This window comes from Nicotiana tabacum, chromosome 9, assembly GCF_000715075.1.
Source record: "Nicotiana tabacum cultivar K326 chromosome 9, ASM71507v2, whole genome shotgun sequence".
NCBI lineage: Eukaryota > Viridiplantae > Streptophyta > Magnoliopsida > Solanales > Solanaceae > Nicotiana > Nicotiana tabacum.
The window spans coordinates 84,785,778-84,857,866 of record NC_134088.1 but is presented as its reverse complement, the minus strand read 5'-3'; the positions used below and the strand labels follow the sequence as shown (position 1 = coordinate 84,857,866).

The following is a 72,089-nucleotide window of genomic DNA, read 5'->3' as shown; positions in this document are numbered from 1 at the left end:
TCTCAAAAATTGAAACCAACAATACACATAAGTCATAATACATAATATGAAGCTACTCACAATCTCAAACCAATGAATGGAATGCTAAAGCTCAAAAACGATCGATCGGATCATTACATTATTGTGATGTGATATTGATGTGCATGTGGCGGTATAAGGATAGAGGTTAATGTGTATACGGTGGCATAAGGTGAGACTTATGTGCATGTTGCTTGTAAGTGAATTACGTGAAGCCACGTGGCGTCATAAGGTGGTCTAAAGTGCGTGTAGCTACTTCGAAAAAAAAATATTTTCAAAACCATTTAAATGTAAGGCTCACGCGGCGGTATAAGGAAAGATTGTGATTGAAATTGAGAAATGTGAATACCAGGCGATACCTTGGTTGTGATTCTTATTGTGCACGAGGACTTCGTTGTGATGTTTCTTGTTTATCTCATGTTGCAAAGAGTTATTTGGTGGGAACGCTTCTTGTTGTTTTGTTCTTCCTGGTTCCATCAGTTATTGTCTGTATATGAACATTGTGGTTCTTTTCAATTGCTTCCCTTATGTTATCTTTATTCTTACATCTTTTCATTAGTCTATGTTATTAACTTGCTTCATATTACTTATTGCTCCGCTTTCCGTTACCTCTTGTTATTACGTTTTCATTATGTTTTTATGTCCTAGTAGGTGTTTTGACCTGGCCTTGTCACTACTCTACCGAGGTTAGGCTTGATACTTATTGGGTACTATTGTGTTTTAATCATACTACACCTCTACACATCTTTTTGTGCAGATCCATGTATGTCTGCTCGTGCCGAACGTTAGTGAGCGACTGTTAGCTACTTTACAGAGACTTTGAGGTATGACTGCTCGGCGTCCACAGGACTCGGAGTCACCTTCCTTTATCTTTACTTCCTGTTGTATTTTCATTCAGACAGTGATGTAGTAGACATTTTAGTTTACTCTGTAGATCTTATGACTTAGTTCCATTGTTTGTGGAAAAGTTGTTGTTAAGATTATGTTTTGGGAGACTATATGAGTTTTGTAGTTCTATTTTAGTATTCATGTTGATTATTCTTGTTAAGTTATTGTAAAATGGAAGGCTTACCTAGTCTTAAAGATTAGGTGTCATCACGACATCCTAAGGAGGAAAATTGGGGTCGTGACCTGCTTTTACAATCGCGACGGTGTGGGTAGTGCATTTATTGCATTCAAATTGAACCATATATAGTAAATAACGTTTTTAAAAATATAAGTGTATATTAAAGTGTTTCTTGGTAAGATGAAAAATATTTTCCTTGAAAATTTATTTTTCTACCAAGAGAAGGAAAAATATTAATCAAATCTATTCAATTGACAGTTTCAATCCTCCCATCTCCATTTTTAATTCACCCCCGACACAACCTCCGGAATCCGACCCTGACCTCAACCCTACCCCAACCCTTGACCTCGACCCCCACCTCTGACAACCCGACCCAACCCCAAACCCTACCCCCTACCGGCAACAACTAGGCCCACCCCTCAAACTTCGACCCTAACCTCTAATCTTTGAACCCCTGATCGTCAAATCTTGAATCACGATCCCCGACCCTGAACCCCCGCCCTACCGCACCCTCATATATATAAGTGCTCATGGTATAATATTTTTTACTTACTAACCGAAAACTAGAAAATGAATAAGAAATTAAATTACTTATTTTTCAGGAAAATATTTTCCGTTCATACCAAACACGCCTTAAGTTAGAAACATTATCACAAAATTAGATGTATGGGTAAAATTGATGAAAGACATGTGGATGCTCATTGAGTTGACATGTGGCAGTGAATACAAATAGGATATAAGTTAGCAAATAGCTGGCACCGGTTACGAACATGTGACCGGTGCTGAGTGAGTTCCGAAGGCGCTGGAACCGGTGACGAAAGTTTGAAAGGAAGATATCGATTGAAAAAAGCAGCATTCAATGAGCAGTCATTACAAAGAATCTTTGCATTTATACTCAACTGTTATGCAGCCATCAAGAGGGGTATTTATTCATAATAAAAAAAAGAGCTTGATTTGGGGATCTTGTCTCCCTGAATTGAGCTATAAATAGTAGAATTTTTACTCATTGTACACAGGAAATATCTCTATTAACAATATTCTCTCTTTCTTCTCTATACATTGTTCTTATTCTTGCTTCTGAAAAAGCTTATTTGACAGTCAGGCTTGTATTTTCTTCAAGCATCTTTAATTAATTTATCTTCGTTCTTCGTTATTTTATATTCTCGAATCAAATTAATTCACATGTCTATAAATCACGTTATAAATTTAATTTTACCGTTTTACGGGTAAACAGTTTGGCGTCCACCATGGGGCATAGACAACTGTGGAATTACTATGATCCATTCATCTGTTTTTAATGCATTTTGACGTTTTTATTTTGTAAACTGAAAACAGATATGAAAACTAATGATGTAAACAACTCCTTCAATGTGGGAACGAACAACAAGCATGAGGATATGTTCTGTGACGGGGATCAACGTGATGATTCCACCAGCGAAACTCGTAACGATGGAGATGAGACAACTCCGGTTCACAAAAAATGAAATCCTCCGTGTATGAGAAGCTCAGCTCCTGATGATATGGACGATGAACCTATTTTCAAAATGGTGAAAATTTTGAGAGCACAACAAAGGGAAATCATGAATCATCTCTCAAGAAAGGACTCGATAATGACTAAGCTCTAGAAAGCTCTTTTGGTTGCCTCTAATAATTCCTATGGAGGAGTTCGAGCCCCTCCCAGCATTCCTGCAAATTAAACAGCTAAAGAACCGGTAACATCGCTTCGAGGGAGGAGTTTGGATTTAATGAAAACTAAGTAGGTGGTGCAGGTAGTGGATCCGGGAATGACAATAACACAAATTATCCCTTTTAAAACCGAGCTCATGGGATTCATGAGGGAAATGAATGATCGAATGGATCAAAATGCTAAAGAATTCCATGCTCTGATAGATCAAATCCCAAGGGCACCACCGGTATTGAAGGGGTCAGATTCGAAGAAGTATACGCAGTTGCCGTTCGAACCAAGTGTAGCCCTAGAGTTGATTCCAAAGAGATTCAAGATGCCAGATATTCCGAAGTATGATGGAACTTCGGATCCATAAGAATATATCACACCTTACACTATATCTCTAAAGGGAAATGATTTGGCCCCGCATGAGATCGAGTTTGTCCTGCTGAAGAAATTTGGCAAAACGCTAACAAAGGGTGCTTTAACATGGTACTCTCTTTTACCTGAACATTCGATTGACTCTATTAAAATGCTTTCATATTCTATTATTAAAGCCCATGCTAGGGTTAGTAAAGTCCAAGGTAGGAAAGCAGATATATTCATAATTGCTCAAGGAGAATCTGAATTGTTACGAGAGTTTGTAATTCGGTTTCAAAAGGAGAGGATGTTGTTGTCGGCAGTACCGGATGAGTGGGCAGCTGAAGTGTTCACCAAAGGTCTCAATCCTCTAAGCTCCGATGCCTCCAGGAAATTGAAGGAAAACCTATTGGAGTTTCAGGAAACCACATGGGCAGATGTCCATAATCGCTATAAATCAAAAATTAAAATTGAAGATGATCAATTGAGTTCTTCGGTGTCATCCAAAGTTCGTAATTGTGATTGGAATTAGGAAAAGTTCAAAAGTGATTTTGATGCAGATCAGAGGTCATCCATAAGTCATTTCCAGCCTTATGAAAGAGCCGATGGGCTTGGAACTAAAGATTTTCAGCCTCGAAAACATTTGTATCGGATAGAAGAACGTATCGTGGTCGGAGTAGTAGGGCTTTGCAAGATAAAGAACCGCCAAGGTCCCGGGAGTCAGGGTATCCTCGGTTTTCAGATTATAACTTCAACATTAGTTTGGTAGAATTGGTTTCAGCTATGAGAAATATCAAGGAGGCAATATTTTTAAAGCCAATTTGATCAGATCCTAGTCAAAAGGATCCTAGTTTGTGGTGTGAATTCCACAGAACGCATGGCCACATGACAGGGGACTGACGGTATCTTCGTGAAGAAGTTGCGACGTTGTTGAAAACTGGTCATCATAATGAATTTCAAAGTGACTAGGCCAAGAACAATTATGAGAGTAATCGAGATACAATAGAATCAGTAAAACCAACTGCAGGGTCACCCCGTTTAACAATAAACATGATTTTTGGTGGGTTTGAAGTAAATGGGGTGACGTTTTCGGCAATAAAGAATCTGAGAAGCATCAGAAGATTATGAAATTACATTCACGAAAGAAGACATTGATGGCCTTATTATACGCACAATAATGCTCTAGTAATACACTTCATATTTTAGATTTTAAAATTAAATGTGTGTTGATTGATCCAGGTAATTCAGCTGATATCATCCAATTGAGTGTTTTGGAACAACCAAATTTAACCGAAAATATAGTTCTGGCAACAAAGCATCTGGTCAAGTTTAACCTAACAAGCATAATGACCCGGGGAGAGATTGTGTTACCGACCCATGCCGAAAGAGTGTCAAAATCCACCTTGTTCGAGGTTGTGGATGGCGATATGGGCTACAACGTAATCCTTAGCAGACCATGGATCCATGAAATGAAGGTTGTGCCATCAACTTACCATCAATTGCTGAAATTAACTACACCAGTTAGGATCCAGAAAATTAGAGGTGATCAACCTGCTGCGAGAGAAATGAATGCAGTGACCTTATCTAGCAGCAAAGCAGAAGGAACGAGCAAATAGAAACTACAGGAACCAATGTCTATTTCCCTTCCAAACTCGGTTGAAGTTGATAGAGATGAGGAAACATTGGATTACTATCAGATGCCTAGATTCTTCTAGGAACCGGGAGAAGCTGATGCAACAAAGTCAATTGCAGAGGAACTTGAACAAAGTGCTTTATTCACAGAATTTTCAGATAGAAAGGTTTACCTGGGAACGAGGCTGAGTCCCAAACTCAGGTTTAAAATTATTGAAATTTTAAAGCTAACTTTTTCGCATGGTCTCATTCTGATATGACAGGTATTCCAATGGATGTGGTTGTACACTAGTTAAGTTTGGACCCTAATTTTCCTCCGGTGAAGCAAAAGAAATGGTCGATAGCTAAGGTCAAAAAGACAGAAACAGGTTTGTTAAAGAGGAGGTAACCCAGTTACTAAATATAAGTTCAATTCGTGAAATTAATTACCTTGATTAGTTAGCTAATGTAGTGGTTGTGCCTAAAAGAATAATAAGTTTAGAATGTGTATAGATTATAAAGATCTAAATAAGGCATGCCCTAAAGATTCTTTCCCCCTACCAAACATTGATCAAATGATCGATGTTACAACCGAGCATGAATTGATAAATTTTCTTGATGCGTATTGTGAATATAATCAAATTAAAATGCCCTGGAGGATCAATAAAAAACCTCATTTATCATAAATTGTGGCACTTATTGTTATAATGTTACGCCTTTTTGGCTTAAAAATGTCAGAGCCACTTATCAGAGGCTCGTTAATAAGATGTTTGAACGTCAAATTGGTAAAACCATAGAAGTTTATATTGATGACATGTTGGTTAAGTCTCTTAGTGTAGGAAATTATTTGACTCACCTACAAGAGATATTTAATATCTTGAGAAAATACAACATGAAACTCAACCCTGAAAAATGTGCTTTTGGAGTTGGGTCCGGGAAGTTTCTTGGCTTCTTGATTTCTCAAAGAGGATTTGAAGTAAAATCCGACAAGATTAAGGCCATAAAAAATATCCATGACCAACTGACAAGTGTGAAGGAAGTTCAAAGGTTGACTGGCAGGTTGGCAGCCCTTAAGATTCATATTGTAACGACTCGGCTGGTTGTTTTGAGAATTGTAGCCATGTTCCCTCATTTACTGCTCCTTTTTGTACTTTATAACTGTTATGTGACTTGCCGGGGTAGTTGGTTCGGGTCCGGTGATGTTTTAGAATAAATTTAGATACTTAGTCTCAAAGTTGAAAGCTTAAGTTGAAAAGGGTGAACGGATGTTGACTTATGTATAAATGACTCCGGGATTGAGTTTTGATGGTTCTGTTAGCTCCGTTGGGTGATTTTGGACTTAGGAGCATGAGATTTTAATAGAAACTATATTTTGGGGCTTAATATTGCTGGACTCTACTCCTCTCCCCAGGCTCGCTCCGCGACATGCGCATCAGAGAAATAGAATGGATTTTTTCGGATTGTGATTAGGAGGTCCGTAGTGAAATTAGGCTTAAAATGGCGAAAATTAAATTTTGAAAAGTTTGACCGGGAGTGAACTTTTTGATATTGGGGTCGGATTCTGATTCCGAAAGTTGGAGTAGGTCTGTAGTATCAAATGTGACTTGTGTGCAAAATTTGGGGTCAATCGGGCGAGATTTGATAGGTTTCGGCGTCGTTTGTAGAAGTTGGAATTCCTTAGTTTCAATATGCTTGAATTGGAGTGCGATTTGTGTTTTTGATGTTGCTTAAGGTTATTTGAGGGCTCGACTAACTTTGTATCATGTTTTAGGACTTGTTGGTATGTTTGGTTGAGGTCTCGGGGGCCTCGGGTTGATTTCGGATGGTTTTCGGATCGATATTCTGAGAGTGAGAGTACATGAGGCTTTCAGCGTGGTGCATCACATACAGCATGTGCATTGGCATGTAGATATAGAGAGGTCATACTCCTCATATCATTCAGAATCTGATCTATTTTACTTGAATTGAATTTAACTGTTGAACTTGAAAGTATGCCTACATTTCTGTACTGTTATTTCTATATTGAACTGTACATGCTGAGTTCGTCACTACCTTTCATTCCAAAGGTTAGATTTGTTACTTATTGAGTTGGTTGTACTCACGCTATACCCTACACCTCGTGTGCAGATCCATGTGCTTCCGGTTAAGGCGGTTGCTGAGTTGTGGAGTTCAGATTTTCGGAGACTATCGAGGTAGTTGCTTGGCGTTCGTAGACCTTGACTCTCCCTCCTTATCTTCCATTTTATGTTTTAGTTTTTATTTCCTAGACGGTGTATTAGACTGTGTTTTCTTATGTAGATGCTCATGTACTCGGTGACACCCCGATTTTGGGAGAGATTTTGTATTGAATTATAATTTCTTACTCTGTTTTTAAAAGGTTTTCCTTAATTTTAACTGCTTCTGTATCTTTCAAAGCTTTCGAGTGTTGGAAATGTCTAAGTAGTCGGCTTAGTACCATGATAGGCGCCATCACGACAGGTTTGTTTTGGGTCGTAACACATATCAAGGTCATCAGAAAAATATCATTATTTATTTTCACTTTTGAAAAAGAAGAATGACTTTTCATGGACTCCGGAATGCCAGCAAGAGTTGAGAGACTTGAAAAGGTACTTGTACAGTCCTCCGCTAATGTCTAAACCGAAGGAGGGAAAACAATTAATAATTTATTTAGCAGTCTCAAAAATTGCGGTGAGTGAAATCCTGGTCCGGGAGGAAGAAAGTACGCAATTCCCTATTTATTATGTTAGTAAAATACAATAGGGAGCGGAGACACATTATCCGCACCTGGAAAAGTTGGGTCTGGCTCTTGTAGTTGCCTGTCGAAAGCTTAGACCTTACTTTCAATATCACCCAATAACTGTTATGACAACCTTTCCCTTAAGGAATATCCTTCATAAACCTGAATTATCGGGTCGACTGGCTAAATGGGCAGTTGAAATTAGTGAATTTGATATAAAATATAAATCTCGGACTGCTATTAAGTCACAAGTTTTGGCTGACTTTAGTCCGGGAATGATGTTTTTAGCTGCTAAAGAAGCAGTTCTGGTATCGGGAACCGTCTTCGGTGTATGCACTTTGTTTACGGATGGAGCTTCCAACGTAAAAGGGTCTGCTCTTAGGATAGTACTAATCACTCCTTCGAGAGAGACCCTGAGATAGGCCGTTAGAATAGTTTCTTTGACTAACAATGAAGCCGGGTATGAGGCTTTGGTTGTAGGACTTGAATTAGCCTGGGGACTAGGCTCCGAGGTGATTGAAATAAAATATGACTCCTAGATGATAGTGAATCAGATATATGAAGTCTGTGACACCAAAGAAGAGCGCATGCAGCAGTACTTGAATAAAGTTCAAGTTTTGATTTCTCGGTTCAGGGAGTGGTCGATACAGCATCCTAAGGGAAGAGAACGTGGAGACAGACACGTTTGCTAATTTAGGATCGTCCACAAAAATGAAAGGAGTTAATTCTGGTGCATTTGTGCAGCTGTTGCATTCAGTCCTAGACGTGGATGGATATTGCGAAGTTAACTCGACCAACCGAATCTAGGATTGGAGAAACGAGTTTATAGAATATTTAGGGCATGAAATATTGCCTTAAGATTCCAAAGCCTCCCGAGCACTACGGAATAAAGATGCTCATTATTACCTTATTGATGGTCAATTATACTGAAGATCTTTCACAGGATCGTTGGCTTGATGTTTAGGGACATCAGAGGCTGATTATGTGATGAGATAAGTTCACTAAGGGTTTTGTAGAAATCACTCCGGTGCGGACTCGTTGGTTCTTAAATTAATAAGGGTTGGTTACTATTGGTCCCGGATGGAACAAGACACAAAGGCATTTGTATAAAAATGTGACAAGTGTCAGCGTCATGCGCAATTAGTGCATCATCCGGCAGAACCTTTGTATTCAATGGTGTCACCATGGCCATTCATGAAATGGGGGATGGATATAGTTGTTCCTTTACCTCAAGGGTCGGGGCATGTAAAGTTTCTTTTAGTTTTAATTGATTATTTCACTAGGTGGGTTGAAATAGGTGCTTTTAAAAAGATTGGAGAGCGAGAAGTGATTGATTTCATTTAGGATCATATCATTTGTCGGTTTGGAGTACCAAAAGAAATTGTTTGTGATAATGGGCCACAATTTATGGGCTCCAAAGTCACAAATGTTTTGGAAGGATTGAAGATCAAAAGCACATCTTCCCCATATCATCCAATTGCTAACGGTCAAGCGGAGTCAACCAACAAGGTGATAATTCAAAACCTTAAAAAGAAATTAGAGGATGCTAAATGCAGTTGGCAAGAAGAGTTGCCAGGAGTGCTATGGGCATATCAAACAACGGCAAAGTCAAGCACAGGTGAAACACCTTTTTACCTTGTGTACGGTGCGAAAGCTTTGATTCCGGTGGTGATTGGGGAACCGATCATAAGGTACTCCTGGGCAAACTTGGAGGAAATTAATGGAGCAATACTAGTTAAGTTGGATTTACTTGAGGTACTCACATATGTGAGGAGAATAATGAAGCAATACTGATTTAAGTTTGATTAAGTTGGTGACTCAAAGTACTCGAGAAGTCAATGCTAAAAAGCTAGGACCAACATGGGAAGGACCTTACCGGATTTCAACTATAACCGGTAAAGGTTCATATCAATTAAAAAATCAAGATAGAGTGAAATTACCAAGCAATTGGAATGTGACTCACCTCAAAAGGTATTACTGTTGAAGATCCTTGAAGATACTGAAATTATGTGTTGTACTCTTTTTTCTTTCGTCTAGTTTCTGTCCCAATTGGGTTTTTCTAGCAAGTTATTTAATAAGGCAACAGCGTAAAGCATACTACGAAGAAGGATCGTCGACAATAACAAAAACTCCAGTGTTCGAATTCTCATACTTCGCATTAGAACACTAGGGGGGAACTATTGTATATTAGATCACTAAAAGTGTCATTAACATTCGGGTCTGCTAGAACCGGAAGTTGTATCTTGTCATGACCGGGGACTACATGATTAGCCTCATAGGAATAAGCAGTACAAGTTAGCTACATGTATTGGCAGTTTTATTTACTTAAGCGAATTTTTGCTCATATAAATATACTTTTAGAAATGGAAGGAAAAAATTAAATTCCTTTTGTTTTTATCTTATTTCTTGTCCAAATGATATGATATGGTCTTTTTCATTTGAAAGTTAGTTAAACTTCAAATGGTAGTGTCGTAATGAACATGAGACATCCTCTTCAATAGCATCATAAATATAAGGGACCTCTCTTATGAAACCCTCATAGTTAAAGGATAAAAAATCGGAAGTATGAATACCCGGTAATAAAGTTATCGAATGCAAAAAATTTCCAAGCTTTATCACTGGAAAGATGTCTTTGCACAAAAGTTAAGTAAAAGATGTCTTTTATTGCTCAAAATGTGGAACTCAATAGAGGTTTCGGCATAATTACAATAAAAAAAAATACATTAATTTGTTCTATCAGCAGAGTCCGAAGGACGAGAAGTCTATGCTATATCTTTTGATGATGAAGGTTGTTCCGCATCCGGTCCAACACCTTCATCCTTGTCCTTATTTTCTTTTTCTTTAGCTTCCTTCTCGGTTTTCAAGAACTCAGAATAAGTGCTCGAGGAGCATGAAGCATTGGGTCGGGCATGAATGTTATCGTAGGCGGTTTTCTCTAAATTGAGAGCTTCAGCAATGCAGTCGTCTATGTTAGGAACGTCTTTTTTAGCATCCTCTAATGTCTCAATCCTCATGTGATCAATTGCATAAGTTTTCTTTAAAAGGAAATAATCCTCTTGATCCTGGATTTTGGCTTTGAGCTTTTTGATTTTAGACTGCAACTGGTCATTTTCAGCCCTCACGTTGTCATAGGTCCGGCAAAGGTCAGTATTTGTATTCGCGTATTCGCAATTTTGCTCTATGATCATTTTGAGCCTTTCCTCCATTTTTGCTCTCTTCTCCTTGACCACAACAACTTCTTCAAATTTGGAACGCAAGTTTACTTCCAGGTTGTTTATTTGTTCCATGGAACAGAATCACGTTCCGCCGCTATAGTCACAGCATCATATAGCTTAGCCCACTTGACCTTCAACTCCTCAAGTTCTGTATGCAGTTGAGTGGCCTCTTGGCTATGAACCATTCTTTCCTGCTCGAATTGCTCCAACCGGGCTTCTAGCTCGCCCATCGAGCAAGTCTTGCCTCTAAAGCCAAGAGGCGCTTAGCGAGTTGATCTCGTTCAGCTGCAAATCTGATCCCGCTCGACAGCAAGTTCTTCTTTGGCTTGGACCATCTTCTGCAAGCCTTCGGAGGCAAGGAGGTTAGCCTGAAAAGTCAAAAATTAACGTTATTGGAGATAATGGTTTAGTAAAAAAATAGGAAAGAGAAGGGTAATATGATACCTGAGCAGCAAAGTGTATGTTGTTCCGCAAAAAGAGCCTCCATCTTCTGTCGGTCCTTGTTCAAAGCCAGAGGCTTCAACTAATTGGAAACTCCCACTGGCTTGGAAAGTAAGTGACACTCATTCGAAACAGAAAGAGTGATACTACGTTTACTATCGGGGTTTTGGATGGGTGTCGGGAAAGTATTCTCAATGTTCCCATGATCGGGTGACCAAGGGGAACGAACATCTTCCATTTGTTCAATTGGGGCTGGTGGTAAGGTAAAAGCTGGTGGTAGGGCAGCTAGTGTTGAAGTTGCAAGTGGAGGAATATCAGAGGTGTAACTCCTCTAACTGGAAGCGACATATGGGGTCTAGAAACGAGACTCAGCGTTTTTAACCATTTCTCACACTGTAAAGAGTCTTTGGATGTCGTCCAGTTGTGTATTTGGTTGAGCTGGAGAAGTTCCTTTTCTTCTCTTTCTTTGAAGAGAAACCGCTTCATCATCGTCCTTAGTTTCATCTTTATCAAGGACCATTGTGGTCGGTCCTACTAGGGTTTCTTTTATTGGAGACTTCTCCTGAGTCTCAGCCTTGAAGGTACGTCTTCTTTTGGTTTTTTCTCCTTAGGCTGGGGACTCAAGGAAGAAGAGCCTTCTCCGAAAGCAAGAGGGGGATCACGAGCCCTCTATCGGTCAAGGGCTTCTTGAATTTGTTGATGAGCTATCCTTGGGGTCATGGGAAACCTCGATAGGAGGGCAGACAAAAGGCCCCTTCGGAAGGCCTACATATATTGAAAGGAATTCAAGAAATTTATACTGCATCACATTAAAGATTAGAAAGGAAAAGAGGAAGTTTTACTTACCATGGTTCTTGGCCTTCCAGTTGAATTTGGGTAAAATTTCTTTCCACCTACGAGAGTCCGGTGTGGAAACATCTAAAAAAAATTGTACCCATTGGGTTAGGTTCTGAACCATTGGAGGAACCCAACGGGTAGCTCAAATGGGAGAAGGGAAAGTTAGTAAAGGAAAGATTTTTCTTTAACGCAGTGAAAGAGGGATATTCAAAAACCTTACGGGTGAAGTTTCAGGATTCAGGTATAGGAGGTGTTGTCGACGGTGGAATGTCTGCGGTAGCAATGATAACGAACCTCTCCATCCAACCACGGTCATTATCATCATCAACACTGGTGACTGGTGACGATAGCATGGTGACCGCGTTTGCTGAGTTTGATCATGCCTCCATGAAAAATATTTGGGGAGTAAAGGTTTGATCAAATGAGCAAGAGTGAGGGTTTCACCGTCCCGGGAGCACAGAAACTGAAGACAAGCTACCGTTCGCCATATTCAAAGACCTACCTGAGCCAAGCAAATTTGGTAATTATGGCAAAACTATAAAAATAGTGGGATGGATTTCTTGGCCCATTCTTAAAGTGAAAGGGTACATGTAAATGTACATGGACCCTGGTTTGCTGAAAGTGACTCTTTCTACTTCATTAGGGGCTAAAACTTTAATATTTTTCCAGTCACAATCTTCTTTCACAACAGGGATACCATAATAGGGATACTAGTAGGACGAATGGAAGAAAGAAATCTATTGACGGGCTTGTTCCTGTCATTTTTAGCGTTAAGGTGTTCATGTTGAATCTGGAGATCAGTCTTAGAATTTAGTTAAGAGGAGATGATTGAGCAAGTAGTAGGAGGTCCGGCATCGATTTTCTTAGATTTATTTTTCTTGGATGGACCGCCACCGATGAAAGTGCTTGAGTAACCGGGGGAAGAGATAGTTCAAGACATGGTGATAGAGAATGTGAATATGAAAGTTTTATTGAGAAAGAGAGGTTTGCAGAAAAGCTCTAAGGAAATTCGAAGTAGAGGAATTGATAAAAGTGAAGGTAAAAATGATGAGAAGTGGAGAAGTTTATAGGCGGCAGAATACAAGGCTATCATTACTTAGGTAACTAGCGAAAGTATTTGTCGAGTTGTAGGATAACACGTGTTCGACTCATTAAATGCAAGGAGATATGCGTCCTTTCAAATGTTAGAAATCGTTCAGGAACTTTCACGTCAAGAAAAGAAGTCTTATCTACTTCCCGGTAATATAAAGTTTAGTCACCGAAAAGAAGGGGGACTATCTGTATGGGGTAAAATTGAAGAAGGACATGTGGATGCTCGTCGAGTTGACACGTGGCAGTGAAGACAAATAGGATATGAGTCAGCAAATAGCTGGCACCGTTACGAACATGTGATCGGTGCTGAGTGACTTCTGGAGGCGGCAAGGCGCTGGAACCGGGGACGAAAGTTTGAAAGAAAGATATCGGTTGAAAAAAGCAGGATGAACTATAAATAGAAGAATTTGTACTCATTGTACACAAGAAATATATGTACTCACAAAAAGCTATGTTTACTCAATTGACAATATTCTCTCTTTCTGTTTTATACATTGTTCTTATTCTTACTTTCGGAGAAGCTCAGGCTTGTATTTTCTTTAAGTTTTTTAATTTATTTATCTATGTTCTTCGTTATTTTATATTCTCGGATAAAATTAATTCATGTGTTTATAAACCACGTTACAAATTTAATTGTATCATTTTACGAGTAAACATTAGAGTACATAGTAAATACACTGACTTGAAAATATGAATCTGCCTTTGTCTTTATTAAAGCTGAAAATTGCATTAAATTAAAGCAGACATATATGCCAATTTCTAACTTATTTTAATTGTGCTTCGTATGTTTTGGTGCCAATTCCACTTTCTATTGTGATTACGGCTGCTGGTGGTTGACGTATATGCCTCAAATAACTTGAACCACTCCTTGTTGGCAGTTCCAATAATCTTTAAATGAAGATATGCTCTCTTTAAGATTAAAAATTTATACATACATACAAACATAAAGGTGAGCAAATCCATCAAATATATATAAAGTAGAGTTGTCTTAAATAGGAATGGCTGGATCCTTGGAACATAGGCTTCTATATGGAATATCGCATACCTTCTTAATTCCATTTGAAATGAGCATAAAGCCCATTTTTATTTAGTCCTTTGCCATAGCGTATCCAACACAAACACTTATAATAAAAAATTAACTTGTGTCGGAGAATCTAATTCTTCTAGCTTCTCAAAGGCTTCTGTTTCAAGTTTGAAGGCACAGTAAACTGCTAAAAGTTTTCCTCTCTTTCTTAAGGTCCTTATCGAGTTAAACTATGTCAAATAAATTAAAAAGGAGAGAGTATATATATACTTCACTTAAACTATGCAAGTGTCGTCATGGCAGCTAACTTAATTAATTTTAAGTAATGATATTATGTTCGTTATTATCTTTACGGTGTTAATTGCCTAAGTATCCACATGCACTGTCTATCTAAGAGAACAAGAGTTGTGGGGAATCCATTTTATTGCTTAAAAATCATCACATGATACTAAGAAATCTTATCCTCTTTTGGTGATTCGTACATGACAACTTTTAGCACAACTAAAATTCGAGGGCTTAAAAGGCAATAATATTAAGAGAACATGTGTGAAAAAGGTGGTCTTAGACCCACGATTCTGTGCCTTTTTAGTGAAGAATAAAAAGTAGGAACTTTTATGTCTAATCACTCTCTTCGGCTCTTACTAAAGAAGCATAATAGTGAATAGTCCCTTCTCCGTTCTCTTTTGCTTGTATAACAAGCTTCTTAGTTTCTTATTTTTTATTTGAACTCACTTGAAAAAAATCAAACAAGAAAAGAAAATAGTCTTAGCATCTTTTACTGCTACTTCTATAACACTACGCCTCTGAAATACACTATGGAATTTCAGAGGTTGAAATTTCTTATGTTTCATTTCGGAGGCATCATATAAACAATACTTCCATATAAGCAGTATATAAATCCTAAGCTTAAAACTACTCCGAAAACCCAAACAATATTCCCAAATGTAAAGCAGATCGTATAAACAATGGATGTAATATTATCTAAAAATATATCAGAACCAATACTTCTAAAAACATGACCCAGAAACGAATCCTATTGCAGCATAAAAAGGTTCCAACAATTGCTAAACGAATAAGATAGAGCTGCGTTACCACCAAAGGATGTGGTGCAACGGATGGGGTTGCTCTTCCCTTGACCAGAGGCCTCGGGTTCGAGCCCTGGGTATGGAAAAATCCTTGGTAGGGAATGTTTCACCTCGAATGGGGCCCTACGCGGCGCGAATCCGGAGTCCGATATGCAAGGGAGTCCGATTAGCCATCTTCCATATGAATATTCTTAGCTAATACGACGAGCAAGAGTCAAGGAACTGAAATTGAAACACTACTAGTCGATGAATCTACCACGGTAGAAGATGAGTATCTGGTGAATATCATTTTACAACAGAATCACCTTGACAGTAGCACAACGAAAGAACAGGTGTGGAAAAGAGATTTGGTAGGTTAAAAGAGCTCTCCCCTGAGCCATATTGCTGTAATCAGCTGAAATAACAAAATACAACTCATTTGAATTACCACTGCAAAAAGACTGATCTATTAATCATGTTCCTTGGGAATATCCAAACTATCAATAAACAGATACAAGCTTAACTATTAGCTGCTCCAACTTCCAGATAGTGTTACATCTGTATCGTTTTCTTCTGAACTAAATTTGCTACAGTGCTCACTAAACCTAATTATAACTATAACCCAAACAATCATAAGAGGGCGAGGCAGGTGGTAAAAGAATAAGACTACATGACGAGATATTACACAGCTAATTCTACGTATTAGCTAAATTGACTAGGTCAAAAGAGAAGTACAGTGTAAAGGGAAGAAAAACTGTACTATCTGGAAGTCAGTTATCCCGAGGCATCTTTGACCGTGGTTTCATACTTGCTCTCCGAGCTACATCCCACGCCTTTTGGGGGATTGAGACGCCAGCCTGAGATGCAAAAAATGACTCGTAGCCGGGTGAATCAAAGGCAAAACCAGTGTGTTTTGATTTCTGTCCAGGTAGTTGCCTTATTGCATAGCTCCTTTCTTCTTCTGGTGTAAGCTCATTTCCAATCTCCAGGACCCCCATCCTACTGTCGATCTCATACCTGTGGATTTCCTGAACAATCTGATAATCATAAGGGAAGAACCATCTTTGAACCCTGAAAAAAAGCAGCTAATATTGTTAAGCAAGAGTAGACCATCGATTTTTAAATAATATAAACAAATAAATAAATATTAAAGGCAAGAGCAAAAAGGTGATCAGAGGTCATATTTTGAGCTTTTATGAAGACTTGTTTACGGAAAAGGAGAAATTGAGACGCATGTGGCATGATGAACATGTGGCTATATTGACAGAAGACACTGGCTACAAAGACCTTTTTCTGAAGAAGCTGAAGCTGCTGTCAAACAAATTTAATGGGTAATAAAAGGCCCCTGGGCCTGATGGTTTCAATATGCTTTTCCATCAGAAGTGTAGGCATATTCTAAAGAAAGATATCATGAAGGCTATTGAGTATTTCTACCATGAAGGTACATTTGAAAGGAGCATCCATGCTAACTTCATTGCTCTCATTCCCAAGAAAAAAGGCGCCACTTAAATTAAAGATCTCAGACCAATAAGTTAGCGTGAGAGTTTTTATAAATTATTTCAAAGACGGGGGCTGAAAGATTGAAAAAGGTGATTGTCAAGTTAATATGCAGTAATAAAAATGCATTTATAAGGGGGAGACAAATTGTCAATGCAGCATTTGTAGCTAATGAATGCATTGATCATCACTTGAAGAGAAAGAAAGCTGGAGTTATTTGCAAACTGGACGATCATGTAAGTTGGCCTTTCCTATTGGTGATTATGAGACAAATGAAGTTTGGGGAGAAATGGATACAATGGATTTCTACTTGCATCTCTAAAGCTAGATTTTCTGTGTTGATTAATGGAAATTCCGAAGGTTTTTTCAAATCCAGTAGAGGACTAAGCGAGGAGATCCATTATCTGTACCTCTTTGTCATGGTAATGGAAGCCTTTGGTTTGATGCTTAAAAGGGCCGAAATGAATGGGTGGATAAAACGCTCCACCACAGAAGGAAATGGAGAGAACAGTTTGGTTGTTTCACATATAATATATGCAGATGACACACCAAGGAATTAGCAGTGAAAAGTTTATACAGCTGGAAGAATCCAAGTGAAAAACAATTTTTGTGGTAATCAATAAAAAACTAGCGTTGGCCCAAGCCACTTGCAAATGGTTCAATTGCATGTATATTCATGCTTAATCAAATTGGCAGGAAGGTTCCACAAATGGGATCCGCTGTTTTCATGCACAAACAGATTTTATTACCACTAGACAATAATGTTTCCTTCAAACGAACCATATTTAGCTGGATTTGACAAAATTTAGAAACAAAGTCCAGACAAATCCACAATTCTGAAATGGGTGCAATAATATTTTTTGGGCGAATAAAATACCTATCGTGATATTAGGTACGAGGACTTGAAAATTAACTAAAGAAACTTACCCCTGATAAATGAAGTCGCCAAAAAGAGCAGCAACAGGTACGAGAAGCAGAACAATGTAGAAATAAAATGTGCTCATCAAGACATAGATGACCAAATAGATATTCTTCTGCAGTGAGTAGGAATATCGGACATATTAGCATATGAATACTCACAAGAATACAGTAAATAAGTGACCAAACTCACCTGCTCCTTTGGCAAGGAAATACCCGAGTAAATGAAGACAAATATGAACCACAATATTATGCTCCCTCCAACAGTGATGTGATGCCATCTTGTAATTGTGTTGCACATCATAAGCAGACGCAAATTGACAGTTACAACAACACAAGTGAAAGCCATTGTACTAACATCCCACAGGCCAAACATCTTGCCAGATGAATTCATGCCCTTCGTACTTGAAGCAGTAACAAAATAATACAGCACCAATGATTGATATATTGCAAAGAAAGCCCAGATAATCACAACTCTCCATTTGAAGAAAGTATTTCTTATTCCTTCCTTGTATAACTCAGGATATTTCTTGGAGAGGGAAGCACTGACGTCCTAAATACACAAAAGAGGTGTAGCAATAGCCAAAAAAGGAATAACATAACAATTAGAGAAAAAGCTGGCTGACTTATTTGCCATCATATGTTGCTTAGAACTAACAAACTATAACACATCATATACCTTCTCAAAAAGCCCGAGAACAATAACAGGGAGAGCTGTGAACATCACATTATACAGAGACTGGAACCAATCATCATAGAACCTTTGACCAGAGAATCCAGTTTGGAAGGTAAACCAAAACTGAGTCAGGGTAAATGTCAGATTCTTGTAGTAGAAATATGTGACGACCTGCATGTAAAAGTTCTAGATCACATAATTACCCTAACAGAGATCATGCAGTTTTGTGCACAAAGATCATATAAACTTTTAAACCTTGCATATTCTCAGATATGACCAGCGTCCATGGACAAGCAGTAAATCAGCGAGAAAACGGAACTGAGCTACTGCAAAATCACTAGCCATCACTGCTTGCATTCCCTCCTGTCCACTTATTCCAACACCAACATGAGCAGCTTGAATCATACTCACATCATTAGCTCCATCACCAATGCTGAGAGTTATTCTGTTTGCCCCCTTCCTAACCAAGCTTGTCACCTGAAAAACAGTGGAAGAAGTTGCTAAAACCTGTATCATTACAATCAAAAAGCTCATCCTAACTTGAAGAGAAATTACAATGTTTTTAACTTGAAGAATTACACTGTTGAAATTAGAAAAAATCACAGTGAAACCTGAAGAAACCTAAACTTGAAACTGGAACCACGAAAAAGAATTTCAAAACATTAAATATCTGAGATTAACGACCTCTTCTCTTCTTTCTTTTTGGATAAGTTATTTGAGAATAATGAGCTCTTACTATGAAGTCATATAGCAACAATATTTTGAGAAAGGTAACAAGCGACATTGAGATGGTGTATTTTTATATTAAGTCTTGAAAGAGAAACAGATGCATAGATTAAAATAACTTCTGTTTTCTGCCTAGAATTGCATGATGGGATAACAGGGGAAAAGATGGATGACTCCACCCCATATGTTTATTAACCAAACATAAACAGCTTAATTTGAAGAAACCACAAGTCAGCTTGACAATTCCAAGACTAACGAAACTGCAACAGGAATAAATGAAGTGATCATCCATATTAAGTCACCCATATTCAACAGACAGAAAAGTTCAGTTAGTAACCATTCAAGGAAAACCACCTACATGACCTCACCTGTGCTTTCTGCAACGGAGAAACACGGCAGCAAACCACTGAACTGCAATTCAAACTTAAATTCAACAGCATTACACGAAGACTCGGGTCTAATGCATACATCAAACACTTCCCGTCAATTATTAGTGCTAATTTTGGTCCAGATACAGAACGAAGATGCTCCTGCGCGTCCTCATAACACCTTTTAAGCTCGTTCTGCACTGTTTCTTGCATAAAACGAGCAAGCTCCACCTGATCACCCTGTGAATGAACACAAAAAGAATTGTTAAATAATGTGTATTTTGTAACTGACAAACAGGAAGATTGAGAAGTACTGCTCACTCTATCTTCCACTTCTCTGATTGCATCAGTTTCTGAACTAATGATAAATTGTTTCATGCTGTTATTGATCAACTTGCACGCTGCAACATATGCAAATGAGACTAGGATAAGATGGTGCAAGTTGAATCAAGATTAACAAATGATAAACTGCCTGTCATCAATGCTAACCATAAGCTATATTTATTGCTGTTTCCAATTTGTCACCGGTAAGCACCCAAATCTTAATTCCAGCCCTTGAAAGCGTCTCTATGCACTCAGGTACACCTTCTTGAAGCTTGTCTTCTATAGCAGTGCATCCAATCAAGACAAGATCCTTTTCTATCAGCTCTGCCACCTGTAAAATGCTAAATGCTTACACTCTTTCGACCACCAATAAAACCTTGGCATTAACAATGACAAGAGAAGATTTCCAAGCTAAAGCACACAATTGTGAGAGTAACCACAATTATAAAAATATCAATAATAATCACCCAATATACCACTTCCATCCATTTATATTCTGTGTATTCAAGAATATTGTAATCTAAGACACGGATAAACCATTAAATAGTCAGGTTTTACGCAGGTGAAAGCTATATTATCCAGTCTCTAGAATGATCACAGTTGGCAAATCAATTTCAGATGTGTTATTCAAGTCAGGAACCAGGGCCCAGAACAGGAATTCCAAGAAGCTTTGGATAATCTGGACTAGACAGTTCAACACAGAAGCAGTGTGTTTGGCATCACAAACTGGCAAAAGAAAACCACCTCTCTTAAATTAAAAGATGAGCATAATAACGCTAGAACGAGCAAATCCAATGGAAATAAGAACTTAAATGCGTATGGAAATAATTGCATTCTACCCCTCAAACTAAAATGACATCACAACAAAACGGATGAATAAGTCAAGACAAAAGTCAATCCCAGAAAGAAAGCAAAATCAGAACAACTGAAAAGCTGGAAATCTGGAAAGATGATATAAACTTAAAGGGCAATAGTTTACATTATGCTCACCTCATCCAATTTCTTCTCACGGTCTCGGAGAGAAGATTTAGCTTGAATGAATTTCTCATTCCATTTTTCATACATATCAGGGGTTAAATCTCTATAAGCCAAGCAAAGTGTCCGAAGTCCAGCAGCCCCAAATTGCTCCAAGTGTTCCCTAGTTCTTTTCCTCAAATCATTGTCTCCATCTTGCAACCTCTCATAAATTACATTATCTGCACCCTGAAATAAGTAGTCTTTATGATAACTTCGTACTAAAGGAATCTCCTCAAATGCATCGTTCCACATAAAGTGCCTACCTTGCAGTAGAGAACCAATCTGCCTTCAGGATAACGACATACAACAGACTGGCGCTTTCTCGTACTAAACACAAAACGGAAGGATAATAGTCAACCTCGTTAGGCATCACGCAGGTAATCCAAGCTAATATACAAGTTAGAATGTGCTGACACCTGTTGAATTCGAGAACATTTAGAATCTCATAGGGAACATCTTGAATCTTCCCCATCTTCTCAACATGTGACTCGCGTACATAAATCATAGTTGGTGTACGTCTGCAGAAAATTTATATTCATGGTTACCAGTGACCCAGCTAAAACAGAAATAGTGCCAAAAAGCAGTATGATTAACTCTTTCCAGAATCTTAGACCTCGCAGATATTTATTAATTAATTCTAGTTCTAATTACACAATGGCCCCTTCTGATAGAAAATGCCCTCTTGATAACAATTGCACAACTAATTTTTCTTTTTTTGTTTTAAGTTGATCAATCACTCACCAAAAAGCCTACTAAGTTCAACCGTTGTTGAGAAAATAAAGCATGCAACTCAGAGGTAGCCCAAAATGACTATATATATCTGAATATCAGCGATAATTATCACCCAATATAGTACTTTCATCCATTTATACCTCCTATGGAGCTGGCACCAGGAACGGCATCCTGCTGAAAATGTGTTGTGATTTTATTCTCTTCTCACATGCTTCAATAAAATAAGTAAATAATAACAGGAACTGGATCTACAGTAGCTTTCCGATGAAAACTATTCTCCTATCAGATAATGACTCCATATCGGCGCTTATTCTCTTCTCCTGAATAAAATAGCGTCCCTATGATGAGTGCTCTCCCATTATATTATGACTACTTTCACTACTATGATATGTAGATAACCATATTCCAAAATCTTCAAACCTAGTGGTGTATGTTAGTAACCTTCAACATTTATTTCATAGGCTAAGTTTCAATAAACGGAACCTTATGGCAGAAGACAACATAAATGTAACAGTAATTCTAAAGAGGCACACACTTGTAAAAGAAGAAGCCAAAATTTTTTGCTGCTACAACCAAAGCAGACTCGTCCGGGGATGCCGCTTGATATCGTATTTTTTCTGGGGTTTCTTCACCTTCAGGCAGCACCGTATGGCATATAGCAAGGCATCTGAAAAATTCCTGAACAAACAACCCTAGCCTCATTAAACTAGCCATCTATAAGTGCTAGATAAGTAAGTGTTAGTGCACCCATGTGACAGTTGTTTTACAAGGACAACTCAATATGAAGGTGATAGTTCACACACAAAATATACCCTTGTGAGTTTAAACTCCCTTCATTCCCTACATAAAATTCACCTTTCCTTTTGCAAATAAATTTCACTTTCCCAAGAAAGAGTTCTATGATAGATTATATGATAGAAAAAGTTACATTGGACCCACTTCAACTCACGTATTGTAATTTTCTCTATTCTGATACTAAACAATCAAAAAAGCAACTATGAGCTCACATTTTCCCCCTTCTGAAACCAAACAACACATATTTCAACTTCTCTTAACAATCATACAAATTCAAACGTAGACACTGAACTTGGAAAAGAAATGGAAGTTCACACCACAAAGTACTAGACTATTAATTGAAGGCTTTAGGTTAGAATTGTGGGAACTACTTCATCTAACAGCAAGGGGACATCTTTAGATTTGTATACGCCGCCTCACACTATGACCTAATTGTTTTTTCTTGTACCAAGCATGTGGCAAATATTTTGTCAATGGACAGTGGTAAGAAGCAACCTAGTCCCTAGAATCTGTGTGCGCTCTGGTATCACGTTGAACTTTGTGATCTGCCTCTTCTAAAGGTTTTAAGGTCAGAGAGGGATATTTTATTTATCTGTTTTAAGTTTATACAGGGATAACTAACCTCAAAAAGAAGAACGACAGAGAAGAAAGCAAGATAATAAGAAAATAAGATTTTCATTACTAGTCTAGTGTTGATTAAAGATTTGACTGAATTTGATACCAAAAACTTCATAAGCAAGAAGTGAAAACTCTTATGATTGAATTTTTTATTTTATTTTTTAAAAAAAAGATAGTTCAAAGACAGCAATTTTCTTTTCCTTTTTTCTTTTCAAAAGAAAACCTATGGCATTTGATTGTTCAAACGTGACAATTATTACTATAAAAAAAACTCATGTTCTCCTTTTATTCCAAAAATAATAATCATATATTTACCCTGCATGAATAAGGATTAGGCTCATTCCTCCAGGCACCTCGCATCAGTCGAGCATCATCAAAATTGAAACCTTTCTCTCGCGCTTCAGTTGATGATTTCTTAGCCTGTAACAATTCTCAAAATCAACGCAAGACAGAGTCATGAATCTGTCTTTATCTTGCCCAAGAGTATATTTACCTCAACTTTCAGCCCAATTCGCTGAGCAGTTCCCATCTCAATTTCACTGACACCAGTGCCATATATCTCTCCACCGATTGAACACTTAAAAAACTCCATCAAGTTCCTCGTAAGAGTTCCAGTTTTGTCAGAAAATATGTATTCCACCTGTCCATAGAGAAGTAGCCAGTGGCTCATGAACTCATTTGTTAAGAACATACACTAGAGCAGAGGGTAAAAATTGAAGCAACCACTCTTGTTTCCTTGTTGTGCAAAATCACTGTTTATGTTAGCGCACATAGAGATCGTCTAAACAAATTAATTTCAACCCCTTCGTAACAGCATAAACATTTACCTGCCCAAGTTCCTCGTTCAAATTAGATGTCCTAGCCTGTGCGGGGGTGTTGCTCTCAGCATGGTACATGTGCAAGTCATTGTTGATAAACTTATTGGACTGTATAAATTTAATCATCTGAAAGTGACAAAAGAAAGTAAGATGAAAGCACACAGAACATTAAAATCAAAATCTGCAAAGCACCAAAACAAAAAACAAAGAAACTGCCATTAATCTACCTCAACGGAGACATAGAGAGAGATCGGAATAATCGGTGAATAGAGAGTGATTAAAGTGAACATGGTCAGAACTGCAACCTGAGCAGACAGCAAAAGAGTAATTGGAGACACAAATAGGGAGAAGTGCTGCACAGACAAGTGGAAAGATAAACATGTCAGAATCTACACAATTACCACAAATCTATTGTCAGGGTTGGATTGTGGGTCTGAATTTTTGCTACTTTCAAACCGCAAATAATAGTACTTCTCGTTTATGAAGATACCACTGCAAAATTCCAAGCCAATCCAAAATTTTCAGCATGGAGGAAAACGTAACAGAAGTTCCAAAATAGCAGGAAGGGTATAGCAATTGATCAAACCTGCCTATGGCTCCCAAGAGACACATACATAGAAGAGCACTAAAGAGAGCGATAATAAGTTTGTCAAGTTTCTTCTCCAAAGTGCTTCTTTTGGAAGGAATTTTCATAGAATTCATCATAACCTGTATTAAACCATGGTTGGCAGAAGCAACTGAGAATAAGAACCAAAGTGAAAAGCCAAGTAGCAATGGCCGCAAAGCAAAGCGATGTAGAAACAGCAATATAGAATATCACATAAAACAAGGTTGCTACTGTAACTTTATAACACAAGAATGCAGCAAAATAGTTGGAGAAAACATCATTACTGAATAGATCATGACATTAAACCTACTTCCTTGAAACATTCTTGACAAGGATGCTATAAATAAATAAAAAGGTATGCTGCACCCTCAAAAAGAAAAAAGAACAGGAAGAAGCAAAGGGAAGAGAAAAGGGTAACTTATAAGTTAAATTCAGACTCAATACCTTTGTTTCATGCCCAGTGAAAATGACAGCCCCGACAATGTACTCAGTGTTTCTCAGACTGCACCCCTGGAAGAAATACAGCGATATCAAGAAGAAAACATGAAACTAAAATTCACCAAATGTACTATGAATTAGAGATATCACAACTTAGCAGACAAAAATTCAAAGATAAGTCATAAAAGGGAATGGACAAGAATAGCAGGTGAATAAATGGCAAAGAACAGATCATAGTCAGCTAGGATATCTGCTCGAAGATGCATTTACCGTGAACTATATTTTTTTCCCTTAATCAGTATATACCACACAATATTTAAAACCAGAAACATAAAATAAACAAATGGGGAAACAACATAAGAAATACATACCCGTAAAAGAAGTTGATTTGGACTGAGTGGCAAGGTTTGCTTTTGAATAATCAAATTGCCAGTGAATGTGTACAATGAGTTATTAGGCTGCTCACATTGTACTTCGCCTGGTTAAAGTAAAATGCAAGAGAACATCAAACACGTAATATTATCAGGGCAAGATCTTCCTAAAGTTGCAATCAGATAGGTCAGGCTTCTATGGAAGAAGCATTTGATATTCGTCATCATAATTCTGATATAAAATAAACAATAACATCTCTTCTGGGAAGCATCTGCGGGAGATCATGATACACATGGTTGCACATCTTAAATGTGTTTAAATAGCATCCTTCATTAACACATTTAGAAAAGTGAGTATACATTTTCATCAAATGTAATAGCATGTGAGCAATGGCTTGACTTGTGCACTTCATGCTGAGATCTGAACATTTATCAACCATATATGAACTTAGATGTGAAGTAGTTGTAACTAAACTGCAACTACTAACGTTATGAAGTGCATTTTACGAAAGAACCAGCTATAGGATTTGTCCCGCTAATCATTGGAATAACTTTTCATGGACTGAACATAAATCTGACACGTCGAAGGATATCAAGCAGCAAGCATTTGAAAAGCTGGAAATAAGGAATTCCACACATCTATTTCAGAGGCTATATGCTACAACAGTACAACTAGATCTTCCACTGGACTTGAAGTAATTTCATTGCACTTGTACAACCAAATGTCAATATTACATGCATTATCATGCAGATATATTTGATTGGTCAATAGCAGTAGAGAAACCAAACCTCTGAATTCAGATACTTTCTCAGGAGACACATAATCCCAGGTCTTCTCCAGTGCCTTTCTGATCTTTAAATTAGTTTCACCATCCAAATTCGCCGTCTGAGGAAATCCATGTACCAGTTAGTAGAGAGCATGATGGAAGAGACGAAAACCAATACATTTATTTGTGACATTATCCAAGTACCTCTTTTCCAAATACTTTAGAGCAACCTATCTTTTATCACAAGTAAAAAAGAAATCAGATAAGGATCAAGTACAACCTCAATATAGCAGACTCCGTCTGGGTTTGTGCTGGCAAGAAAGATAAGATCTGCGGGGAAGAACTCATCCTGCTTAACCTGCAAGAAAAAGGCTTCTTGTACAACCTTACATTCTTCGAGCAATTTTCTTCAGAAGGCTGTATAAGAGTTCCTTCAAAGTGCAAAAACTACTTTTGAATAACCGAACTGAAATCATTCCTAAATCAATAGTTAGGGAGGAGTGGGTGGAAAGCATTTTCCATTTGTGAAGTGTGCATCCAGAATGTCAACCACATCAGTGATGGACTATCCCCGCGCTGAAAGGACAAAGCAAGCTGAACAAGCAGACTGCATTGATCTTGCAACTCTTCAGATTCAACAATATTCAAAACTGTAAGATTCTAAATAACTGGTGGTCCACGCGCCTCAAATTCTAGAGCTTAACCCATAGTTCAAATGAATTAAATAGCCCAGGCTTATCCCTTGTTTTATAATAAGACAGCTTTATTGAGTCGTTGCTACCAATTTAATACCATGAGGAGCCACAGCCACTACTTTATTATTGGGATGGACTTCTTGAATAAGTATTCCCTTGTTTATTTAAAACAGCTTTGGAATTTATCCATGAAATGAACAGATGGTCTGCAGCACAGAACTGCACCAAGTAGTGATTTGCTAGAGATGTGCAATTAACAGAAAAGTAAAAATAAATACTCTAGCAATTTTGCATAATCAAAAGTGAATATTAATTGTATAGCTTCTTCTGCAAATGCACTTTACCTCCACCAAGGAGGGAAGGTAAGGTTAAATGACTTCTGCACATATTAGTAAGTTACCATAGATCATCTTCCCCATCCCAATTGCTGTGGGCTCAAAGCCAGAATTTAGAAGGAGATATAATCACACTAACTGGTGTCATGACCAGACATCCAGCTCCTAAAACGCCATGGTAAATTTTGGCTTCTATATAAATTAACCAAAGAAGCAAACCCAGAACAGCCACTTCTGTATTTTAACTTTTGCCAATTATCCACAATAGCCAATTTGAACTATGAGCTAAACTTCTTGTCTTGTGATGCAACAGTTCCAGTTACCTAGGTTACCAAGACTGCCCGCTGGAACTGTGTCAGTAGGGGTGGACAGTGACATACTTCAAATGAACTCCCCAAAATATACAAAAAGCGTTTTCCACTCTGGTAACACACTTGTGCCTTAGACTCACACCCTTGCTCATATAACATATAGCAGTTGACAAAACAAGCTAAATAAAGATCCTAGAGAAAGTTACAAAACATGTAAATGGATGTTAATAATGAGTACCAAAACAATAGATATGAAATGGCAAAACCATATCCTGATAATCCACTTTACAAGACACGATGCAGAAGAAGAAGCAAAGTTCAAAGACCCCGTTACACACTTATACTTACTCTCACGATATCTCCAGCCTGCAGCTTCTTCCATGGTACATTTACCCATTTCTGGTCTTGCAACATGTCTATGGGGGAGTTATTGATAGACATGTCATTCTGAAAACGCTTCTGTTACAAATAATAAAGGAAGGAACAAGAAAGGAAAGCATAAGCACATAGCTCCGAATCAAAAGGGGAAAAGGATAAAGGTGTCAATAGAATTTTACTCTATTTAACGAATATAGTCCATATAACAGTCAGTTTAAGAACCAAAGGAGAAAGAAGGCAATGAAGTAGATAGTACTCACCCAGTCCTCCCAAGCCTCCTTAATTAGAGAAACAAGAAGCACCATGCTCAAAGGAAGCACATTTGTTATTGGACTTACGGGACTGCATTCAAACAAGATTCTTTTTTCAGGTGCAAATCATGAAAAAACATAGCAAATGTCATTCAGGTATAAATTAATTTCTTGAAATAGCTTGCAAGATGACTTATAGACCAAGACAAAAAATAAATAAAGGGAAATTTCATTACTTAGTGTCAACGGCCAAACAACCTCCAATAGCATCACGCATCATTGAACTCTAATCTAGTTTAGATGCTTAACAAAAAACAATAACCCCACTCTCTCTAAACTAGACTCTTCTCTCATTTTCAGCACAAATAATGCATAATCGGAGAGAGAGATAATAAGGGTAAGCCACATAAAAACATTACATAGTAGTAATTTATACCTTATTGGAGTGCATGACAAAATTGAGATCATAAGGAAGTAGAGATTAGCCACCCGCCTGAACTGTCAGTATAAGAAGAATGGTACAGAAATAAGATGAAGGTTACAGAAAGACAGATTGAACAATACGGATGTATGGCCTCATGAAAAAATTTCATGTCAAATACCTTATCAAAAAGTCATGCCTAATTCAAATTGAATCCACTCGCTATAGATAAAATGATTTAACAGTCTAACACACTAATAGACTACAACGCCAGTCGTTGTTCAATAAGGTTAAACAACTTTATTAATGATGGGAAAATCTCCGGTATAAAAATTGTATACCAAAGGTAGAGAATCTACAAAAAAAGAAAAAAAAGTGAGACTCTACAAGAGACACTTTATTTTCTATACAAACTGAAACCTCATGGGTGCTCAAAAAGAAACTAGGGATAAAAATATATTCTTCACAAATATAAAATCATGCTCTAGTGTTCTATCCCTTCAAAAACCCTCTTATTTCTCTCCTTCCAAAGATACACATCAAGGCTAGTGAAGCAACATCCTAAGCTCTTCATCTTTTCTTCTTCTTTTAAAGGTCCAGCTAAATGGTTCCCCAATCACTAAGTCTGCCATCGTCCATTGTAAACCAGACCATTTCAAAATATCTCACCACAGTCGAGATACTACTAACAGGGAAAAAGGAGATGATCTATGTCTTCGCCGAATTTTTACACACAAAACACCAATTGACATATGTAAACCTCTTTATTAATTTTTTTGTTGTCATAATCACTCCCTTTGCCGCTAGCGCAAAAGGAGATGATCTACGTCTTCGCCGAATTTTTACACACAAAACACCAATTGACATATGTAAACCTCTTTCTCAATTTTTTGTTGTCAAGATCACTCCATCTGCCGCCGGACAAGCAAAAAGCACACATTTTCTAGTCCCCTATAAATCCAAACCGATAGGTTTGAAAATGCAGGTCGTTAATAAAAATATTTTCCTTATAAAGAAAAGGTTTGAGAAGGCAGATCCTTCTACGACCAAAAGCTTATGGTAATATGACTTAATATAGAACATTTTGTCGCATTCCAACCCCCATGTACCAGTGTTGTCAAAGGATCATTTGAGGTACGCTTAAGGCCCAAGCGCAGAGAAGCTCAAGGTAGGCGCTTCGCCTCGCTTAGGTTGTGCTTCAGCGTAGGCAAGGCACTAAGCCATGCGTCTTATTACCCATAAGTTCTACTTTGAATAGAGCGGTACTTAACAATAAATATGATTGGCCAAATATATGTCAATTGTTAAGGAAATCAGTATAAATGAAGTCGCTGCTCTGTTTTTGCATTACATATATGTTTTTATTCTATTTCTTCGTTGCATCTTTTTCCACTGAAGTCCTCGCATCTTTTAAAGCCCCGATAGACCTAGAGCACTTTTAACTTTTTTCGCCTTTGACAACATTGCCATCTACACAAGTCTTGATTGGCTAACATTATGTTTTGCTTGTAGACCATTTCAACTAGGCTTTGGAATTTCGTTATGCCCCCATCTTAGAGATTCCTCTTAAACTCTAAATCCCAATGACCCCGTATCCTCTTTCTATGTTGTACGATCATCACTTTCTAGCACAAACTCTGTAGATGTTAAAAATGTAGGCCTTAACGTACTCTTCCACACCAATTGTGCTCCGAAAAACCGAACATTTTTCCATCCTCAACCCTGAATACAATGTAGCAACTATGTAGCCATTGAACTCATTACATCCCTTCATGATAATTCCTCTATATGCCGCACCGAAAATGAAGAGTAGTGTTTTTAGGCTTCCAAACCCCTTCACAATTCTATAAGTTTTTGCTATCACAGTTTTTGATACAACATGCTCCCCAACCCCAAATCTCCATATCTAGTGTCTTTCACCGTGAGGGCTGAGAGTCCGAGCCTATTTTAGATCCATTTAAGGCTGAGATTTGAACCCAATTCCATCTTTGAGCAACGATTATCCTTCGTTTGCACGACTAGAGGCCACCAATCACCCTGGCCTATGGACAAATTGGCCTAAGAAGCTCCTTGTGTCATCGTCTCCTTTTATAACTTATTTTTGTGACTTGATCTACAACTATTTGTTATGGTACATCGTCATTTCAAGCGATCGTGGCATCTCTTCTCCTCCTCTACTCCACCTCGATCTCCACCTTCCCTTTCTCCCTTTTTACCTCCCTCCTCTGTTCTTCCTTCCACCCCACTCCAATCACCATTAGTGTGAACTCCAACATTGACCAGATCTTGAAGAATGAGTCACCCTCATCTGCTAAAATTGTTGGCGAAAAATTTGCTTCCTTTCTTGACAAGAGTTCTCATTATAGTCACGTCCATCATACTGCACTACGCTTTTACAAAACCTCCACATAAATGCGCAAGTTTTTTCGACAAATCATGGCAACTAATGAATATTCAACCTAGCTAGATTGGCAATCATCTCCCCTTCTTCTCTTATCTCGACATCCCGAAATATTTGTCCGCCTCCCCAACCAAAAATAGGCCTCTCATATCCGTTGAGTGCCTTCATGGAGCACCATGATAGCTTCATCTTTAAATGATAAACAAAACAGGAAAGTTAGACTCCCCCAATAAAAAGACTTTCCGCCCACGTGCTATTCCCATGCCTCCGTAGCCCATCCAGAAATGGCGTTCAGTTATCTGACCTTATGCTGAAATCTACACATCAAGTATCTTCTTAGGAAATTTTTTCTTTATTGTGTTTCTTGGGAAACCATAAACTTAGGTTCACGACCTTCCACCATCAACAGGTATCCACGACTAAGCGCATTACCGGTCGAGCTAATGCATATGTCTTCTATTTAAATCGACAATTCATCTAGATCTATTTGAAGCATCCAAGCAGGTTCAAGCGTCTGAAGAGCATATTTACTAAAACAAATATGATCACTTTGATAAGATATACACTTCATTTTTCCTCTATATTTTTTTACGGATTATGGTTCTTTTGGGGTACATTGAACCTAAAAATATTAAATCCAAGTGAAATGCCCAATGTCCTACTCTTGAGGAAACTAAATTTGGATATACTTGAGGCAGTCACTTAACTAGGAGCACAGGTCCCAGTTATTTAAAGTTCATCTGGGAACTAAAAAGCACCTATATGGAGCCATGTTTTTGTTAGGTAGAGAATGTGACTTCAAATATGTAGTAAATGTTTTTCTTCTTTTTTAATGTTGGCTTGAACAGGAAGCATGAGACTATAACACTTGTTTTGTATTGCTCAACCACAAGGCAACTCTGGGAGGTTTTGCTGAATAATTTTGGGGTCATATGAGTGATACCTAAGTCTGTTAAGTCTCCAATCCAGGATGCTGGCAGAAAAGAACTGAAGATGTTGTGAAAAACAATTCCTGCATATGCTGGATCATATGGACAGAAAGGAACTGCAGGTGCTTTCAAGGGAAAGCTTAAACTGTACATATACTAGAAAATAGATGCCTTTACTTGTTAGCGCTCTGGTATAGGTTACAAAATGTATGTGAAGTAGATGAAATGGTAGAATGTATCAGCACTGTATCAGCTTGAATTTTATTTTGTAAATGGAATCACTACTTCTGTACGGACTTGCTAGTGCTGGTATCTTTTGCCGCAACAAAAGTCTTATTTACCTTTCCAAAAAAAGGGATATAAAAGCTATCACTTGTGGCTCCCTTCCTACCAAACAGAAACAATTCAAAATACAAACTTTGTCTAAATCCATTTCACAAGCTACAAGGATTAAAATGAAGGAATGAAAATGAAAGGGAATTGACTCGACGATTTGCCACTAGAAAGGACACTAAGCTGCTACCCAACGGAAAAAAAATTAGGGACGAAAATAGTTTTTTTTTTAGATGGATTTTTATCACCTGATAGCGTATAAAATAAACACCCTCAAAAAGTCTCATTAGTTACTAAAGGAACTTCTCTCGCTCATTAGTTACTAAAGAAACTACAAACCCTGTGTATGTGTCCTCTAAATTATTTTTTTGATGAAAAGGTAAAAGTGTGCCCTCTAAATTATATGCTAATACTGTGTTGCTTTCCATTGGAAGAATAAAATTAACTGTTTTTTATGAAGAGAACAAAACTAACTGTTTAAGTCGGCATAAATGCAGAAAGCTTAACTAAGCAAAATAACATGCCTAAAAAGGGCACAGGATAAGAGCAAAACCAATTTACCTGTTCAAATAACCCCTTTGGCAGGAATGTTATGACATCATACTTCGTAGTTGAAACAGAATTTCCCTGAAAACAAAAGCATTGCAACTAATCAGATGAAAGCTAAAATATGTGTAGAACAGACTTGGTGGCGTCCGAGGAACACAATTTATCAAAGAGGGACAATAGCTACCACTTGACATTTTCCTTAATAAATCATTTACCTGCACCTTGTCAGCACAAGGCATATTTACATTTGATTACACTTTACTAATCCATCTAAATAGATTGACAGAAAAAGAAACTGAACTTTCTCTTTTCTATTTTTCCTTTTTCCTTTTTCCTTTTTCCTTCTCCCTTAATCAGTTGACCAAACAGCTAACTTACATAACCAAAAGTTTAAGACTATATTGGACACTAGGGATTTAAGGAAATTAAATGAAAATCAGGAATATCATTTCTTCTTTCTTATTAATTCTTTGTGTGTGGAAATAAGCACACACCCAAAACACACTTAAGACACGGAAATAAGAGATCCTCTTGCAAAACAAAACAAGGACTATTTTACTTCATTATAATCATGCACATTATAGCTACTATACTGACCCGTAAAAGTACATTAATAGTGTATACAATCTTTCTACTCTGTCAGTTCACATAAATTAAACCCAAATATAAAGGGTTTAACTTACATGTATTAACAAAATTAAGATTTTTCTACACTATCGGGTTGTTCCTCACTATTCATTATGCTCATAAAAATAAAAAATTTAAAAATATAAATATTAATACTAAGTCGCTGCACAGTCACTACTAGTCCGTATCCAGTAACTTAAGTAGGAAATATCAGTACCTTGAATTTGGCAAGGGCATTAGCTTCACGATCATTAACGAAGACAGTACGATGACCGGGTGCTTGAGGTTGTACACTACCAAGACGAATGCTTCGAGAAGATGAAATACGATTAAGTATCGGTCCCGATCTAGATCCTCTCCATCCTCCTCCGGCCATTCTGAAACTTCTTGTCGATCTCACCGGAACCGGAGAAATTACTTGCACGGCGATAAATTATTCTTTGAACTGACTTGTATTTAGTTGAATGAAGTAAAAGAAGAAGCTTCGAAGAATTGACTTGGTTGGAACTTCATCTTCTTTCCTTTGTTTGCGTGAGGGGATTTTTGCGGGTGATATTTATTTAAGCTGCTTTAAAAAATAATTAATTAAAATATGAATCTGATTCGTGCGTGATCCATTTCGTGCTCCATGTTGAAATAGTTTTGAGGTATACTGCGGCGTCGTTCTGATGTTACGCTCCATATAATTTAATCTGAAGTTATCCCTTTAGATTAAAGAAAACTATCAGTAACGAACCATGTGATGGTCAAAAAAAAAATGACTTTGAAAATCTTCAAAAAGAGATCAAATAAATAGTTCTCCAAAAATTCAAAAAAATTAAATTTGCAAATTCTAAAACAAGTGTAACGCTATGATCTGCTATTTGGTAGTAGAAGTTGCTTTTCTTCTTCTTTATAATGGAACATTATTCTAATTAATTTTACAAAATTATTGATTTTATAACTTTCTATTATATGGAAAATATAAGTTTATATTATGAGCTTGGAAATGCTTAAACTTTCAATTCATAGTGTAGAATGCATCTAACACGATGTCGAAAGATATATTTTGATATTTATAACTTCTCTAATTGAGTAAAAGGTTAAATTTGTCTCATACTATTTAGAATTGAGTATCTTTGCACCCATTAAACTTTTGAATTTTAATCAAATATTACTCCCGTCATTAGCAAAAAAAAATTAAGAATAAATAAAGATTAGTAAATAATTAGATCTATTAGCGTACGTTGAATAAATCAAAGATCTAATCAAATGCTATCAAAGATAAACTATAATCTATTAGAATATTCCATAGTAGTGAAGATAATAGTAATATCTGGCTTGCATGATGCTTTTCTTTATTTTTAATTAGTATAAGCGGAATAGTTTTTTTTAATTACTGAAAAATGAAACAGATGTAGTCATAAGATAGTTAAATCTAGCCACTTGTTAGAGAGGTATTGTTGCGAGCATAGCTATCTTCATTAACTTGTAAATAAGATTTACGACTCTATGCTTTTAGTCTTTAGAACCTTTGGATCAATAGAAACAATAATAATATAAACAAGTTTTCTAATGATCTGTCTAAGAACCTAGTTTGCATGTGCATTAACGAGTTTGATTTATAAGCAAATATTTCTACTAGTCCGGAGACTCTCAAAATTGTGCATATTAAATGGCATTCCCACGTCATAACTGCTTTAAGGAGCTTTGTCAAGCATTACTAGTACTAGTGGCAAACGAGCGGGTCGGGTCGGAAATGGATAATATTAGAAAACGGATAAATTATCTGACCCACCTCATATTTAATACGGATAAAAAACTGATTAACCGCGGATAATATGGGTAACCATATTATCCATGACTTCTTACATATGATCACTTTTGAGAGAATTTTTAGTCTCCCAAACTTGAGGAATCCCCAATTTGAGGCTTTACAAATGTAAAAGTTAGACACATTGGTTATCCATTGGTTACCCATTCGTTATTCATTTTCTAAATGGATAATATGGTTCTTATCCATATTTGACCCGTTTTTAAAAAGTTCATCATCCAACCCATTTTTTAGTGGATAACATGGGTGATTAACTGTTTTCTTTTAATTATTTTGCCACCCCTAATTACTAGTATCGATGGAGTAGGCGGAGTCTTCAAGAATCATAACGGAGATTGGATCTTGGTATTTTGTTGCACTATGAGAGTTCTGAATCACACTCATGCGAAACTCCTTGCTCTTAAATAGGCGTTTGGACATAAGAATTGTAAAAATCAAAAAAATTATGAAAATATTTTTCAAGTGAAAATGGTATTTGAAATTTAGAGTTGTGTTTGGACATAAATTTCAGTCTGGGTTGTTTTTGAAGTTTTGTGAGTGATTTGATTGAAAATTTTGAAAAACGGCTTTTTGCAGTTTTTTAAATTTTGTAAAATTTTCAAAATGCATCTTCAAGTGAAAATTAAAAAATTTATGAACAAACGCTGATTTCGAAAAAAGTAAATTTTTTTGGAAAAATTTTATGTCCAAACGGGCTCAAATTTGGACTACAACTAGTATTGGATCAAAATTTGTTATAAATGATTAAAACTGACTCAATGAAAGTCCTTCAGCTCCTTGAAATCATATTCCCAATTATCACTATATTTTATGTTATTGCAGGTTGTTATTGCAAAGGATGGGAAGTGCAGTGGTTCAGCTCCTTGAAATCATATTCCCAATTATCACTATATTTTATGTTATTGCAGGTTGTTATTGCAAAGGATGGGAAGTGCAGTGGTTCAGCTCTAACTTTTGGAAAGAAATCAAAGTTGCACATCTTTTGGCGAGAGGAGGAGCAAAGATGGATATAGCAGACAAGAAATATCATTTTGTAAACCTTCCTTACTTCACCATAACAGCTAGACAAAGTAGGAACTTTTGTATTAAAAAGTTGTGGCCACTTAAAACTTGTACCAGTTTGTAGAACTTACACTTTTTCATTTGAATACTCCAACTTGACATAATAAGTACTAATAAATACATCCAGAAAAAAAAAGTTATAAATACAAAAAATAAAAAGAGGAAAGACACATGACACTTACTATCCCAGTAACCCGTACCCAACCATTCCCCTTCTTTTCCGATCACCCACGTCCCTTCCTTTCCTTACTCTTCATTCTTCTCCTTTCTCCTTTTCTTCATTGTTCTTTCTCTCTTATTTCTAAATCAAATTCACAATACCATAGTCATGATAGACGTGGAAAAAACATTTAATTTTGGAATTTCATTAAAAAATCAATAAAAATTCATGAGTTTGAAATGGTGGAGGTCGCCCAATATTATTACCAATATCTACCTTTTTTTATGCTGTTTGGCAAAGATGAATTCGATGACAGAACAACAACAAAGCTCGGGCTTTCTTCCGACAAGCAGTGGTTGAGGAAAGTTGGGACGGGAAAGGTGGATGGAGACTAGAAAATGAAAGAAAAGACTATTGAATGGGGAAGAGGGAAGAGGAAGGGAAAAGGAAATGGAGAAGGGGGAGGGGGGGGGGGCGAATTAGGATAGAAAATGAAAAAAAATAACAGAAAGGGAGTGGGAGTTTGCTAGGGTAGACGAGAGAAGTGGGAGGGGAGGGGAAACGAGAAGGGGACGGGGAAAGGTCTATTTTTTCTTTTTTATTTATATTTTATTTTGATTCTAATATTTTTTTTTTTAAATAAAAACAATATTATTCACGCGCCTTGGTAGTGTGATTTGTACATAATTTAGTCATGTCAGTTGCACCGCTTCCACATAGGCATGGTCAACGGTCAAAAGTATTTATTAGTACTCATTCCGTCAAATTAGAGTGTTCAAATGGGAAAAATATAAGTTCATATATCGAAATTGCAAACTAATATAAGTTTAAGTGGCCACAAGGCCATTTGGCCTAAAATCTTAAGGAAGAAGTCTGTAATAATTTAGCACTTTTTGTCAAAATAGCACCATTAGATCTTGTTTTGTTGCTACCGACTACTTGGAATGATGATCCCAATGGGACATCTAATTTATGTAATGTTGCCATTTACTAATAAAAAAAATTCTCCCTTTTACCAAAATCTAAATAAATGAGTTTACAACTATTTCGATTAGTTAGTTACCAATATTACTAGTTTGATAGATTGTATATTAATTTGAAAATAATCAAGTCAAAATTTGAATTGAAACGGTGATCGAATGCTCTAGTTTATGATTAAGGTGTTTAAAAGTTTTTCTAAAAAGTTTACGAAAACTTAATTATATTTTAAAAAAATATATTATATGAAAATATTTAGTCAAATAAAGGTAAAAACTTATTTGCACTTGTGTTTACACTAAACAAATAAATATAAGATATATGTGTTTCATATGCTCATTATATTCTCACTTTAATTTGTAACTGCTACGGTATTTGGGATCTTTACACAAATAGTCGCTCATATTCATTATTTATTTTTTTCTAGTTATATACATAGATTATATCTTGATATACATAATGATACACATATAATATATAAATTATGCATATATTATACCGTCACCGGCTATTTCTAATTTAAGTGGTTGGATATGCAGCTATTTGAGTTATTTCTTCAATTCAAACGCTTTTTCCTAAAGTTCTTATAATAAGCAAAGTGTTTTGGACCACAAAGCGGTGGTTTGCCCGAGTGGTTAAGGGGGAAGACTTAAGATCTTCTGCACATAAGTGCGCGTGGGTTCGAACCCCACAGCCAGCACTTTTGATAACGTCATTCTTTTTTTGGTTCTGCCTGCCATCGATCATTACGAGACGAAGACGATAGCGAGCTGCACTGGTTAGCTAATTAGTTTTGTATAAAGCATACACGTTCAATATGCTTAGCTCAAAGGAAGATTGCTTTTTCTTCACCGTGTTCGGTATCCGATTTAGAGCCCGATTAATTCGAATTTGCATCGAAAAATCTCAGTTTTCGAGGATAAAACGCTCCTATTAAAAAACGCTTATGAACCCAAAACCTTTGGTTAAAGATAAACAACGCGAAGAAAGTTAAGTATATGTGCATATAATTAGTTCTTTTAACATTTAAAAGTACTACTCCAATATGTTTCACAATATGGAAATCACACTATCCTTTGGAAGTAAGAGGGAAAGTTTGATGCACATATTGATTAATCAACTGAATTTAATTTGCTTTTGTGGTGAAAGAAAACATGCAGTGGATAGCTTTTCATATGGCAAGTTGCTGTAAATATGCCCAAATTAAATTGTAAATGCAAAGGGATGAAAAATAAGTAAAGAAAATAAAAGAAGCAAAAGTTACAACTCTTTATATTATGTTGTTCAAGAAACAATACATGTGGCTGTGGGGTTCGAACCCCACAGCCAGCACTTTTGATAACGTCATTCTTTTTTTGGTTCTGCCTGCCATCGATCATTACGAGACGAAGACGATAGCGAGCTGCACTGGTTAGCTAATTAGTTTTGTATAAAGCATACACGTTCAATATGCTTAGCTCAAAGGAAGATTGCTTTTTCTTCACCGTGTTCGGTATCCGATTTAGAGCCCGATTAATTCGAATTTGCATCGAAAAATCTCAGTTTTCGAGGATAAAACGCTCCTATTAAAAAACGCTTATGAACCCAAAACCTTTGGTTAAAGATAAACAACGCGAAGAAAGTTAAGTATATGTGCATATAATTAGTTCTTTTAACATTTAAAAGTACTACTCCAATATGTTTCACAATATGGAAATCACACTATCCTTTGGAAGTAAGAGGGAAAGTTTGATGCACATATTGATTAATCAACTGAATTTAATTTGCTTTTGTGGTGAAAGAAAACATGCAGTGGATAGCTTTTCATATGGCAAGTTGCTGTAAATATGCCCAAATTAAATTGTAAATGCAAAGGGATGAAAAATAAGTAAAGAAAATAAAAGAAGCAAAAGTTACAACTCTTTATATTATGTTGTTCAAGAAACAATACATGTGGTCAAAGCTTAATAGATTTTTCATACTGGCCAGTGATTCTGGCTCCTGTAGTTACATCTTTCTTACATATGTCCTGTGGTAGAATTCGGTTAATTCAAACGTTTGAATGGTACATCGACTTCTCGAAGATGTTTAAAGGAAGAAAAACAATCAGGCAATGATCCTAAAATCTTGTTATGAGAAACAAACATGACAGAAAGTTCACTAAGTCCACATACGGAGTTTGGTAACACAACAGATAACTGGTTGTTATTGACCATCAATTGTTGCAAATATTTTAAGTTCCCTAAAGTTGAAGGAATAGGCCCTGTTAGCTGATTATTTGCTACAGAAAATCTCAAAAGTGATGTCAAATAGCCAACTGATGAAGGTATGATTCCAGTGAGCCGATTATTTTCGAGTCTCAAATGTTGTAGTGTAGACCATTGGCCTGGATTTAAAGGCAATGGTATTTCTCCTACAAGCTGATTTTGTGCTAGGAAAAGACCTGAAATGGAATGTAGTTTTGTAATTGAAAATGGGATTTTCCCCGTTAATGAATTATTCGACAAATAAAGCTCCTGTAGTACTTGCAAATTCCCAATATTTTCTGGAATACTCCCTGTCAATAGATTATTTTCAAGATTCAAGAATTCCAAACTAGTCAAGTTTGAAATGGACTCAGGTAATGCACCAGAGAGTTGATTGTTTTGTAAGGTTAGTTTTTTAAGATTTTTGAGAACACCAATTGATGAAGGAATTTGGCCTGTTAATCCAATTAGTCTACTAAGATCAATGGATTCTAGAGAGGTGAGAAGTGTAATTGAAGGAGAGATTGAGCCACTCATAGTATTTGATACAAAATATGGAGCAAAATCATCGCCAGCGTCATAGTAACCAGGGAGATTAATTTCTACAACTCTGCCTGTTTCAGAGTTGCAAGAAATGCCAGCCCAATTGCAACAATCTTGGCCAATCCAGTTTTTTAGCCTACCAGAAGAATCAGAATGTATTGCAGCTTTAAAATCAGTGAGACCCTTGAGATCATTAGGGTGGCATGCCTTACTTTCACTAAGAGTGATTGTAAGAGAGACAATTGCAAGAAAGCAGATAAAGTGATGAGATGCCATTTTATCTGCAAAACAAATTAAACATGACGAGAATTAAGTTGGGAAGTTTTGGGATTGACTTGGAAAGAAAGAAAAGAGCTAGTAATTAATTAATAGAGCTCGAATATCTTTAGAGAAATAATAAATCTACTCATGCAACAATTAGGCATTTTAGGATTCAGGAAAAGGTTATTCACATTTCACACATATTGTTTACGCCGGATTATATTAATTAATCGTAGTTAAGTGCGATGCTAATATATATTCTTAGCTCCGCCCAAATATTAGTTGTTTTGGCGAGCTAGATTTATTTAAATATGTTTGATGTTTTCGAAAAACAAGAAGTTATTTTATTACTTCTCTCGCTTTGTTAAGTATGCTAGTCTTTAACTGCTTCAATTAAACTAAATATTAATTAAGTGAGATATTTAAAAGATAAAATAGAAGTTCAGATAAATACTTTTATGATTAAGGTTACCAGATGTATTTTCTAAAGGATGTGTAAAAACTTAAAAGATACTAATATACACATATCATATGTTCATTAGCTCTGTTTAAACACTAAGTATGATTAAATATATATTTTTAATTCAATGTCAAGAGTGGGGCTATATATTCAGACTTTCTTAGAATTTCTAGGTGTTTGTTTTTGGACATTATTGTTGAGGTTTTTGTTATTTAAGATGAAATAGTCTTAAAATGAGAGTGAATGGGAAATGAAGGGAAAAATAAAATTTTTGAGTAAAATTTTAAATTTTCCCCTCTTGACAATGAGACATTGTCCCATATTGGAAGAGAAAAAGATTTTTGGTGGGTATATATATAATTGCTCTTCTTGTAGCTCTTAAAGAGTTAAGAAGAAAGCAAGCCTCGCGCCGTCGTCGTCGTCGCTCTGCTCGGCTTCGGCTTCGGCTTCGGCTTCGGTCAAATGATTGATTGATTAATTTTTTGGACCAAATTTATTTGTTAATAGTAAATATTAACGTAAGATTATCCGCATTTGTAACGGATATATTCCAATCCATGTATTGACCACCAGCTGCAATAGCAGCCGCCTAATGCTCTTCCCACCATGGCCAAGTGCTTGCTCCACAAACAACCTAGTGCATGCTCCACCATGGAGGGTGAAGGGTCGTTCATCTTCAAAGCTGACTGCTATAAATATGTGCAGCAGCTGTTGAAGAAAGATACACCAAACTGAAAACGCTCAACTTTAGCTATACATTGCACTCCTTCCTCTCAGCATTTTCATACGATTTTCTGAATTTCTACTCCTTTGTTCTGCATTGTTTTAACTTCAAACAAAGCAACTGTAAGTGTGATTTGCTACCGAACTTTGTGTTCGCTGAAACACTGGGGTTTGAAGTACCGCTACACCAGTGTGTGATTCGTTCTATCCTAGGAGGAAATAATCCATAACCTTGGGTACTAGGAGGGGATTAAATTCCTTAAGGAAACACTGTGAATTCAGTGGGCTCGAATTAATTACTGTTTCATTACGATAACTTATATTTCCAGAATTATTATTTACAAATACAGCAATATTGGCGGGACTAACAATTAATTACACCGTAGTTATTTTTATTCCACTTTAATCATAGCTCTGTGTAAACACTGAGTATGATTAAATATATATTTTTAATTCAATGTCAAGAGTGGGGCTATGTATTCAGACTTAGAATTTCTAGGTGTTTGTTTTTGGACCTTATTCATTCTTTGTAAATGCAAATCGTGCTCCCTAAATCCTCAAAGGTCCCAATCAGCCAGATGGACTTGTCAATATCATGTATGAATTCATGAATAGAAAAGTATAATTTGAAGAAATATCACAAATGAATTCATGAATAAAGTAACAATAAATAGTTTGAAGAAAGTAGAGAAATTACCAATACTTCAAATGGGAAGCAATCCTAAAGTCCACCAACTGCTATTGTTCCTTAAAACTCAGATAACATCGGGCGTTTAGATTTTTCGGTAATACCTACTAATTAGATTGAAAATATTTAACAATTGATGTTAAGATTTTTAGGTAATACCTACTTGGGTTTATAAACATATTAATTTGTCGACATTTAAAGACTAACATATTGTTGCAAATTTGAGGTGGTGCGAAAATAGTTGAGGAATTTAAGATATGGATCACACGTAATTAAAATAAAGAAGCAGTTTGAAAGTTCAAATTTGTTAAATCTTTGATTTCCATTCATGTACAACAACCTCAAAAGACAATAATTTTTAGCTCCATAATATTATCTGTTTATCTTTTTCTTGGAGCATCAGTAAAAATAATGGATATGAGATTTCTGCGAAAATTTGGAAGATGGAGTAGATAATTGGGTTTTGTAAAACTCAAACATTACAAAATGTGTTTTTAGTCCCTTAAGAGTAAATATAATTAAATATAAATCAATTACTATAATTTAATAAATCTTAATTTTTGGCTCTGTATGGTTATCAATTTATCTGGGACCTTTTTATTTTCCTCCTTTCATCCAACTCAAAACAAAAGAATATAAAAGTTCAAAACCTTTTGTTTATTTCTCTCTTTTCAGTCAGCTTTTCTCTTCCATTGTGGTCAAACAGAGTAACAAGAATGACACAGTTACCCACAAAAATAAAATTATTTATTCTTACTTATTCATTTATTTTTTTACTCATCAAACTAATTACATTTCCTACCCATAGTAGTTTTTGTGGGGAATTTTCTCTTTTTTCTCAAATTCTTTTTTATTTCTATGCTTATTTCCTTTTTTTTTTTTTCTCCTTTTCTCTCTTCTCATTTTCTTCTTATTTTTTTCCTTTTTTCTCTTTTTCTATTCATTTATTTTTGCTCAAATCGTATTATTGTTATTTATACCATAACTTATTTCACACTCAATTTTGACTCCATCTTTTTTTATATATTTATTTTCTTTATTTGTTGTTCCTTTTCTAATTCCATTTAACTCTTTTTTTCTTTTATTTTCTTTATTTCTTGTTCCTTTTCTAATTTCATTTAACTTCTTTTTTTAATATTTATTTTCTCTTCATAATCTAATTTCATTTAATGTTTTTACTATTTTTATTATTCTTGTTTTTATACAATAAGAAAAAATAATAATAAAATATTGAAAAATGCAATAAAAGTATAAGTGCCAAAAAAGAATTGTAGTACAAAATGATACCAATATGGTATACATGTATACCATATTGGTATATGATTGCTCTAGAATATTGCTACAACTATCTGCGACTATACTACTGTACCAAAACATTAAAGGATGCAATAAAAGTATGAGAAAATTATATGCTCGCATGCACTAAATATTCGCAAAGCAACTTGCTCATTTCGTATACTAACAGAGTATATAGTTGTATGGGATCATTCCAACAATTGCCTATTACTATAAAAATTATTACATAATACACATATTCTATGTCCGTCGGCACAACAAAATTCCAGCACTGCAAGTGCTGTTCATATAAATAATTCTATAATAGAATTCACTTAAAAATGCATCTAAAACAACCAAAAAAATATTCAAACTACCATATGATACCAATGTGACATATAACTATACCAACGTGGTATACATTTTTATTTGTTAATTCCCGACAACTATATGTCTATACTACTATTACATAACACACATGCATAAAGAGGGAAAAAAAAAATAGCGTACCACATATTAATATAATAAAGTATTTAAAGATATTGTACTATATTACTATTATTAAAAGAAAATCAAATAATGTACCAATTAAATGCAGCTAATACAATCAAAAAATGATTCAAGTAGCATATGATACCAATATAGTATATAGTTATACTAATATGATATATAGTTGTACGAGATCGTTCCAACAACTGTATATAACTATAAAAACTATTACATAATACACAAAATCTATGCCCATAGGTACAAGAAAATTCAACACAGCAAAACATGATCATATAAAATATTTCATGATAGAATTCACTTTAAAATGCAGCAAAAACAACCAAAAATTATTCCAACTACCATATGATACCAATATGGCATATAATTATACCAATAGGATATACAGTTTTACTAATTAATTCCAGGCAACTATATATGACTATACTACTATTACATAATACACATGCATAAAGAAAAAAATTCAAAAAATAGTGTACCACATATTAATATAATAATATATTTCAAGATATTGTACTATAATACTATTATATAAAACAAACGCATAAAGAAAAAATCAAAATGATTGCATAATAAATATGCATAAAGAAAAATTAAAAAAATTCAAGATACCATACTATTCTACTATTACTAAAGAAAAATCAAACAGTGCACCAATTAAATGTAGCTAATACAATCAAAAAATATTCCAACTAATATATGATACCAGTATAGTATATAGTTATACCAACAAGGTATACAATTGTATGCAAAGAATTTTAAAAAGATTTTTTAATTTAATTATTAAACTGAAATAATATCAGTAAATTATATACTTTTAAATTATATATTATATACTAAAATACTATACAATGTATCAAAATAATATCTTGTGTTCTTCATTCAAGATTATACAATTATGGTATATTGTATACTATTCATGGGCTTCAAGCTCAACAATGGCGGGTCTTCGTACACACACAAAAATTACATCTGAGAACTTTAATATATTAAGTAATTGTATGTGCTACTTACAATAAAGAAAGACCAAATTATTTAGTTATCAAATTGTAATAGCTACTAATTAAGCTTGCAAAAATGAAGTTGGATGTCTTAATATTCTGCACTTCAAATGCAAAGGCAAATATATACTGCAACATGAGCGAAGGTAGTTTATTGGATTATTGAATTGATTTCATACTTTTTCACAAAGAGAAAGCTAGGGTGTTTTATTAAAAGGAAAAATGCACCGTTTGGTATGTTGAGTAAAACAAATTCAAGGGAGAAAGAGGAATGGGTAGTCAGAAAATAGATTTGGATCAAATAGGTAAAAATTATAAATAATTTTTAAATAAGCAAAAACCGGTAATTAGTTTGTGCCTCAGGTTGCGTAGTCTCCTCATAAAACAACATAGTTGTTCTAGGCCCTTTTAAATCTTTGGGTCGCAATTCTAAGGTATAAAGGTTGAGGTACACCTAAAGAAAATTTGATAGCAAAAAAATTCTTTAACATCTATTTTTGCCATGATATTAATCCAACTTCATCGTGAATCGTTTATCTCATTCATATTAACTAGTGTTAGAACCCGTTAGAATCCGCGCGATATGCGGATAATTTGACAAAATATTAATCTTATAAAATTATGATTTAATATATCATATTATTTTAATAAATCTTAGTTGTTATTTTATTATTTAATATAATGTGCAAAAATATAACATAATCTATACAAAATCAAAAGATATACATCATAAAGTAATCAAATAAATTGTTTGTTCTCTATTATCAAATAAATTATTTGTTCTCTATTAATTCTTTATTAAATTAACAAGTACTTAGTAGTATACATTTTCTAAGATACTTTCTATTAACTTGTCCATTGACTTAAAGGGTGCAGTTAAATTCTCTTTTTTGCAAGTAAAATAAAAATATTTTTTATGTATAGATGTTGAATCTAGTGCAGACTTGCATTTTTCGAATAGCGTTATTAGAAATCCGTGATGCTAATTGCTACTATTAGAATATCAGCTACGCAAATGCTATGGCACCAAAACGGGCAAACACAAATAATTTTCAGGTAAATATTTTTTCTAAGAGAATAGCGTTTGTTTAATTCTTTTTATTTTTGTTATAAAGGAGGGCGGAAATTCACCGACGCGCAGCGCAGGCTATTTTGCGCGTTGTTCTAAAAACTATTTGAGGAAAATCCCAAACTGAAGATTCATTTTATCTCTCTCTCGTTTCACACACAGATCTTTTCCTCACTTCATTGATCTCTCTCAACCTCTCTATACTCTACATAAATAATGTACGTGTAGCTCTTGCGGATTCTGAGGATTCAAATTCGACTTGGCCGAAGGTGATCGATTACCTATTCAAAATGGCTCGCATTGGTCATCTACCTTCAGTAATTCTCCTGATCTTCTCGTTATCCTTGATCCAGAGCGTTGTCGTTCAGTGTAAAACCCTCAAGCGTGACGGTAACTCTACTTTCCCCCCATCATTTCGATCCATTTTCTTTTAAGCCTAATTTCTCAGCTTTTAGGTGAGAAGATCAGTTAATTTGAGTAAAAATAGTTGGATTTTATAGGTTACGTGCAGTTTCTTGTGAAATTTTGTAGTTTCAGTTTCAGCTATCCATTTCCTTTTACGCCTAATTTCTTAGCTTTTAGGTGACAATATCAGCTAATTTGAGTAAAAATCGCTGGATTTGATAGAATATATGCAGTTTCTAGTGAAATCTTATAGTTTTATCTAAAATAGTTGAACTTTTGTAGGTTTTATGAAATTTTATAGTTTGAGTGAAAGTAATTGAATTTTGTCTATTTTGTGTAGTTTCTAAAGCAAGTTTATAGTATGAGTTGAAGTAATCGACTTTTATAGATTTTATCCAGTTTCAACGTGCAAGTTTATAGTTTGAGTCGAAATAATTGGATTTTTATAGAATTTGGAGTTTCTATGTGTGGATGTATAGCTCAGTGGAGATGATTGGATTCTATAGATTAAATGAAATTCCAAGTGCAACTTTATGGTTTGAGCGAAAACAGTTGGATTTTATGCATTATCTACAGTTTCTAAGCGCATTTTTACAATTTTAGGGTAAATCATTGGATTTGTAGATTTTAGGCAGTTTCCAAGTGCAAGTTTATATAGTTTGAGTGAAAGATTGTATGTGGTTTCTCATTGCAACTTATTGTGTTTTCATCTTTTCTTACTTTAATTTCCTTTTTCTGAATGACTATATGATTGGTTTAATAATTTAAACTTTGCAGTTAGTTAATTTGTTGAGAAATAGCTATTCATCTGGCGTATAATCATGATAAGTAAAATGTATCATCTATTATTTCTAATAAACTAAATGAATTCCCTTGGAGCGTCACTAGCGATAATCTTTTTTTTTTTTCCGTATTTACTCGTAAAATTTTGAATTTTCTAGTTATACAGGTAAGCATAGCTGTTTTCAAAAGTGAGGGCCAATTAATAATTCAATAAATGTCAATTAGATACAACTACATGATTACATATTAGTTAATTAAATTGTACTATAAGTGTATAGTCAATCTGGAACATTCTTATGCTTGCCATCGAATAAGAACGCCTATTCTGGGGCTTGAGCCCATGACCACAAGGTTAAAAGCTTTGTGCTCTGCCCTTAGTTCTGTTGCGAACTCCACATAGTTCCAATGGGAATCACTCTTTCTCTGTTAGTGTTTTCATCAAAAGGATTTAAACAGTTTGAGTAAGGCCATTGATTGCATTCATGAAAAAACCAAGGAGTTGTTGTAGTACCTGGCTGTACATTTTTACAGTGGACTAATTTGAACTTCTGAAATATGACTGTAGTGAAAGCTTTGAATGAAATTAAGGCATCTCTTGGATGGAGAGTGGTGTATGCATGGGTTGGAGATGATCCTTGTGGAGATGGTGATTTACCTCCATGGTCTGGTGTTACATGTTCCACACAGGGTGATTATAGAGTAGTTACCGAATTGTAAGTGTTGCCTCTCCATTTTTAAGTTGTTTCTATGTAGCTCTTGTATGACATAATCAAAAAAAAAATATCTTTTCTAAGGTTCAAGTCTATATGAAGTTACTCACAGAATTGAAATATCCTTTTTTCCCCACTCTTTCACAATTTTCTTTTCTGTTTTACTACTTGCAGGGAGGTTTATGCTGTTTCAATTGTTGGCCCATTTCCTACTGCTGTCACTAACTTATTGGATCTTACTAAATTGTAAGATACTTCTCTTTGGCTCTGTACTAGAATCTAGCTTCTACAAAGCTTTAGCTACTTTGTAAAGATTTTTTAACCTCATCCAAACTGAGAAGTTGCCCTAAACAATTTGGATGTTTTTATATCCTCTAGTTATAATTGCTCATTAAACCAACTACAAAAAATGTTTAGCTTGGTTATTAACTATTATGCTCATTGACAGTTTTTCCAATTTAGAAACAAAGAAAGGGAACGGGTTTCCTCCTTTTAACGGGCAAAGCGAGCCCCTTTATTCTCAATCAAATCTCCCCAAGTAGGATTTGAACCTACGACTAATTGGTTAACAGCCGACCGTTCTACCACTGAGCTACTGAGGAACAACACGAGATTCGATCTCATAGAGTTCAATTCCCGTTCCCAACCCATGACCAATATGAGCTCGAAGCTTCCTTCGTAACTCCCAGAATTTCTTCGTAGTGGCTCCCTTACATGCCTCATTTCAGAGGGAACCTCAAAGTGGCTCTATTTCATTATATTCCATCCATATCCCAATTCCATTCATTTAATATCCCTTTGGTGTCATTGACATAACAAATGTCGTTTCTAGTCTATCTCTTTCTAACTTGAACCTTGTTCCTACATGACCTTATCAATTCGATCAGGCACTTGCCATCTATTTTCAATGTTCAAATCTTTGACAACACGAAAAAACCATTGTTCAACTTTTGATACTATTTAAGGCAATAGTTAGTGGACATTGCGTCTGTACTTTTGGATCGTTTAATTTTCATTATAAATTTATTAATGTGTAAAATTCTTTTTTATGGCAGGGATCTGCATAATAACAAGCTGACCGGTCCTCTTCCTCCTCAAATTGGGCGTTTGAAGCGTCTTAAAATATTGTACCATCTCTTACTTACTCGTATATTCCTATTGAAGTATCTATATTTGGTAGCTTTTATGCACTGATATTAATGTTTAGAGTTATGCTCTGTCTCTCAATAGCCTGATTCTCCGGTCTCTAGATCAACATATGTTTATCCATTGAAATCTTGCTAGGTGATGTTAATACAATTCAACTGTGTTCTACAAAGTGTTACATACATGGCATTTGCATCAAGATGAAATGCTCTTATCTTGGCAAGGAAAAGTCTGCCTGATTAGTCTAAAAAAGGGGGTGGGAGGGAGCCTGCCTGATATAATTTGTATCAGAATATATTCTCAACTGAGAGAATATATGGAGTGGGTTTATTACCAAGGAAATAGCACTTAACTAAGAAGGCCTTTTTTACTTCTTAGAATCGTATTAAATGTATATCTGAACATCTACTTTCTGTTGCCATCTATCCTACCTTTAGGTTTTTCTTTTCTCCACAGGAACCTCCACTTTGTCCAAGAATGTTTTGGAGTCTGTTATTTACTTCTATTGCTTTCTTGCCCAAGATTTGGTGAAACTATTTGGTATATTCTAGTTTCCCAGTGTGTGATAATGTTGCACTGTTGATGAGTCCCTTGTCTTGATTCTATTTCGCAGAAATGTAAGGTGGAATAAACTGCAAGATGTCATTCCACCTGAAATAGGTGAACTAAAGCAGCTAACACATCTGTGAGTACTTTTGAGCTTCTCTAGCTGTGCTATTTACAGATCTATTTTGCTGTTGTTGACTATTAACTAATATGCATCTTTTTCAGCTACCTAAGTTTTAATAATTTCAAAGGCGAAATTCCTAAGGAGCTTGCTAATCTTCCTGAACTTCGTTATCTCCATCTGCATGAAAATCATTTTACTGGGCGAATTCCACCTGAATTGGGTACCTTACAGCATCTTCGGCACCTGTAAGACACCTTGTTAACTTCTTCTGTACTTTAGCATATGGAACCTGTGTTACATGGATGCCACTGTGATCTAATGCAATTGCAGGGATGTTGGTAACAATCGTTTGGTTGGAACTATAAGAGAACTCATACGTATTGAAGGATGCTTTCCAGTTCTCCGCAACCTGTAAGTTGATTCTTCTTGTTTAAATGTCAAACCGCTTGTGAGTATCCTGCTGCTAATGTTATGGATTATATCCTAATCCGAGGATTTTACCCGCGCTGTAACTTGCAGTTACTTAAATAATAATTATCTTACTGGAGGCATTCCAGCACAGCTTGCAAACTTGACGAACTTGGAGATCTTGTAAGTTTCGAGAATAAAGTTTCTCCATGATTGGTGCTTGTCTCTGGACAAATCACGGCTTATTTTATCCTGTAGTAGTAATAAATATGGTCATGCTTAATTTGATTCCTCCGGTTATTGCAGATATCTATCTTACAACAAGATGACAGGAGTTATACCATATAGCATTGCTCATATTCCTAAGTTAACTTACTTGTAAGTCTTCCTCTATGCTTTAATCTACTCATTGAGTATACTGGATGTGATGTCCCAGTGATTATCTAATGATTGCAATCTTTCAAGGGTCTTTCGTGAAGAGCTGAACTTTTAGAATTGTTCAATTTAAGTATGCTTTGACAAACGCATTAGTAGATAAACCTGAGGTTAGTTGGAAAATGTGGTCTTGCAAGGTCTTTCTTTCTTAAGGAGATAAGTTTTGAGGATTGTTCAACTTATGGATGCTGTGATAGTTGACGAAAAACGTTAATAGATGCACTTGGAGCTTGTTGGGTGACCTTATTGGACCTTTTCCTTGATGATTTCCTCGGACAAGTAGTTTTTATAGCAACTGGCTGAAGAATTTGGATGTAAGAGTATTCTCATTCTTGTAGGTTCTAATTTTAGCACCAAAAAGACAAACCACAATAGCAAGACTTCTCATATACTCAAGATTTTGCTTGAGCTATATAGCAGCAACACACATTACAGAGACGCACTGGTAACATGTTAAACTGTAATTATAGATATATTGTCTGTAAAAATAGTAAAATCATTATATTGGTATAACATGTTAAAAAAACTTGATTAGTGTATAATTTAGAAAAAAGATGAACATTCAAACATGCAAATGTATAGGCATAGCCGTCCTTGCACTTGATTGTCAATAACAATTGCATTTCCTACCCATTTATTTCTTTCTTCCGAAACCCATGCTCTTTTACATTCCCCTTCAACCCCCAAATTACAACTCATTGATTTATAGTAGTTAGAGGCTTGGAGAATATGGGAAGGACCTGCATTTTGGTGGTCAAAGAATGTTAAAAGACAGTGTACTTGTGTGAGATAGGTATCCTTTGGTGTTCAAGATATGTCATGTTGGACAGCAGAACTCCTGTTGTCCAGCTCTGATTTGTTTTACAAAACATCAGGTGTGGTACTTTGACTTTTTATACATCTCCATGCATCACCACACTTATATATTGTTTGTTGCCATTAAGTCAAATGCAATACTATGACTTTCTCTTTTTGCCCATGCATCAGGTTGCTTAGGTATGTTACTTGTTGTAAATTCGACTTAACGTTTATAGCTTGCAACACATTTTGTTGACCCCACCTTCTGTGTCTGGGCCTTTATTGGGGCAATACATTGTGTGATTGCTGCTGCAATTATATGTTAGATGTCTAAGATTAACTCTCTTTCTCTCTTCTCCCCCACTTCCTCTCTCCAATGGAAAGGGTATACTAGAAAGGGAAAACCTTTGTCTTTGAAGCTTAACCATATGTTTCCGGATGGAAAACCTTTTATCACAACGTTTTCCTTCAAACTGTTGGTGATAGAGCTTTTTGGTTGGCTAGTCTACTGAATGTTTAATCTTCCAGTCTTCTGGATCTGAAATGTTCGACACTGTGTAAGATCCTTTCTTATAAACAACTAAAGCATACAAACTTAAACTTGGGCCTAGTTTCATTAGTGTTGTCAAATTGATCCTTGAGCCATGAACTGAGGCTCCGCACAAGATGCTCCAATGAAGGTGGTAAGGAATGTGCTCGCAAAACCAGCCAACCAACTGCTTTTCTAAAAATATTAGGTTAATTTGTGAGGCCCATGTGTATCTTCTGGAAAGGGTTGCATTACACAATATATATTCTTTAAATAGCAAAACAATATATTAACTTTTTACAAGGCATTACTGATGAATATATTAGTGATTAGGATACAAAACTGTAAATTTAATGTCAGAGAGCTAGCCACTAAGTCTGAATTAGAATTTTAAAGCTGTATGTTTGATTTTTGAATCTGAAATTTAAGATTGTTTTTAACCAATGGCATGTATTTTGCTTTATCTTTTTCTCTACCCATAAAATTGTTGTTTGTGTTTATAGTTCTTTTTTCATGCAGTATCTATAATTATATGTTTCTTGTTTGCACCTATTCAGTAAAGAGAGTACTTGAATTACGCCTTGCCTTAAAGCCCAAATGGTCCTTGCAGTTGTGTGTGCACGTGTTTTTTTTCTCTTCCTTTTATTAATTTTTTGATCTTCCATTGACAATTCTGGTGGTATAGATCATGCCTTTGCTCTTCTTGATTGTATACCTGTTAGATCTTGTTCAAAAGAAGTAAAAAGAAAACATAGTTCTGCATGCATTTGATATTGATGTCTGCATGTGAATGACTGGACATCTTGTCGAACATGTCTGAAGCTGAATCTGATTTCAGGTATCTCGATCACAATCAATTTTCTGGGAGAATCCCCGACGCCTTCTACAAGCACCCTTTCTTAAAAGAAATGTGAGCATTCTTTGCTACTGCACAATTTTTTGCTTTGTGCAAATACTAACATGTTAAATTATGTCATAGGTACATTGAAGAAAACGCGTTCAGGCCTGGTGTAAAACCAATTGGCTTGCACAAAGTGCTAGAGCTTACGGATGCAGATTTCCTTGTTTAGAAAAAGAAGCTCGTACTGTTATTTATTCATCCGCAAGTGTACCTTAGGTTGTTAGAAAGAAGCAGCCGACCCCTGCCCTGTCAGTGTCTATTCTTCAGTTGCTAGATGAGAAAAGATCATATTTTGTGCAAAGCAATCAACCAAACTTAATTGCTGTTGCTGTAGTTAATAATTCCACGTATTGAATCACGATAAGTTATTCAATCAGCTGTCTCACTTGCCTTAAATTCTTACGTACGGTGATGATTACAAGGGAGCAGACTTCACCTGAGTTACATGAAAGGGTAGAGATGCTGATAGGACAGATGATTTTGGACAGGCGTTTTATTTTTTTTTCTAAATACTCATTTTTTGTGTAAATTATGAAATCGCTAGTACCAGGATTAGTTATTAATCAAACTAAATGATCTATGCTATTGAGGTGATGAGTTAAAACTCCAGGAGCTTTCTTTTCTAATGTTCTTGAGACACCATATCTTAAAAGTTTTTAGTTAAACGTAGGATCACCTAACGCGAGCGCCGTTATTTGCAATTTTAAACGGGGAAGATCACACGGTAACCTATGCTAATACAACAACACTCCGAATTTTGCAAAGAATAATGCCTATAATGCAAAGAATGATCTCATTAATTTACTCATCAAAGACATAAATAACCACATAAAAGTATGCCTTTTCAAATAATGTAAGGAGTCTTTTGGTTCATGAGATAAGGGGGTAATAATTCTGGGATAAAATTTGGAATTATTTATTTTCATAATTGGTTGAATTTTTATTTTCAATATAAGTAGTATTCGAGATTAGCTATATCACAGTGAAAAGATAGGAATAACTAATTTCGGGATAAAACCAAAAGACAAAAGTGCTTGTCTCCAAAGATAGTAGTCCGAAGTCCTTTAAGAAAGTTAGGATTAAAAATGAAAATAAAAATTTATCTAGTAAAACTGAAACACTTATTTTATATCGTATAAGGTCAAAATCGAGCTCGCCTACAACTTGGTAGATTAGGCTTGGAACGTGGCAACCAATGACTGAAGATCAACCTCGAGTCCCACCGAGTTAGAACCCGAGATCGGAATGTCTGCGTTCGAGGAGCAGTGAGTCCGGTATCGATCTTAGCCTTGAACGAGCTCGGAGAAACATTGTTGAGTTAACTAACAGAAGACCAAAATATCCGTGACCGATCGGATATTGCGGCGGCAATCTCGGCACGTATTAGTAAGGAACCGATAATCAGTGAATCAGGAGATTTTTACCTTTTATGGAAATGTACCTAGAGTAGGACTCTTTTACTATAAAAAGGGTATCTGATAATTCATTCAACACATTGTCACGCGCATCCCAAAACAATATATTGTTATTCTCTTTAAGTTCTTATTATTCTTTTGTTGTTCTGTTCTAATATCGATCAAGGCACTTTTGGCTCGAGGGTGGCTAAAGGCTAAGACCACTCAACTCGTGTGGTTTGCATTTACTTTTTCATTAATTATTTCAATTGCAAACTGATTTATCATTTTGTATCAAGTTAAATCACGTATCCTTAAAACCATTTACAAATTCAATTGTTATCTGATTTTGAGGGTAAACAGTTTGGCGCCCACCGTAGGGCTAAGGATAATAGTGGTTGTTCGATACAAATCTCCATAACATACTACTTTACACTTGTTCTTTGAAGTCTCTTTAATTTCAGGTTAAAACTCAAAATATCGAATTCTCAATCAGCACCCATACATGTTGACAAAGAGTCCGGCCATCACGGTGAAAATAACAACATAGTGCCTAGAAATGAGGTACCGCCCGTTAATCCTATCGGAATTCCGGTCGCAGACCCGATTGACGCTAGTTCAAATGTGGCTATCGACGCAAACTTGCCTATCGACCCCAAGAATAGCGTCCACGGTGGAGCCCGATCGGCAACTCAAAACACACAAAACATTGGAGGAGTTGGGATCAGTTTGCGGATGATCTTCGAAATGCTGCATGCTCAACAAACGGCGATAGCTCAGTTACATAACCAAAGTCGTGCACCGAGTAGGGTCGAACCCAATCTACCCCGGGAAGTCACCCGCAGGGATGAACCAGTCACAGAAAGGTCAAGTGAACATGAATCGGGGGCTAACCCCGAGATCATAAAGATGCTCGAGGAGCTAACAAAACGGATAGAATCAGGGGAGAAGAAAATCGAAGCTAACGACAAAAAGGTGGAAACCTACAATTCCAGGGTAGACCAAATCCGAGGAGCACCGCCAATACTGAAAGTCCTGGATTCCAAGAAGTTCGTGCAAAAACCTTTCCCTCCGAGCGCGGCTTCGAAGCCGATCCCTAAGAAATTTTGCATGCCTGAGATTGCTAAGTATAACAGAATGATCGACCCAAATGAGCATGTAACCTCTTACACATGTGCCATCAAAGGGAATGGCTTGGAGGATGATGAGATCAAGGTTGTCCTATTGAAGAAGTTCGGAAAGACCCTGCCAGAAGGGGCTATGATATGGTATCACAACTTATCTCCTAAATCTATTGATTCATTTGCTATGCTTGCGAATTCTTTCGTGAAAGCACACGCCAGGGCCATCAAGACCGAGACCAGGAAATCAGACATTTTCAAAGTAAAGCAGAAGGATAACGAGATGCACAGAGAGTTCGTGTCCCGGTTTCAAATAGAACGAATGGACCTGCCACATGTTGCTGATGATTGGGCCATTCATGCTTTCACCCAAGGCCTCAATATTTGAAGCTCGGTGGCTTCACAACAGTTGAAACAAAACCTGATAGAATATTCGGTTGTTACCTGGGTTGACGTGCATAATCAATATCAATCGAAGATCAGAGTGGAAGATGATCAACTCGGGGCCCCTTCGGGGTCTATTTATCCCGTCAGAAACATCGACAGAGTCAAGAGAGACATCAATCATGAACCGAGACCAAACAGGGATCGGTACCAGCCATATAATGGAGATCGAAGAAGAAGTGGGTATGGGCGGAACTCTAGGAGAAGTGATAGAGCTCAGAGCAACCGAGGACTCATGAGAAAAAAACAACTTCGATAGGCCTATCGGGCCTAAAGAAGAACCGAGGTTATCAGAATACAACTTTAATGTCAATGCTGCTACCATTGTATCAGCTATCAGACGCATCAAAGATACCAAATGGCCTCGACCTCTACAATTCGATCCAACACAAATTGATCCTAACCAGATATGTAAATATCACGGCACTCACAACTACAAAATGGAGGATTGCCGACATTTGAGAGAGGAAGTAGCCCGACTATTCAACATCGGGCATCTTCGAGAATTCCAGAGCGACCGAGCCAAGAATCATTTGAGGAATAGAGATTCTAACAAACAGACCAAACAAGAAGAACCTCATCACGTCATTAACATGATAATTGGTGGGGTCGATGTCCCTCAGGGGCCGATGTTAAAACGCACCAAAGTGTCCATCATGAGGGAGAAACGAACTCGAGATTACATACCGGAAGGAACCTTGTCTTTCAACGATGAGGACGCGGAAGGGATCGTGCAGCCCCACAATGATGCACTGGTAATATCTGTACTCATAAATAAAATTTGAGTTAAACGTGTGTTAATTGATCTAGGTAGCTCGGCCAACATCATCCGATTGAGGGTCGTGGATCAGCTCGGTCTACAAGATCAAATCGTGCCTCCAGTCCGAGTTCTAAACGGATTCAACATGGCATGTGAAACCACTAAGGGTGAGATAACGTTACCGGTGAACACTGCTGGGATCATCCAGGAAGCTAAATTTTATGTAATCGAAGGAGACATGAGATACAACGCTTTGTTCGAAAGGCCATGGATCCACAACATGAGGGCAATACCCTCAACTCTGCACCAAGTGTTAAAATTCCCAACACCAGGCAGATTAAAATAATCTACAGAGAATAGCCAACGACAAAGGGGCCAAAGAGGTCACAAAGCCAAAAACTAAATAGCAATTACCGACACTAGTTCCGACCCAACCGGAGAAATAGGGAATTGATGAAGACGATGATTATGACTACGGGGTACCCATGTCTTTTATAGCCCCCGATGATTCCGACGCCACTAAATTGACGGTCGAGGAGCTGGAACATGTCATATTGGTTGAGCACCTACCCGATCGAAAGGTATACCTGGGCACAAGGTTAAACCCTGAGCTCAGGAAAAAACTCATTCAGTTTCTTATAGCTAACATAGATTGTTTCGCTTGGTCCCACCTTGATATGACAGGGATCCTGCCGGATATAACCACTCATAAGCTAAGCCTGGACCCGAAATCCCATCCAGTGAAGCAGAAGAGGAGACCCCAGTCCAAGATCAAACATGCTTTCATCAAGGATGAGGTATCTAAACTCCTTAAAATAGGTTCTATTCGGGAGGTTAAATACCCGGATTGGTTAACGAACGTAGTGGTAGTCCCTAAAAAAGGGAATAAATTAAGAATATGTGTAGACTATAAGAATGTGAATAGGGCATGTCCCAAGGACTTTCTCTTTACCCAATATCGATCGCATGATCGATGCCATGACCGACCACAAGATCCTCAATTTTTTTGATGTCTATTCCGGGTACAACCAAATACGGATGGACCCGGGTGACCAGGAAAAAACCTCTTTCATCACTAAATACGACACCTACTGCTATAACGTGATGCCATTCGAGTTAAAAAATACCGGTGCCACTTAACAACACCTAGTAAATCGGATGTTCGAGGAACAAATAGGAAAATCAATGGAGGTTTATATTGAAGATATGTTGGTTAAGTCCCTGCGAGCAAAGGACCATTTAAAACATTTGCAGGAAACCTTCATCATATTGAAGAAATACAATATGAAGCTGAACCCGGAGAAATATGCGTTTGGAGTTGGGTCAGGTAAATTCCTCAGATTCATGGTATCCAACCGGGGAATCGAGATCAACACCGACAAGATCAAAGCCATCGAAGATATCATAGTTTTGGACAACATGAAAGTTGTGCAAAGATTAACCAGGCGCATTGCCGCCCTTGGGCGATTCATCTCGAGGTCCTCCGACAAAAGACACTAGTTCTTCACGCTATTGAAGAAGAAGAATAATTTCTCATGGACCCCGGAGTGCCAACGGGCCTTGGAGGAACTCAAGCGGTATCTATCAAGCCCACCGTTGCTCCATACGCCGAATATAGACGAACAACTTTACTTGTACTTGGCAGTCTCGTAGATAGCGATAAGTGGAGTCCTGGTCCGAGAAGATCAAGGTACACAATTTCCAGTTTACTATGTTAGCAGGACCCTAGGTGAGGTCGAAACTAGGTATCCTCACCTAGAAAAGCTGGCGCTTGCTTGCTAAGTGCCTCTAGAAAGCTAAAACCATACTTCGAGTGTCACCCCATATGTGTCATGACTACTTACCCATTAAGGAATGTTATGTATAAGCCCGAGCTCTTAGGCTGGTTGGCCAAATGGGCCGTAGAAATCAGTGGGTACGATATTGAATATCGACCCCGAACCGCCATTAAGTCTCAAATTTTGGCGGACTTTGTAGCCGACTTTACGCTGGCCCTAATACCCGAGGTCGAAAGAAAGTTATTAATCAACTCAGGGACTTTCTCGGGGATCTGGACCCTCTTTACGGACGGTGCCTCGAATGCAAAAGGGTTCGGACTTGGCATCGTATTGAAGCCACCAACATGCAATGTGAAATTGACTAACAATGAGGTCGAATATAAGTCCATGATTGCAGGTCTCGAACTAACCAAAAGCTTGGGGGCAGTGGTAATTAAAGCTAAGTGCGACTCCCTCCTTGTGGTAAACCAAGTTAATGGGACGTTCGAGGTCAGAGAAGAACGAATGCAAAGATATCAGGATAAATTGCAGGTAACATTACACCTATTCAAAGAATGGACTTTGCAACACGTACCTCGGGATCAAACCAGTGAGGCCGATGCCCTCGCTAACCTAGGGTCATCGGTCGAGGACGACGAGTTCACTTCGGGGGCAGTCGTACAACTTATGAGATCGGTAGTTGAAGAAGGTCATGCTGAGATAAACTTAATGAGCTTAACTTGGAACTGGAGAAATAAATATATAGAATACCTGAAGACTGGAAAACTGCCGTCGGATCCAAAGGAATTGAGGGCCCTACGTACAAAGGCAACCCGATTTAGCTTATATGAAGACAGAACCTTATTCAGAAGGACATTCGATGGCCCACTCATGATTTGTCTAGGACCAGGGGACACCGAGTATGTTTTGAGGGAAATCCACGAAGGCACCTGTGGAAATCATTCAGGCGCCGAATCATTGGTTTGAAAAGTTATCAGAGCCGGCTATTACTGGATCGATATGGAAAAGGACGCAAAGGAGTTCGTACGAAAATGTGATGAATGTCAAAGATACGCTCCGATGATTCATCAACCCTAGGAGCTGATGCATTCGGTTTTGTCACCATGGCCGTTCATGAAGTGGGGAATGGATATTGTTGGTCCCCTTCCATGGGCATTCGGTAAGGCTCAATTTATATTGCTTATGACTGTTTCTAAGTGGGTGTAAGCCCATGCATACAAAAAGGTCAGGAAGAAAGAAGTCATCAGCTTCATTTGGGATCATATCATATGCCTATTCGGAATGCTGGCCGAGATCCTGTGCGACAACAGAAACAATTCATCGGCAACAAGATAAGCAAGTTTCTCAAAGATCATAAGATCAAAAGGATCCTATCAACACCCTACCACCCTAGTGGGAACGGGCAAGCATAATCGACCAACAAAACCATATTCCAAAACCTTAGAAAGAGGTTACCTGACGCCAAAGGAAGATGGAAGGAAATCCTGCCCGAAGTCTTATGGGCATACCGAATGATCTCGAAGTCTAGTACCGGGGCCACCCCGTTCTCACAAGTCTACGACGCCGAAGCTCTAATATCGGTCAACGTCAGAGATATAAGTCTCAAGTTCCGATATGCAACCAAGGAATCGAATGACGAGGCTATAAACACGAACCTAGATTTATTGGATGAAAGGCGCGAAGCAGCCCTTGTCCGGTTGGCCGCCCAAAAGCAGCGGATCGAGAGATATTACAATCGAAGAACCAATCTTTGATACTTCAATGTCAGGGAATTGGTACTAAGGAAGGTTACACTAAACACCCGAAAACCGAACGAAGGGAAGTTAGGGCCGAACTGGGAAGGCCCTTATCAAATTATCGAGATCACCGGTAAAGGATCGTACAAACTCAGAACGATGAACGATGAGCAACTACCAAACAACTGGAAGATAGCTCACTTGAAGTGATACTATTGCTAAGGTACGATCCCATTCATTTCCTTTTATTTATTTACATTCTGAACTAACACTTGCAGGGAATCATCAAAGAACGATACAACCTTTTAGGCCTGACGCGTTGCACTCTTTTTCCCTTGAACTAGTTTTGTCCAAATAGGTTTTCCGGCAAGGTTTTTAACGAGAAAATAAATAAATCGTGGCAACTTAAAAGTGAAGGCTGGTTATGAAACGGTATCGAAGACCACAATAATATTTGAGGCCTCTCTTCGATCGACCCTGAATACTGGGGGGCATCACCCTCAGATAACAACTTTAGCAAGGAAGGAAACTTTATGATTCAATGGTTTCGGCTCGATCGGTAGGATTTACTGTAAGGGTCAAATGGTCAAATAAACTGTGCCCACATAGACTGCTCGAGCCCTGACACAAAGCTTGTACATATGTGTAACTAATACGCACAAGAATAAAGTCTCTACCTTACGGATAAATATCTTGTCCCTTAGAATTTTTTTCTTTTCGTGAAGGAATTTCCTATATACGATCCCCTAAAGGTATCGAGCCCAAGGGACGCCTTATCCGGGTTCAAACAATCGCCCCAATCGGGGACTTTCATTAAAAAACAAATATGGCTCGGGCTATCAAAGCCCGAGGGCACAAGACCTATTAGGCGACACCTGAACTAAAAAGGCTATGGCCACACTAAAACGACTCGGAGACGTCTGAGACCCATAACAGAAACAAGGCCTTTTAAAAATTTCATAACCGGTTCCAAAGGCTACCCTCGGAAAACTACAATCTAAAAAGTCATAATACTTTGGGAAAAAAGTTCTTGATCATGTCGAACCCCCACGACGCCTTAAACAAAATAATGTCAAAGGCAAGACCTGTTCGAACCTCCGGGCATGATCTAACTATTTTATGTTAAGGCATTTCGACCTTTGCAGACATAAAGAATAAAGCAAAGAAAAACAGAATATATAAACTGCCGAAGGGGAAAACAAGCCTCATATATTATATACAATCTTTACAAAGGCCAAATGGCCCTAACAAAAATACAAAAGTACACGAGTACAAAAAAATAAAAAGCAAATTTTGTTTTAACAAAGGCATCTAAACAGCCTGGTCTTTTTTGCCCCCGATTCCATCTGAACCCTCGAAGTCTTCTTCTTACTCTTCGAGGCAGGCCAACTTCTTGGGCTCGGCTTCGAGCCCCTTAGTGGTCTCGATCTCGGCCGATAGATTGAAATCCCGAGCATGGATCTCCTCGAGGGCCTCTCTTCGTGACTGCCGCTTCTCGTATTCAACGATATCTTTTAAGCAATCCTGGGCTGCCTCGGCATCGACCTTATATTGGGCCACAATCTTGTCGGCATCAGCTTTAACCACCACCGCCACTGACTTGGCCGTTTCAAGTTCCTTGACCATAATTTTCTGCTCGGAGGAAGCCGAACTTAGCCGAGACTGGAGCTCTTCGACCTTTTTGGCCTGTGCCTCGGCCTTTTCCTTTGATGCTGGAAGCTGGACCTCAGTTGAAGTCAGTTGCGCCCGAGCAGCCTCATTTTACGAGGCCAGAAGATCCATCCTGCCCCGCTATTCATCGATATCGGCCATCACAGAATCCATTTCAGCTCGCAGTTGACCGATTTGATCGATTTTTTGTTAGACTTGTGGATTCCGACCATTAGTCACCAAGTATAACTCTCCGTCACTAAGCTCAAATATTTTTACCTGCTCGACCAAGTCGGCATGCTCCTTCTGAGCCACCTCCAACTCAGCTCAGAGGCTCTTAGCCTCCCCCACGCTGCTCACTATGAAGTTTGTAGGAATCTTTCTTCTTAGTGAGCCCTCAGACCTCGGCCTCAATCTATTTCAGTTCATCCCGGTATCGGAGAAAAGTCTCGTGGTGAAGCACCGAGGCCTACAAACACAAAGAGAAAATGTTAGAGTTATCTGCAAAATAGCCTAAGTACAAATTGAGAACCATTGAGAAATATCTAAATTTACCCGGTTTAATGCCTATTGTGCTTCGTTGAACATATATGGTGCATCCACCTTATTCATCTTGGCCTGACCATCCTCAGTAATCAGACACCGAAGATAACTAGCCACCCCTATGGGGCGGAGAGGAACCGACAGTCCTCCGAAAGGGAGAAAGTGATGAATCGCTTCCGACCGGGATCCATACTTGGGCAGGGAATCAATTGACTAGTTTGGGACTCGAGGAAGGTCCGCTTGCTCCCGAAGATGGGATCTTCCTCAGTATCTCTAAATCACCCAACCCGGTGACACCCTCCGTGGTCGTAGAGTCTACTCCATCAAAGAAGCCGCAGAAGGGATCGTCCGCTCTGAGGACTCCCTCATTGGGTCGTTCTTTCACCGTCTGAGCCTCATTGTACATGAACTTAGTGAACGAAGGTGACTCAGTGATCTCTATCACACCGAGGGCTTCCTTCGGCGCACTGCCCCACATCCCGGGAAGCTTTACTCTCGGCCTGCTCCTCGACCTCCCTAGCTCGATGAAGATCGGCATTGTCTCTTTCTGGTTTGGAGGCCCCTTGCCCTTCGAGTCGTGTCGACACTCGGGTCATCAGATTGAAGGTTTCTTCCTCTTGTTCTTCTTCGGATTCATCCCTCAGCTGATAGAGAGAACCCGAAGGTGGTTCTCGAGCGCTGGTGCTTTCCTTGGTCTTACGCACCAACCTTCTCTTTGGCTTTTTATTCTCCAAGCTCGGAGAACTCGGGGCCCTTTTTATTTTCTTCTCTTCACCCTGTTTCGGAGCATGTGACTCGGTGGGGAGATCGTCATTGCCGGATGGAGGTCTCATTTGGACATCCTTAGGTAAACCTGCAAAAAGAAATAAGATAAGTAATGACTCAATCATGCAAAGAGGAAACCAAATATCACTTATGAAAGAGATCTCACCGTGCAAATGGGCCTCCCATAGGCCCTTTGAAAGCTCGCGCCACAAGTGCTCGGAATAAGGCCTTTGCGATACAATACCCTCGACCCACTCCTTGAGTCGGGGAACTACATTCGGGATCTGGGCAACAGCTTCACCGTCATAGAATACCGATAAGAAAGAAGGAAAAAGGCGATAAATAAAATCTTGAAAGCAAAATTGTATACTTACGTTTCATGTTCCACTTCTCAGGAAACGACATGTGCTCGACCGAGAACAAGTCTGAGGTCCTCACTCGGAGGAAACAACCTAGCCATCCTCGATCTCTATCTTCATCGATACTCGAGAACGCAACTTTACTTGCCCGACGGGCGAGCTTGATCAGTCCTCCTCGATAGAGTCGGGGACTGTATAAACGTATAAGGTGGTCAATCGTGAAAGGGCACCCCTCGATCTTGCTCACAAAGAAATGGAGGAGGATTACGATCATCTAGAAAGAAGGGTAAATCTGACCAAGGGTTACCTCGTATCTCTTGCAGAAGTCGATGATGACCTGGTCCAAGGGACCCAACGTGAAGGGATAAGTGTAAACACTTAAAAATCTCTCAACGTGGGTGGTGATGGCTTCATCAGGTTCAGGAACCACCACATGTTTGTCAGCCGAGTTGCAATCGTTTTTGACTTCAGAAAGAACATCTTCGGTGATCGAGCAGATTTACCTCGAGATCGCCTCACATCGGCCTGGTACGGAAGAAGGCTTTTCAACCTTGAAATCGGCATTGACCGGGCACCCCCTGGGAATAAACATTTTCATAGGAGGCTCCGGTGTCGGTTACTCGACAGCAGTGCACGAGACAGTTTCCTCGGTAGATGGCCGCGAGGGAGAGGGAGTTTCTTTTTGGGGAACGAATTTTGAAGTCTTCGCCATTTCTTTGAAAAATGAAGGAAAAAGAGGGAGTTAAAAGAGTATGATTGATGGTTTGGGATAAAAATAGAACATAAGTTCTTATAAATGGATTTTAGTGTAAGCAGAAAATCAATGCTTGGAAGTGTTGAAATTTCTAAGGTACGAGGTCAAAAGGTTTGAAAGTAAAGTTTGAATGAACTAATGAGGGGGTATTTATAGTTTCTCAGCGAGTGTTCACATCTGGGAGTGGCCGACCGGCAACTAACGGGAATTTAATGCCATTAAGACTTGATTGACGAGACGTTTCGACTGTTTTGTCGTTTCTGTCACAAAATATCGAAGTCAGGATCGGAAGTTCATGTCATTTCTCGTCATCTACGCTCCGAAACATGAGGGGGCTATCTGTATACGGTCAAAATCGAGCTCGCCTATAACTTGGTAGATTAGGCTTGGAACGTGGCAACCAAGGACTGGAGATCAACCTCGAGTCCCATCGAGTTAGAACCCGAGGTCGGAACGCCTATCTTCGAGGAGCAGTGAGTCCGGTGTCGATCTTAGCCTCGAACGAGCTCGAAGAAATATTATTGAGTTAACTAACAAAAGACCGAAATATCCGCGACCCATCGAATATTGCGGCGGGAATCTCGGCACGTATCAGTAAGAAACCGACAATCAACGAATCAAGGATTCAAGTGCTGGGGAGTTGGATGACTATAAAATATTCATATATTATATACTTAAAAATAAATTATTTTAAATAATATATATATATATATATATATAATATGTCAATTATCTGTATTTTCTAATAGTATTTTGCAGAAAATAAAATATCATGATAACGCAAATAAAGGAAATAAAAAGTGATCATGAGGCATCTCGGCAAAAGAGCACGAAGCATCAAGGCAAAAGAGCATGGGGCAACATGGTAAAAGAAGCATGAGGCAACATGGCACCTTATGGGATTTGATTTGTGTAAATAGTATGCCATATTTGTGTTGAAGGAGGGACATTAGACGTGTCAAATTAGCAACTTTTTCTCTAGCTTTGGTCTTTGCTTCTTTCTTTATCTATTTCACTTTCCTCTTGTAGTTTTTGAATTTTCTAAGAGTTTTGATAGTATTTTAAGAATTGTTTTCTTTGTGAGATTTAATAGTCCATAATGGAGTAATCTCTTTTGTTGGGATAGTTGATGAAGCTCGATATCGTTATAATATTAATCTCAATTTTAACTACATGCTTGACCTGAAAATTTCTACTTATATTTCTATATTGTGCTGGAATATTAATTTTATTCTATCTATTTATTCTCCAAAGTTAGTTGTAAGTCAATTTTGTAATTCTTACGAAATAAAATTAATATATGATAACTATTGGGTAAAATAATAGAGTAAAAGTAATTCTTATTAAGCTATCATTCCAAGTCTGTAATCTTGCTTACTTCCATTCTAATTCTCACAGAGGAGTTGTAGTTGGCAAGATTATTAATTTTTAGTAAAAAGTAATCGCAAGAGATTTTTGCTATCTTTTAGCACAATTCAGGCAAGAAAATTATTTTAGTTTAATCGTCACGAGTCATATATCAATTGATTTACATAATTTCGCAGAGTGTTATTAATTGATTATTTTTTAGTGAGCAAAGTAAAATTGTATTAGCAATAAGCAGTTATTCCTAAGAGAAATACATGTGGAAGCTAAGATTTTATTATTATCACGTTATCGAGTGAATTCAATGATTCCCAACTCTTTCTAAACATAAATCTTCTGAAAGTTATTTTGTTTCAACTTAAGCAATTTAAATTTTCAACAAACAAAACTTTATCAATTTGATTCTCTCAAATAGTAGTAAGAATATTATACGTTTATAGCTAGATTCTCCAATCTCTGTGGGATGATATCATAAACTATACTAGAATTTGACAGAGTACGAGTTGCAAAATCTTATACGCATTGGCCTCGTCAAATTTTTGGCGTTGTTGCCGGGGATTGGCATACATCTACTTCAGATTAAATATTTTATTACTAATTTGAGAACTTATTATTATAATATTTTTATTTCTCATTATAACTACTACCAACTTTTTTTTTATCAAATCCCTTAGTATATCTAATGTAATTATATTAATAGTACCGTTTTATTTTTCTTTCTCATTATAACTACTATCAACTATTTTTTTAAATTTCCTTTAGACTATTGTTAGTATTTTATTAACCAAAAAATAATAATAATAATATTATAATCAATACTTTCACAGTCTCACACACTATACATATATTATCGTTGTAATTTTAGATACTATCGCGAGTATTAACACTATTACTTTGAATAATATTATATTTTCTTGTCACAGTTTATTTGTTGCGTCATTTTTATATATCTATTTTATTTCAAGTGTGGTATAATATTACTATTATCTATAAATAATAAAATTATTGTACTAATACTTTTTGCTTTAACACCTATTTTGTTTATCATCTTTGCAATTTTTTTTTTGTTTATTATTATTATTATTATTATTATTATTATTATTATTATTATTATTATTATTATTATTATTATTATTATTATTATTATTATTATTATTATTATTATTTGTTTATTGTTATTATTACTTTAGGAACTAATTTTCTTTGCTTTATGAATTTCAAATAGTTTATGACCCGCTCTTCTACAAAAGAGTTGGCAAGTTACGATCCTGAAATTGAAAAATCTCTTCGATCACGCAGGAAATGATAAACGTCTTCTCAAACAATAACTTGTGAAGGAATGGAGAATGAGGAAGTAGAAAATATCAACCCACGCGGAGTGCCACCACTAGTCCAAATAGAGGATCAGTTTGATGAAGTGGCGCCAAGGCCAGCAAACAGAATCCTAAGGGATTATGCTAGATCAGACCATTTCAACTGTGAATCTGGTGTCAGGAAGCCCCCAATGCCAGCCAACAACTTTGAAATCAGGACCGACCTGATTCAAATGATCCAACAATCTTGTATCTTTACTGGAGATTCAAGTGAAGATCCACATAGTCATTTAATTAATTTTCTGGAGTTAGTTGAAACTGCTAAGTATAATGGAGTATCCCCTGGAGAAATCAAGTTAAGGCTATTTTCTTTTTTTTTAAAAGGAGATGCTAAGACTTGGTTGCGAAGTTTGCCTCAAGGATTAATCTCCACATGGGACCAAATGACTTAGAAATATTTAAATAAATACTTTTTCCCTGCTAAAATTACAAAGTTAAGAAAAGACATATCTAATTTCTTGCAGACTAATACAGAGTCAGTTTATCAAGCTTGGGAAAGGTTAAAGGAAATGTTAAGAAAATGTCCACACTACGACATTTCTGAACATATGCAATTGTATATTTTTTATTATGGGCTAAAACCCTCTTCCAGAAATGTGATAGATGCAGCTGCAGGAGCTTTTGTAATGGAAAAAACCACAGAGGAAGCATTGTAATTGTTGAATGAAATTTCTGAGAATACCATCCAATGGCCATCTGAGTGTGTAATTATCAAGAAGGCTGCTACAGTAAATCAAGCAGATGCTTTAAATATACTAACACAACAGATTGTTTCTTTGGCACAAAAGTTTAAATCTTTTCAGGTGAATACATAACAACCAAACCAGTCTAAAGTTTGTGACATGTGTGGAGGAAATTATCTAAACCATGAATGCTAAGAAATCCATCAAAATGATGAACAATTCAATGTTATCGACTACAAATCTTACCCTTTTGAAAGTCCAATGGCACATAAATATTCAGGATTTCAATGGAGCAATCCAAATGGTGCTGAGAACTCTCAAAACTTTCAGAAGTAATATGTATAGGGTCCGCCTGGATATCAGAATCAAAATCGAGGGCAATTGAATTTTAAACCTCATCAACAAGCAGACCCATATCAACAAAGGCCTCAACAAGCTCATCCAAGTCTTGATGACCTTATGTGCAAGTACATTAAGGCCACTGATGAAAAGAAGGAGAGTCAAAATTCAGCCCTTAAAAATTTAAAAATTCAGTTGGGCCAACTGAAAAATTTTGTGTCAGAAAAGATTCAAGGTCCCTTACCAAGTAATACAGAAAAAAATTCAAAAGAGCACCTTAAGGCCATCACCTTACGGTCAGGTAGGGAGCTGGATGAACCCTATGTAGACCGATCAGGACAATAGGTAGACAATTGTAAGATTATTAAAATACCCTTTGAACCATCAGAAGAGAAAGAAGTCAAGAAAAAAGAAGAAAACAATGTTGAAAAATTGACTCCTCTCCCTGTGACAATTCCCTTTCCACAAAAAATGAAAAGAGAAAAGCTTGACAGCCAATTTGCAAAATTTCTGGAGATTTTAAAATAAATTCACATCAATATTCCTTTCACTGATGCTTTGTTACAAATGCCTTCACATGCCTAATTTTTAAAGAAAATTTTGTCAAGTAAAAGAAAATTAAAAGTTTCTCTGGTAATGCTTAGAGAAAAATGCAGTGCTATACTTTAAAATAAGTTACCACAAAAACTTGGTGATCCAGACAGTTTTACAATTCCATGCACGTTGGGAGGAGTATATTTTGTAAAAGCACTTTGTGATTCTGGAGCTTCAATAAATTTGATGCCATTTTTTTTATCTTTAAAAGTTAGATCTTGCTGAAATAAAATTACCAGTTTTTCTCTTCAGTTTGCAGATCAAAGTACTAAGAAACCTAAGGGAATAATTGAAAATGTACTCGTAAGAGTAGATAAGTTTGTTTTCCCTGTAGATTTTATAGTGCTTGAAATGAAAGAATATACTGATGAACTAATAATTTTAGGAAGACCATTTCTTGCTACAGGAAGAGCAATTATAGATGTTCATCAAGGACAACTAATTTTGAGAGTTGATAAAGAAAGAGTCATCTTTGATATGCAAAAGATACTAAGATATTCAGGAGATAAAACATCATCTTCATGTTTTTCAATTGACATGATTAGTTATCTTACATATAAATTCAAAGATGATCAATTAATTTCAGATTCAATGGAATGATGCTTGATCAAATCAGGCACCACACAGGACGATGATTCCACTATTAGAATAGAAGCTGAAATATTGGACAAAGATTCAGAGGAAGAAGAGATGAAATCCGAAGAAGTTCAATCAAAAATTGAACTCAAAACTCTCCCTTCTCATTTGAAATATGTTTATCTTGAGGAAGAGTTATTTCCTATAATTATTTCACCTTCTCTTATTGCAGAACAAGGAAATAGTTTGATTATAGTATTGAAAGCACACAAAGGAGCCTTGGGGTGGACTATAAAAGATATTAAAGGGATTAGTCCGGCTATTTGTACACACAGAGTCCTCATGGAGGATAGCTACAAGCCAATAGTTCAGCCGCAAAGAAGATTGAATCCAGCAATGCAGGAAGTGATGAAAAAAGAGGTCGTAAAGCTGTTGGCAGCAGGTATTATATACCCTATTTCTGATAGCCCGTGGGTAAGTCCCATTCAGGTAGTACCAAAGAAAGGAGGTATGACAGTTATAAAAAATAAAAATAATGAGCTCATACCTACCAAGGTTGTTACAGGATGGAGAGTTTGTATTGATTACGGACGTCTCAATGATGCCACTAGAAAAGATCATTTTCCTTTGACATTTATTGATCAAGTATTGGAAAGAATTGCAGGATATGATTTTTACTGTTTTCTTGATGGCTACTCAGGATATAATCAGATACCAATTGCACCAGAAGATCAAGATAAGACCACCTTCATATGTCCTCATGGAACATATGCCTATAGGAGAATGCCATTTGGTCTGTGCAATGCCCCTGCTACATTTCAGCGTTGCATGTCGGCAATTTTTGCTGACATGACTGACAAATTTCTTGAAATATTTATGGATGATTTTACACTCTTTTGCAAAACATATAAGGATTGTCTTAACCACTTGACCTTAGTTCTTAAAAGATGTGAAGAAACAAACTTAGTTCTTAATTGGGAAAAATATCATTTTATGGTTACATAAGGAATTATTTTAGGACATAAAATCACTGCTAAAGGGATAGAAGTTGATAAGGATAAAATTAATCTTATAGCAAGATTACCCCCTCCCACAACTGTGAAAGGCATTAGAAGCTTTCTAGGTCATGCGGGTTTTTACAGATGATTCATAAAAGATTTCTCAAAGATTTCAAAATCGCTGACTAACCTCTTGATGAAAGACATGAAGTTTGATTTTTTAGTTGACTGTGTGAAAGCGTTTGAAACCCTTAAGAAAAAGTTTTCAACTGCACCTGTAGTTGTGTCCCCTGATTGGAACCAACCTTTTGAGGTCATGTGTGATAGTAGTGATACAACAGTTGGAGTTGTTTTAGGCCAAAGGAAGGATAAGACTTTCCGTCCTATTTACTATGCTAGTAGGACATTGAGTGAGACTCAAGTGAATTATGTCACGACAGAAAAATAGTTACTAGCAAGAGTGTTTGCTTTAGATAAGTTTCGCTCCTATTTGATAGGAACCAAGGTTACTGTTTTTACTGATCATGTAACTTTAAAATACCTCTTAGCTAAGAAAGATGCTCAACCTAGATTATTAAGATGAATTTTACTTCTGCAAGAATTTGACCTTGAGATAAAGGACAAAAAGGGACAGAGAACTAAGTAGCTGACCATTTGTCTAGATTAGAAAACCCTCTCCTTGAGTTTAATGAGATAGAAGAAGAATTTTCTGATGAACATATTTTTTCAGTTGACACAATTATGACTCAACCACCCTGGTTTGCAGATATCGCGAACTACTTGGTTGGAAAGTGGATACCACAAGATTTCTCTTACTAGCAAAGAAAAAAGCTTATGCGAAGTATTATCTGTGGGATGATCCTTACTTATTTAAAAATTGTGCAGATAATATCATTAGAAAGTGTGTACCTAAAGAAGAGATGAATAAAATTCTATATCACTGTCATGATAGAGCAATTGGAGGACATTATGGAGCAAATCGAACGACTTTTAAAGTTTTAGAAGCTGTATTCTTCTGGCCCACACTCTTTAAAGATGCCCGAGCATATGTAGCACAATGTGACAGGTGTCATAGAATATGTAATATCACCAAGAGAGATGAGATGCCACTGCAGTCAATACAGGTATGTGAAATATTTGATGTTTGAGGAATAGATTTTATGGGTCCTTTTTCTTCTTCTCACTCTTTTGAATATATCCTTGTGGCTGTGGATTACATGTCAAGATGGGTTGAAGCCATCCCTACAAGAAAGAATGATGCTCGTACAATGTGGAATTTTCTTAGAAAATATATTTTTACCAGATTTGGCACACCGTGAATCATCATTAGTGACCAAGGAACTCATTTTATTAATAGGCAATTTTTTGCTTTATTATCAAAATATAATGTGACTCACAAAACAGGAACACCATATCATGCTTAAACTCAAGGGCAAGTTGAGATTTCCAATCGCGAGTTAAAATGAATTCTTGAAAAAATGGTTGGAATCTCAAGAAAATACTGGCTTTAAAATTAGATGATACATTATGGGCATACCGAACGACTTTCAAAATGCCAATTGGAATATCTCCATATAGATTAGTATTTGAAAAAGCTTGTCATTTGCCCGTAGAATTAGAATACATAACCTTTTGGGTAGTGAAAGTATTGAATTTTGATTTAACCTCCGCTAGTAAAAAGCGATTTATTCAGGTTAATAAATTGGAAGAACTGAGATTGGGAGCCTATGAAAATGCTAGAATTTTTAAAGAAAAAACAAAAATATGTTATGACAAATTGATCCGACCAAAGAGTTTCAAAAATGGAGATCAGGTACTTTTTTACAATAGCCGACTCAGGTTATTCCCAGAAAAATTAAAATCCAGGTGGATAGGTCCTTACAATGTTATTGGTGTTACTCCATACAGGACAATTGAAATTCAGCAAAAAAATAGAGGAGACATGTTTAAGGTAAATGGTCAGAGGCTAAAATTGTACTTCGGAGGACACATTGAGCAACATCCATCGGTTACTTTCATAGACTGATGAATTCTACAATTAATAAGTCGAGCTGACAACGTTAAACTCAGAACTAAGATACAAGACCCGTAACCATTGAGATAGAAGCAATGGAGCCTCATAACCCCGACATAGATTTGGGTAATTAAATGCTTAATTAATTGATCTGGTCAATATCCAGGTTACTGTACAACCAGAACATCTCACGAAGGCCTCTATAAAAACAGAGTCACCTGTACAGGAGTAACTCCATGGTGATCTGTATGCCTAAGTAA

The 72,089-nt window shown here is 36.8% G+C and overlaps 3 protein-coding genes and 2 non-coding genes across 6 annotated transcripts; 2 read left to right on the top strand and 3 right to left on the bottom strand.

The window, feature by feature from the left end:
• Nucleotides 1-15,575: 15,575 nt before the first annotated feature.
• LOC107760557 (phospholipid-transporting ATPase 3) lies at nucleotides 15,576-33,644 on the bottom strand. The gene is made up of 27 exons (XM_016578623.2): nucleotides 33,251-33,644; nucleotides 32,419-32,484; nucleotides 28,210-28,271; nucleotides 27,783-27,864; nucleotides 27,493-27,603; nucleotides 26,084-26,161; nucleotides 25,826-25,922; nucleotides 25,037-25,143; nucleotides 24,672-24,737; nucleotides 24,207-24,328; nucleotides 24,022-24,112; nucleotides 23,848-23,925; nucleotides 23,630-23,746; nucleotides 23,296-23,442; nucleotides 23,118-23,222; nucleotides 21,925-22,067; nucleotides 21,074-21,175; nucleotides 20,921-20,984; nucleotides 20,631-20,843; nucleotides 19,806-19,971; nucleotides 19,638-19,717; nucleotides 19,317-19,556; nucleotides 18,478-18,699; nucleotides 18,226-18,393; nucleotides 17,740-18,099; nucleotides 17,556-17,662; nucleotides 15,576-16,202 (listed from the first exon to the last, which is right to left on the bottom strand). The coding sequence occupies exons 1-27, from the start codon at nucleotides 33,407-33,409 to the stop codon at nucleotides 15,902-15,904; spliced, it is 3,654 nt and encodes a 1,217-aa protein (XP_016434109.1). The 5' UTR covers nucleotides 33,410-33,644; the 3' UTR covers nucleotides 15,576-15,901.
• A 4,019-nt stretch (nucleotides 33,645-37,663) lies between these two features.
• TRNAL-UAA (transfer RNA leucine (anticodon UAA)) lies at nucleotides 37,664-37,746 on the top strand. Its single transcript has one exon. It is a non-coding gene; the product is annotated as a tRNA-Leu (tRNA).
• A 1,177-nt stretch (nucleotides 37,747-38,923) lies between these two features.
• LOC107760561 (probable LRR receptor-like serine/threonine-protein kinase At4g08850) lies at nucleotides 38,924-42,105 on the bottom strand. 2 transcript variants are annotated; one of them, XM_016578631.2, is made up of 2 exons: nucleotides 41,956-42,105; nucleotides 38,924-40,095 (listed from the first exon to the last, which is right to left on the bottom strand). In XM_016578631.2, exon 2 carries the CDS (start codon nucleotides 40,088-40,090, stop codon nucleotides 39,071-39,073), a length of 1,020 nt encoding a protein of 339 aa, XP_016434117.1. In that variant the 5' UTR covers nucleotides 40,091-40,095; nucleotides 41,956-42,105; the 3' UTR covers nucleotides 38,924-39,070.
• Nucleotides 42,106-45,858: 3,753 nt separating this feature from the next.
• Nucleotides 45,859-52,956, top strand: LOC107760558 (uncharacterized). Its single transcript, XM_016578624.2, has 11 exons — nucleotides 45,859-46,188; nucleotides 47,552-47,699; nucleotides 47,871-47,942; nucleotides 48,752-48,823; nucleotides 49,456-49,527; nucleotides 49,614-49,757; nucleotides 49,843-49,923; nucleotides 50,032-50,103; nucleotides 50,227-50,298; nucleotides 52,521-52,592; nucleotides 52,662-52,956. The coding sequence occupies exons 1-11, from the start codon at nucleotides 46,089-46,091 to the stop codon at nucleotides 52,750-52,752; spliced, it is 996 nt and encodes a 331-aa protein (XP_016434110.1). The 5' UTR covers nucleotides 45,859-46,088; the 3' UTR covers nucleotides 52,753-52,956.
• A 14,100-nt stretch (nucleotides 52,957-67,056) lies between these two features.
• On the bottom strand, nucleotides 67,057-67,163 carry LOC142164404 (small nucleolar RNA R71). The gene has a single exon (XR_012695175.1). It is a non-coding gene; the product is annotated as a small nucleolar RNA R71 (small nucleolar RNA).
• Nucleotides 67,164-72,089: the final 4,926 nt, after the last annotated feature.

Excerpts from the sequence above, each read along its gene's own strand:
- LOC107760557 (XM_016578623.2), bottom strand. The coding sequence starts at position 33,409 with ATGGCCGGAGGAGGATGGAGAGGATCTAGATCGGGACCGATACTTAAT. Across the intron at positions 23,747-23,847 it reads CTCTCTATGTCTCCGTTGAG|ATGATTAAATTTATACAGTC; the intron begins GTAGATTAATGG and ends TGTCACTTTCAG. Across the intron at positions 23,443-23,629 it reads TGAACGAGGAACTTGGGCAG|GTGGAATACATATTTTCTGA; the intron begins GTAAATGTTTAT and ends CTCTATGGACAG.
- LOC107760558 (XM_016578624.2), top strand. The coding sequence starts at position 46,089 with ATGGCTCGCATTGGTCATCTACCTTCAGTAATTCTCCTGATCTTCTCG. Across the intron at positions 49,528-49,613 it reads CTAAAGCAGCTAACACATCT|CTACCTAAGTTTTAATAATT; the intron begins GTGAGTACTTTT and ends CATCTTTTTCAG. Across the intron at positions 50,104-50,226 it reads TTGACGAACTTGGAGATCTT|ATATCTATCTTACAACAAGA; the intron begins GTAAGTTTCGAG and ends CGGTTATTGCAG.
- LOC107760561 (XM_016578631.2), bottom strand. The coding sequence starts at position 40,090 with ATGGCATCTCATCACTTTATCTGCTTTCTTGCAATTGTCTCTCTTACA.